Below are 72,089 nucleotides of genomic sequence, written 5' to 3' on the forward strand. Positions count from 1 at the left end.
AAAAGTAAATGGCACAGCAATATTTTGTTAACGAGGAAAACCGCAAATGCAGAAAAACCCTGGGACCTTGTACAGAATTGAATACTCTCAGGATTAAGCCGCTACACAAAATTACACCTAACTTCGTATAGTTGAGACCAAGCAATTAAACCTCTAGTTCACCTAGTTCCTTCTGTATTCCCACGCCTCCAATTTATAAATAAGTCACGTACTTGGAACAATTCCTTTGGTTCATATCCAAACAGTAAAGGAACAACAAATCTGTTTGGTATCAACTCTCTTCAACCAAGTGATATGAGTCGGACAAAGGCTCTTCTGTTTATCTTAGCATAAACTCCTTCGTCAGGTCCTTAGATCTATCTTATTTTCAATTACCAAAGTAATCGTTAAGATTTTGCGATCAACACTCTTAATCCAAAGAATTGTGTTGATGCCGATCTACTCAATTAATCAATCCAATTCTATCACAAGGATAAAACCAATTATTAACTAGATCCTCTTTTTACCGAAACAAGTATTGTGCCCACCAAAGATTATGAACCCACAAATCAGAAATCTTCAATATCTTCTTCGTCTTCAAATCTTCTTAGATCTTCAATAAACACCTGCACACAATCACTTGAATATCTTGTGATCAATCACGCACAAAACAGCGTCTGTTAACAATGGATTATCACAAGGTTGTCTTTAGAACTACAAACAGTCTAAAGATCCCTATCGAAACTCTGAACTAGTTTGAAAGAATCTTATATCAGAAGAAAACATCCTCAAGCATAAACAAACTAGGTGCAATCAGAGTTAAACCACTGTTAGTCAATCAAATCAATGAAAATAAAAGATAAACTACAATTATCTAGTTTCCCACCAACAGTACTAATAGAGCTTCTCAATCCCAAAGAAGACTTTAAACTGAGCGGCCGTAAGAGATTTCTCCTAATTAGGTTACTCTCCTCTCCGAATAGGCGTCTTCACCGTTAGCAGCACAACAAGAGGTAGTTTGTTGTTACAAATGATTAGTTTGCTAGAAATGCAAACTTCAAGTATCTATAAACTAGGAAGTTTGGACACCAAGGAATTTCCAAAACCGAAAATATTCTCAAGATATTCATTAAAGCACAAATTCGGTTTCCATAATTCCTGGAAATGCCCTGTCCAAAAATAGTGATTGAAATCTCTCACAAAATCTTTAATTAGTAAATGCACATTACTAATTCTTATTTTCCTAAAAATGAAATTAATAAACTTAATTAAAAAATTCTTAACTTATTTATGTTTCGATCCTGTGATTCTCTTCCCTTAGATATTAAGGAATAACTTTGAACAATTAAATAATAAACATTCACAACACATGTTCAAAGTATGTCAACATCCTAACTTTGTAAGTTCTTTTTCATACTTACAACCTTGAAACCGATTTGTCACACTTCCAAACAAGTTTAGAATTGGTTCATCTGACTTTCAAGAACTATGAGATTGATCAAATAACATTCAATCACAAATCATGGGTTTAACGGTTCTACCAAAACAAGTTTCGGTTCTACCTCTATGTGAGTAATGTGTGTAGTCACACTAGCTTTCCAAAATTCGGTTGACTAGGTACTAGGATCGGTTCCCCACATATATATGGTATCTAAATTATATGTATTTTACATGTCCATAGGATCGGTTCCCCTTTGCCTAAAAACGTGTTGCACATGTCCATAGGATCGATTCCCCTTTCTGCTATAAACCTGCTGCACCTCATACAAGGATCGGTTCCCCTTTGTGATGTACTACACCTCTTACTAGGATCGGTTCCCCTTTTCCCAGTTTTGGTCAGACATAAAATCACAAACCCGATCATACCATCTCAGGTGATTACTTAAGATCGGATGCACCAATGAAAGTCATACAGATACATAAGTCAGGCCTTTGTGAATAGTTTTACCAAGAACACAACAAGTCATGAACGGTTCTACTAATCACACATATTGGTTGTTCAAAAGATAAGCAATGAATAAAAAAACCAATAACACATGGCAATTTCCTTTTCGATTCACAAACCAAGTTCATGAATTTACTTCCTTAGAACACATGAAAACATTGTTCCCTAGGATGAAATCTTCACCTCATACCCATACATAATCACAATAGCATTCAAATGATTATGGAGATGTCTATCTACAAAGTTTAATGGTTAAACCTCCTATTGTATTCCTTAATACTATGTCTATCTAGAGTTCAAACATGCTTCGCATTTTTGTTTTCAATATGCACGACTTGAAAGATACGTTAGGGAATGAAACAGTTCAAGTCAAATATCACTAACCTCAAGTGGAAGGATGATTATTGTCGTTGTAGATCCTTGCTTCTTCACATCTTCAAGTATTCGCAATACTTGTAATGTCTCATATCCTAATACTTTCAAGCTAACCTATATGAAGTTGACTCTAGTATATAATCAAGCGACTCTTAACATGAGTTTTGATTCACTAAAATATGACAACCAAACTTGATATACAAACGCTTGGTGGGTTCAACCGAGCTATGCTCTAACAAGATCATAACCTCAACTTGAAAACCCTATACATGTAGTCTCGAACTAGGTTTCCCATTCCATAACTCAAAAAGAATCCATGTAAGTGTTTTATTTGAAACTCTGTTTAAGATTTACACAACTGTCTTTAAGGCCTCACTCCTCTTAGAAATTGGGAACTAGAGTTTCTTACCGTATCCGTTAACATACGATTACTTCTTTTAGCTACACCCTTTTTTGTGGGGAGCCAGGAGTCGTATATTGTGTAATAATTCCACGTTTTTCAAGAAATTTTTCAAATGGACTTATTTTGTCCTATCTCTCTCTATCTTCATAATATTCACCTCCTTTATTGATCTTACAATCTTTATAGATTTTTATCAGTTTGTTTCTATACTTTGTTTTTAATGAATTAAAAACATTTAATGCTTCACTTTTGTCATTAAAAAAATAGAGATACAGAAATCTTGTAAGATCATCAATAAAGGTGATGAATCATTTTTATCATTCAAATATGGAGGTGTAAATCGTTCACATATATCAGTATGAATGATTTCTAAAGTATTGGAATTTCTCATGGCACCTTTCTTTGTCCTTTTAGTTTGTTTTCCCTTTATACAGTCTACACAAGTACCGAAGTTGGGAAAATCAATGGTTTGCAAAACGACCTCGTTCACTAACCTCCTTAGCCTTTCAATAGAGATATGTTCCAATCTTCTATGCCAACATAAATGATTCTCATTCACAATACCGCTTTATGCCAATAATTTTAGTTGTAGTGCAAATGTTATGGTTAAAGGAAAATCTAAATCAAGCTTGTATAAACCATTTTCAAGTTTTCAGAAACTAACAACATATGAATCTGTTAACAAACTTAAAAAAATTATTAAATTAAATTCAAAACCAAAAGGCACAAGTCTTGAAACAGAAATAAGATTTCTTAAAAAAGAAGGAATATAAAAAGTTCTTTCCAAATTCAAGGACAAGTCTATAGGTTCCAACATCTTTTACAGTAGAAGACATCTTATTTTCCAGAATAGATGCAAAGTTCTCTGTTTTTCGGCTTCCTTTAGCTAAGGAATCCCTGCATAATATTGGCAATGTGAATTGTAAAACCAGAATCAATCCACCAAGTACTGTCATGAAAATTGATTATATTGGATTCAAAAATAATGATGTGATGATAAGATTACGTTTATTTTCAAGCCATGCTTTATACTTGAGGCAATCTTTCTTCAAGTGGACTTTCCTTTTGCAGAATAAGCACTAAATGTGTTTCTTTAAGTTAGTCTTGTTGACCGACAAATTATAGTTCTCATGTTTCTAAGAAAAACTTTTCCATTTCTCCTCTTTATTTCCTTTTCCTTTTCCCTGAGAAATTAGATGTGCACTCTCTAGATTCTTCTTCTTCTTCTTCAACATTGTTTCCTCTTGAACATACATAGTCAATAATTCATATTCATATACCATTTTTCCTTTTGTGTGTTGCAAGATATTTTGAGTGGCCCAAATTGAGATGGTAGGGAAGTGAATACTAAATGGACAAAAAAATCTTTTGAATGCTCCACTTCTAAATCCCCAACTTGGGATGCAATATCTCTCATCATGTTCACGTACACTGGAAGTCCCACTCATTAATGTCAATTTTTGAATTAAGGTTCCTACTAGAACCTTGTCAAAAGTAGCAAATTGTTCTTCAATAGCTTGAAGATAGTTCTTCACATTGCCACGTTCAGGAATTGAATCTCTAATACTATTATCAATGTGAGACTTGATAAGCATCAAACTAAGACGATTGGATCTCTCCAACCATTCATATGTTGCTTTCTCATCCCGAGTACCAGTTGAAATAACAATTGGTGGTTCTTTCTCACGATTACTAAATCAGGATCCACGGATCCTAAAATAAAAGAGAATTTCTCCTTACATTCCTTATAGTTTTCATCATTCAATATTGGGATACGAGAAGGTGAATCATTTAAAAAAGCGGAATGCATAGCTACAAATTATTTACGAAGCAAACAAAATCTAAAAATTCAACCAATATTTACTAATCTAGTTAAAACTTCAAGTTATTTTAACCCTCATGTGGGTAAAGGTCACAACAACACATAATATCATAAATACAAATGACATACATGTATATATGATACCTTATGATATGACTAATAAAATTAAAAACATCTTTTACCTATGGGTACTAAGAAATTTTCAATCTAATATTTCATTTAATATCATATCCCAAACAAAGCCTAAAGACTTCCCTGTGGGGCATAGTCTATATCATTATGGTCATTTACGATTTTTCAAAGTAAAAAGATGATGTGGCTAATCTTTCAAGATGTTCTACTCTCTTACTTTTCCTTATATCTCTCTATCTGATGGTTACAGAATATAGATATTGTTTTTCAGTGACAGTAAGGACCCTTTTGTATCTCCTTAAATAAATTTTCCATCAAGAATCAATAGGCATGAGAACTAATTCCAAAAGACATCTTATTTTAAAGGAAAAGGACGCAGCCTAACCGGAGAGACACGTTGGTTAATCGTAACAGTTCCTTATAATGATGTGGCACATGGGCCACAACGCTATTTTTCTAACATCATCCTCTCAAGTTCGTGTAGATTATATGATGAAGATCAATAAGAATCATTATCATCGTCATCATTATCATCCACATCATTTCCCAAAGAAGTTGCGCTGCTTAATGACCTCGATCCCCATAACCCCTCTTTTGATTTACATTGTCGTTATCATCATCATCATCATCACTATTACTCTCATCTTGCATCCCTTCATAATCACCTTCATTCTCAATATCTTCACCTGCAGAATATACATTCAGAGATTCATTCATTGTCCCGATGAATACGAGAAGAGTTTGATTTCTCTAATAGATACCTTTCATACATGTCAATTTTTGCTTCCTCTTGACGATTGTCCTCAAGTTCTCTTGTGTATGCATCAATTTTTGAACCCTCATTATCATGTTTTTTCATCTCCTGATCCTTTTACTTTTCAGTTTCAGTTTCACTATTAGATGTCCTCCAAACAAGCTCTCTATTTCCCCCAGTTTCATTGTCTTGTGATAGCCTTTTCTCCTTCTACAACTGATACTCAACATCATTTTCTTGTTTGTCTCTCATACTATTTTAGAGGCCCAGTAAACCATCTTACCCTTACTCCACCGACAGTCCTATACTTCATTTGGGTATATTTCAGAATTTACGATCCAAGGAACCACTTTTATTCCAACCAAGTAGAAAATAAAGTACATTGCCAGTGCTACCAGTGCTAATATTCCGAAACCCGATATCCCATCTTCTTTTTTGTACCAAATATGATTTTGCGCTCCAAGGTCATGGCCCTTGACACCGCAAGTGAACACACAAGATAACAACCCGGGCGATATCATAATTCCAAATATTTTAATTAAAAGAAGTTTTCTCCTCCCATCACTGACGGACCCAGAAATTTGTTGTATGGTAGGACTAGAATATCACTTATGGCGAATTTTTGTTGGAAAGAACTGCATATTTAGTAGTTAATTGGGTTTTTTGTAGAACATTAGATAAGATAAGTAAAATGCATAAAATTAAGAATAAACACATGATCGGAAGAAAAAGAGAGAAAATAAATAGATAATATGGAGAAATTTTCAAATTATAAACAAGATCATGGGATAAAAGTTATTTGGGCTAAAATTATATTGACTAACCATAAATATAAGTGGGCTGAAAACTATTATTAACACAAGTGAAAACTACTACTAGACCTATTTTTTCACTTTTTTTAAGCATCAAACCCAAGGGTGGAAGAATTCATGCGCGCACCCATTTCTGGTGAAAAATTCGTCATATGCCCATATTTTTTAAAATTACATTTGTTTCCGAGATTTCTTTTCTCTTCTTCATAAAGAGAGGAAATTTCTCTAGTTGATCATTATCTTCTTTCATAATTGTAATTCTAAGTCAGATTTAAACTTAAAAAGTGAGAGTAATGATTAGTATTGATCAATTTACAATCATTGTGTTTATGTTGGTGCCGACGGGTCAGGATTCATTCGCCCAATTGATCCACACGTACATCATCTCCATCATGATGTAGATCTGGTAAGGTTTTCTTCAATTTTTCGTTTTATTTTTTTCTTCAGATTGTGATACACAGATTCTAAAAGAGATAATAAAGGTATAAATAGAATAGTATCCACTGTACGCTTTGATGTTATTCATTTCTCAAAAATCTCTATTAACAAGAATACAGCAGCAGTCCCAGCAAGTTAATGCAAGTTTCTCTAATCTTAATATCATTCATCGATGCAACGCCTGATATTCCATTATTTTCCAGAGCTAGGGATTTCCTTCATAGTCTTGTTCTGTGACCTCGTTAGACATGTTAGTTAATGTATATTTTTTTTTTTTTTTTGTGTTTTTTTTCTAAAAACCTTGTCAGACATGAAATATTATATCATAATGTATTTAATTTATTGTCAATTTTATTTTAATATGACGATGTGTAATTGCTAGAACCTTTATGATATTGCACGGATATGTTTCATAGTTTGTATCTAAAGATTTGCTTAGCTTTCACATAAAGCATGTGTAAAACAAACGAATGAGAGGGAACTTCCATTCATGTTTGATGCTAGAAACCAACCCCCATATTGGTTGAGTATTTTCTACTGTGTTGTTTCTACTTTAGACTAGATTATCCATCTTCCGGTTTCTTCTTTCAAGGTGTTGAGAATTCAGATTCGGAAGAGCTGTCACTGAATTCTACCATCTCAAAAAAGAAAAATCTACTATTTTATTTTATTTTTTGATACCCTAGACTAGTGGTCCATAGACTACATCCAAACTCTTTAAATTGGAGTGAATTCTAGTGGTCCCTAGATTACATCCAAATTCTTTAAATTGGAGTGGATTTTGACAATTACGGGGTTCGAATCCCTACCTCCGCAGTGGGAGGGAGCATAAGAACCATCAGACCACTTGATGATTCTCCTGCTTCTCTCTCACTAATTCCACTTCTAAAATAAACACTAACAATAATCTACAACCTAACTCGCCAAGCTAATTCTGTAGCTTAACTAATTAATTAAGGGCATTTTCGCCATTAAGTAAAAAACTTAATTAAGGGCATTTTCGCCATTAAGTAAAAAACTTAGATAAATGGTGTTGCAGATTACTTCAATGTGACTTGGTCAAATTTTGAGAATGGTCCCTCAGAAAAGCCACTAGTGGGTAAACCAAAAGAAATGAGCCGGCCCTACCTCCAATCCAGCCTGCTAACCCCCTACCTCCTCTGCATACAAAACACCTAACACCACCCTCCAACTCTAGGTTTTAAAGACGCAGAGGTTATAAGCAACCACCCTCCAAGAGGGTAGTTCCCATTGCATGAGATTCAACTCTTCACTTGATGAGACAACAGATTAAATCAAACATCTATACTATATAATTTGTGGTTTAAAAAAGTCGAGCCACAACAGATTCTTTTGTTATGTATGAAGAACCAGAGCATCTCACCACTTAGAAATCAAAAGATACAAAACTGTTATAATATATTGATTAGTAAATTAACCTCCTTTGGCGAATCCCAACAAAGAAACTAATCACTTCAACGTATCCCATAATAAAAATCCATCAGATCTTCATAATATGGTTCAACTCCCTGGTTTCCTTGTTAAATCTTCTCTTTGGTTTAGCAGTGCAGAGGATGGTACTGCAGTGGGGGAGAAGGGATCATAGCCTTGGTTCCGAATCCCAGGACTATACCCTTGCATATTATTACTAAATTGTTGGGTTTGAACAAAGAGGTTGCCTGATGGAATAGTAGCACCGAACTGATTCTGCTGAAGTTGCAGATGATTTACTGTCCGGGGCGGCAAATTTCCAGGGGAATTGGGCATTTGGAGTCCCTGATGCGGGGTTCGAGATGTTAACATTGCAGGATTTGGATTTGGAAATGCTGGAAATCTTAGTTGAGGCTGTGGAAGTTGAGCTGTATTGGCACCAAAAGAAACTGGAGCTCGAAGTTGTCCAACCTGATATGCAGCCTTAGGGCTTTGATTACTTAGAACGCTTACTTGCAATGATGAATTGTTCATGGCTGGTTGGTAAGATAGCAGCTGAGGCAGTGAAATCTGTAACGTTGTTGGTCTTGGCAGCATTTGAGGAGCTACGGATGGATTGCTTGATCCTGGACTTGCTTGAGGAGGAGGCACCAGAGGTCGAAAAGTGAAATCACCAGAGTTTGGGCGCTGCGGTCTTGGAGTTGTGACTGGTGGCAGAATATTTCCCTGCTGCAGTTTGGATAATGACAGTCCGGGAGGAACATGTGATTGAGTGGAACCTAATGTGGGTTCAGCAATTGATGACGGAGTTGATGCTAATGTAAAAGAAACATTTGAAGGTGGGGGATACGGAGACCGACCTTCAGAAGGTGAACCCATTGGGCGATTTATTTGCATCATATTAGATATCCCTTGAGATGTTGACGCAGCTGGTGGTACACCCGGCCATCCAACAGAGCTTCCTGAAGGAGTTACAGGTCTACCAGTCAAGGGTTTCATTGATGTATGTTGAAGACTTGGATATGGCAATGTTCCTGTTGAAATTGGACGATTACCAGTATTTTGATGTGGCATGGCAGAGTTCTGCTGACTGTGCATGGGGTTGTTCAACATCGAAAAACCCTGAGATTGTTGACGAAGTTCAGGCATGTAAGACTGCTGTAAACTCTGCATCGGCTGTGGTTGCCCAGGAATAAAAGGATGCTGAGAATGGCCGCTAAAACTTGGATGCATAGTTGAAGTATTGATGGATGTTGGAGGATATTGGACAGCACTGGACATATGTGATGAGGGAGCATAACCAGAGTGGGGATGCACTGCAGGTTGGAGTGGGCCTGGTGGGAACCATGGACCACGGTAAGGCTGAAAATGAACTTGTGTAGGACCGGACTGTGAAGGTCCTGCCATTGGCTGCATAAAACCTTGGTTAACACTAGCCATAGGTACCACATAACCAGCAGAACTAACGCCATCCTTCTGATTCTCATCAAACACATTCACACGATCCCCAGTGCCTTTTGCTGTATCTGCGGTAGCTGTCGCTGAATTTCCCTGCTAATGAACAACAAAAGAAAGAAGCAGAAATGAACAGAGGCTTGTTAAAAAGTTGGACAAGGAGAGGGCCGACTACGTCTTCATCAATCTTATGCATGCTGAACTCACCAATACGGGGGAAATGAGCAGTTCGATTAAGGAAACCGCAGCATCAATTTTCTCAAACGAGTCAGCTGATACATGGACGTATAGCTCCTCATAAGCATTTTGAATGTCACTTCCATCTGATGAGGTTATTTCACCCTGGAAATATGTTACCAAAGAAAGAAATCAGAGCCATATCTGTGCATAGTCTAGAGTATTTACATCTACAGAGTCGTTTTGATTTAACAAACGTGGATGTAAGCAGATTTTCCCTTCTATTGAAGTGCTCAATTACCTTCTCTTCCGTACCCACTTTAGTACCATGAATTCGTATAGTAACTCCAGTTTCCTGATATTGATTATGATAAGGAATTAATTCAAAGTCTTTTGTGGAGATTTTGATGAATTGCATTTGTTAAAAGAATATGTAGATGAAAGCAGTTTAAAAAGAATCCAACTACTTTAGCCCAATCTATTCACCTCTTCTAAACGCTTTTGAGTACGGCTTCCAGGACCTAATATCACGCCAATGAAATTGTATCCAGGGTAACGTGTGACCTGCACAAGTGCACAGGGAATAAAATATATCACGCTTTCTAGTAAACGTAAATCTTTTTAAAAACCTGCTAAATTTGTTTCAGAGAATAATCAGTATATAGATGAGCAGGGAAAAGAAAAACAATATTGCCAGAAACCATATCTCTGAACTTGTCAAACAACAAAACTCCCCTCTTAAATATAGGTATGTTTTCACTCATTGGAAGAATGATCCAGATTCCAGACAGTACAAATACACTTAACAACTTCCATTTAACCTATTAATAATCAGCGACTTACAGGAATAGGAATCTTGGCCTCCTTCAATAACGGTTTGTAATCCGGTGGAACCTTGTAACTCGGATTCAACTTTAGTATCTCCCCTACAGGCAGAATAACAGATTATTGTATTTAAGATTGAACAAAAATAAAAATTAAGGTCCGAGGATGGCTGCCAACTTACCAATAATCTCTTGTTTCTCCAGTGCTAACATTTCAAACTTCTGCATCTGCATTTGCAGGGAAAATGATTAACCAAAAGCGAAAAAGAAAATGTAGACACTTAAGTAATCACATACAACGCTCTCTACCTGGTCATCTTTTTGAGCCCTAGAAGATTCAGGATGTGGAGCATCTTTCAGTAGTTCTGTGCCTTTATCATCTTCCTCCTCGAGAACTCCCGATTTCAACTGTTGTGCGATTTGGTCTACTCGAGTCTGCTCAAAATTTGTACCACCACACAGGCAGTAATATCACTTAATCACCTGGAAGTGCAGCTTCCATATGAGACTACACAAGGAAGCTACGATATTTTAGCACCCAAGCTGGGAAGGAAAATGCTCAATTGCTGAAGGTTGAGCAATTGACTTTTCTCCCTAACAGGAGCTAAAAATATCGTTGACCATTTCTAAAAGTTTCCATTTTTTAAAAGCTGAATTGATCAAAAATAGATGAATTACTGAGAAAGGTGTAATCGTTTCAAAACGATGGTCTATCTGAATAAAGAATATATAACGAAATTCCAATATGCACTAGTTGATCCGCTTAACCTTGCAAAATGCAAGGAGTCTAGAGGATACCTGATATGCTAAAGCTCTTCCTTTCCGAACAGCAGCATCTTCTGAGAGATCAGCACCCCATTTTGTTTTCCTTTTGATCAGTTTAATATCCTCTACTTTGGCTGCATCTCGTACTTCAGTCTTCCTAGGCCGGATGGCAGGAACCAGCGAACCTGCTAATTTATTCTTTGGTATAACAAATCCCGCCTTCTTTACGAACATGGAAACTTTTGGAGTACTAGCTGATGCTACAGATGAGGTAGCCATTACAGTTGTCTGCGCACGATGAGGTTCAACTGAAGATGCCTGGTCAACTTCCGTGGCCATATTGTCCCCAGAACGCCTTCTTACAAACGAAAAATGATTTCACCCTCGAAAGCACTGGAAAATACCGAAACAATAAACCAAATGATCCAATTTTTAGTAAGCATCAAGAACAAACAAAACACAATCAAAATAAAAAATAACAAAGTAATTTAACAGAGCAATGGAATTGAGAAAAAAAAGAAACATCTGAAACAATGATATACTGAGCATATCTAAATCCAACTGTTTAAAATGATGGACTGATAAGACCTATCATCACATGCCTCTGGTTTTGAACACTCATCATCTGCACTGTATTTACATTCTGCCTAAACACAATTATATGTTGGGTTTATAGCTAACTAAATGTTAAACCATAATAAATTAAACCCATTAGATTTACATTGTAATGCTGACCCCTTACATCTTGAGCAATTAAAGTAAGGGGGGTTGTCAAACAATGATACATACATACTGTTAAACACCCACTTAACAGATCCGCAACTTTGAGTTGCTCTCAACAAAAATGTACTTCCAGGATCTCTTAAGCATTTATATGACAATGTAGATTAAATACCGACTACTTTTCTCAAAACCCTAGTAGAGGCAAACTCTAATGTACAGAAAAAATATGTAACTTAAAAGAAAGGGCATTACCATGATGAAACTATGATTTTAAAATTGCTTAAAAACAATATCAATTCTACCACAACATTGATTACAAAGAACAAGAAACAGTGTTTTAATGGAATCTTGAACTCAAATCAGTAAAACAAAAAAAAAAAAGGTTTTAGAAACCCCTAAAACTTAACAGTGATTCCACCTATAACAACAAAACCCTAATATATACAGAAGTAATTAACTCATTTCAACATCATCAACTTACAAAAAAAACCTCAAAAAAACGAGAGAAGAGTCGGTGATTACAGAAAAGAAAAAAAAAAGTAAAGAAGCAGAAAAAAACAAAGTATTACCTGAAAAGTTGAGAGTTGCGACTTTGCTTCTTCAGATTTGTGTTTGTGGTTTTGCTTCTTGTTTGAGGGTTTTCAGAGAGACGACTGTTCCACTACTATGTTTCTTTTCTTCGATGGGGAACAGACTTGATTTTCTAGTACTCCTTATTCCTTTATGATTACAAATCAAGATACCCCTATTGTTTGTTCAAATTACAAATTACCCCTGCCGGCGTTCAGTTCCGAATGGGAGGCAGATTTCCGGCGGTAGATTTTGGGGTCACGAGGGAGATTTTTCATTAGGAATGCTAGATGTTGGCGAGAACTAATGCGCCTTTGCGCAACACCCACAGCAATACCGCAACCTATCCTAGAATTAGCATCGGAAAAAATCATTTGGATACCTTCATATTCTGCAGATGAGATGAACTGAACTGTTTATTAGAAAAAAGGGAGATGAACCGAACTAAGAAATGTAGAACAACAAGCGACATTTTGGACTGGCATTTGGAGTAAGAAACAAAGATATTCAGACACAAGATCTTTCATTCCTTAGATATGACAATCGACATTCTTCCCAGTCACAAATATAATAGGATAAAAACTTCGTACTTTCTGTCTACAAATATTACACAAGGAAGTTTGGAAATCTAGAAGTGACGGGATGATGGTGTTCCTCTTTTTTCTCATAAGGTGTGGATGTGAAGGTAAGCCACCAGAGATGACATGGAACGATCAAGCATTTGGACCTCCAGAAGCTGCAGAATATTCCTGGTATTGCAAGAGGAGGTGTATGGATTCTTTGTGTCCTCCAATAATCTGAGATCGTCTTCTTTCGAGGAACTCTGAAACCACGAGATGTAGAAGTTACAAAGACAGCACTCAAATGAAAAGATAGAAATTAGTGGTTCCCTGATGAAAATATCAACTGCAATCTAACCCAAGTTACGTAAACAAGTCATCCAAGAGTACAAGGAAAAGCCCGATTCCAATCTTGCACACAGAATCATGTCCCCACTCAGCAAATCATAATGTCTATTCCGTTCTATGATTGGAACCCTATCAACTCGAACTGATACCAATGTCATAACACATAACCATCTTCATCTCAGAGAATAAGCAACATACAGTGATGAGTGATGATTGTTGGACAAAACTAATGTTACAAATAAAACCACCTACAAATGACGTTTTTGCAGTTGCAGTGAAGCCGAGAATGGATAACAGAACCAACATAAGATGAAAAATCAGTGCAAAACAAAACCCTTACTGGAGCAATTGTTTTCTAAGAATGCAAAAAACACTTACACTTGAAGAAATCAACTTCAACTTTATATGATGCCTGTGTTGTTCTCGAACTTCCGTGGTTCTTCTAACATTTACGGGTTTCTTCTAACAATTTGATGAAGTTGGATAAGACAATAGCGTCGTTGCTGGCGTCTCTCTCCAGCAACCATTTCTCCTCAAGCTGAACATCCACATCCCTAAACAATATTGCATAATCACAACAATAAGTGCTTTGCACAAAAGCAAGATACGTAACCTATAATAAAAAATATGTTAGACCAGGCATTCAGCAAACTGGAGTTGGTAGGTATGCAGTAAACCTCCTTAGACTAAGAACTTCATAATTCTTCCGCAGGTAATCAGCATGATTTGTGAGAGCATCTTGAGCATATGGTTTGCCTACAGTTCTTACTGCAGCTGCATTTAGTAAATTTTCTAATGAGCCGTGTTTTTTCAACAGCTTAAGGGCTGTCTTTCGACCAAAACCAGGGGCTAAATGTTGAATCCCAGGAACACCATCAACCTCATCACCCAAAATACATCCTGCAAACAACCATGCAACTAAAACCCAGTAAATGATAAGCAAAAGTTATCGAGTGTCCTGACAAGCTGTGTGGTATCATCTTCTACAATTTTTAAGTTTCCTAAACACTGAAAACATTCAAAAAGGGATAGCATGTGATCGTGACCACCGGCCAGAAGGTGAAATTATAACACAAATGTCAAGTACAATCACATGATGAGATACAAAGATAGTGTGACTTGCAGACACAAATTATGCAACAAAAAGTGAAAAATAATGCAAACATTTCTCTGAGAGGATCATTGTATACCAAGTGCAACATCTATAGTTGTACATGCACAATACAACATGAACAAAGAGAATCTCTCATTTCCAAGGCCACATTTTTGTATGGAAAGAGAGTGCTCCACAGGCTTCAGTGTAAAAATCAGTGAAACATTTTGAAGACAGCATTGCTTATAATGCAGTACTGTGATAAAGAAAACACTATCCCGGAGTGGGTGATCTTTGCAATTTTAATGAGGAACGTAAATGTCAGTTTTACTACCAAGAATATTCTTGAGAAAATGAGGAAAGTAAATGTCAGTTTTACTACCAAGAATATTCTTGAGAAAAGGCTCTACTAAGGTGTGAAAAGATAAATAATATGGAGGAGTAACAGAAATCCTATGATACCAGAAACACCATCCCAGGTGGGTAATTTTTGCAATTTTAATGAGGATAAAAAAGGTAGTGTCAGACTGTTGCAGGAGCTTTTTATGTTGGTTACTTATAACTGGGATTTACTAGTTTCCATTCTATAGAAGAGCATCCCGTTCCTTTAATAGTAATATTTTATTTTCTTAGGGTTTTGTATTCTAGTATATGAGTAGTTCTTAAGAGTGTGTTTTAGGTAGACTTGTCTTATTTTGATTTAACTTATAATCAACAGACAACAGTGCTAGGTATTAACCTCAGACTCGATTGTCTATGTTCTTTGGTTCCTACTATGCTTTCTACTAGTTTATATCTGATCATAGACATAAAAAAGGATACGGAAATCAAGTGAAAGACTATCTTACGCAGACTTAAATCAGAGCTTGGATCACAATCATACTGAGCCATATAGTGCTTCAATGTGTAAAAAGACCAGCGGCTGAATTCTGGCATGGGCATGACAATTTGCACTTCTTCAGATATTAACTGCTTAAAATCTTTATCTGGAGAACCAATAACAACCCGAAACCCTTTCTGTAGAACTTTCTCAACAAGCGTAGCAACAACATCATCTGCCTCATACCCTTCGATCTTTAGCACCTGCAATGGTTTACAACTTCAATATTCAAACTTTTGGAATAACAGTCAACAAGTTGCAGCAGAACCCTAATCGAAATAACTTGTACATCAAGAAGAATTTTTCACTTACTGGCACATTGCATTTCTGTAGGACCTCCGTAATGACATGCCGCGAATCTCTCTCAGGCTCCACAATCCTCGAATAACGTTTTGTTGTTGATAATTGTTTGGAAAATTTTCTCCTATGAGCTTTATATGAAGGTAGCAAAACTCTTCGGAATTCATTTGCTCTGTCACCATCAAGAACCTGAAACAACATACATAATTGAGGTAAGGCGAAGACGACTACAGTGAGAGCAGAAATTACCAAGTGAAATAAAACACTTGAGGAAAATTAATATCTTAATCCATCTGGACACACATTGATGCCAAAGAACTTAATGTAAGAAATGTACTTACTCCCACATTCCAAGATTGCGCAATTACATCTTGGTGTTGATAACGCTGAAACCATGCATTAATAATATGTATATATACTGCACTATCATATCATATACCAACATGGGCATCAAATTTCATGAAATTTGGGTTACCCCAAAAACTGTTGAATAAATGTGAAAAATGAGAATATTGAAACAGCTTGCACATTCAAGTTAAACATTTGGAGGTTTCACATCTTATGGAATACAATTTGAATTACAAATACAAATAAGAGAACAGTGAAACCAGATAGAATGAAAGGGAAAAAGAACTTACAGCAATGACAGGACTACGATGGCTGACTTGGGAGAAGAAAAGAGAAATCCAATGAGCAAATGATTGTAAACTGGGTGTACTTCCTTTGTAACAAAGAGGATTCACATCTAAGAAGAAAACCCTTTCTTGCTTGCTGCTGGTGTTAGTATTTGGTGATAAGAGTAATTGCCGACAACTTGTTTGGTTTTGTGACGAAGTGGAGAATGTAGAAGAAGAAGAGGAGGAATTGGGTCTTCTTGTAGTAGTAATTGTAGTTCTATTTGGGCATGGCAAAGAAACAGATGGGATGGAAGTAAATGAAGGAGAATGATTTTTATTTTTGTGAAGATGGGCGACAATGGTTGCTCCACCTACTGTTGCCACTTCTACTACCATCTTAGTAATTCCTACGCGGAACCAAAAAAGAAAGAAAGAAATAAAAATTTCGGTTTTCCGGTTTGGGACTTTTCTTCCGTTTTCTTTATCTTTACTGGGCCAGATAAGGCTATACAAAGATCGGCCCTTTTTTCTTTTTTCGAAGCTTGTTTTTCTGTTTTCTCTTTACAGCTACAAGTCATTACAGGTGAGATGAGACGTGGTGCCGTGAGGTTAGCGGGACCTAGACTAGACAAATCTATCACAACAACAAATTTAACGGTCACGGTTATCTGTCATGAGTCGTGAGTCTCATGACCATGAGCACCAGTACGAATTTTTTCTTTTTTTTTCCTTAGCTAGAAAAGAAAGATACATTGATGTATTGGGAATTATATCAGAGTTAGGCTAACCTGAGGATTTGTATCCCACCATTCACTTGAAACATTGAATTTTCTACTATATTTAGCTGCTATACTAGCCAACCCATTAAAAAACCTACAAACATACTATGCTTTTGCATAATTAAAATCACTAAGGAGAAAGAGACGATCTTCTAATATAGAATAATTGAGCCAGCTAATCTGGTCAATACTATTATTAAGAAAAGAAATAGTATTCTTAGCGACACTTCTCAGACAAATATTGTTGTAGCATCTAGCTTTAGCCCACTTCACATCTTCAAGTAGCAAAGCATCAGATTCTTCAAGATTCAAGGCTTGTCCTCATATTGTCCTGAAATGAAAAATTTACCTTTCACAAGTATACCAAACTTACTCTCATATTGGTAGATGAAAATTACCTCATATTGGGAAGCAAAATTAGAAATCAGAAATAAAGATATTTTGCTTCACGAAAAGATGATTATTCTGCTTCCGAAATTGGTGCTGAAATTTTATGGTAAAACTAATTTATTACTCGAAAATTTATGTATGCATATGTATCCACACACGCTATCAAGCAATGTTTGGGGTGCAGTCGTAGTCGTGGTGTAACTACTGGAAATCCAGTAGTACACTCAGGTAGTAAAATGAACAAGATCTAAGACATCTTAAGAACAAAGAAAAATCAAAATCCTTTTATTGATCATTAACTTATAAAAATAATAAAAATATGAAGACTTAGATTAACCTTAATATATCTACCATAGACTATATTTCTCTCCCAACCAAAATTTCATCCTCTCTTACAATGACCAAGAACCTCTATTTATAGGCAAACTAGTTAGTGGAAGACAACTCATTTTGCTTCGCCGGATATCACACATTCCATGTGAACTTTGCTTTTTACTTCGCCCATGCCGGTTTCCATAAAGTTTTTCCATCCTTTTCACTGATAATCTCGGCACCTTTTCGGGACAGCTGTATCATTTCTTGCTCAATAATCCATATACCTCGCCAGATGTCTTCTCGTTCAAGTAACCTTATTTCACCTATCCTGCTTCACAGATGATACCTTGTTCAGCACTCCAATTGGTCCTTCGTGTCTCCAATCTATTTCGCTTATTCATTAACTTCGTATCATTCCCTTGTATTCAGATCTATTTACTTCGGCTAATCCTACGAACTTCGCAGATCCGATAATGGTGGGGGTAACTCTGACAGCTGATTTGACAAGTCACTGATCACCATTTTTAGGGAATGACACAAGATCTTTTGGCAAGGTTTCTAAACCTAATTTGTGCCTTCTCGTGCAAACACGTGGCGAGTACATTTTCTCTACCTACATTTTGCCTTTTCTTTTTCATTTCGAGGGATGCGATAATGGAATGAGAACCTCTTGGTATTCCTTAACCGCCACGTCTCTGCTTTTCATGCTCCCACGTAGCCACGTTTTCTATGTAACCTTCTACTGCCGGTCATAATCCCTCGATCGCGTCGAAGACTTGGCCTAACCTGTCGCATTTTTTTCACTATAAATACTTCGATCTTCCCCACTTATGCTCTCTTCTTTATTTTTCATGTTCTCTTTCTTCTTCCACTCTGATATATCTTCTACTGCCTTAGTTCCTCTTCATTAACCTTCACCGACTTTCCCTTTCTTTACCCGCTGATTATTATGGCTCCCAAGAAAACACCTTCACCTACATCCGCTAAAACCTTAGAGGAATTTCAAGTCAAGTTTCATCAGAAAGGTTAAACCTTAACTTCTGCCATTGATTCTTCTGTAGAACCTCCTGCTCTTGCTACCAAGAACATGGAACTGAATCTCCGATGGATCGAGTCTGGAACATGGTCGGAGAACAAGATCATCGTTATTGTAGGTCAACTGAGAGATGGGTTATTTTTTCCGTTGTACGATCCCTCCAACCTGCTTTTCTACGAGATTATGAACAAGCTTCAACGTGGTATTTTTCAACTTTGTGGGAATGGGCTTCGTATAATTAACGAGTTTGTGATTCGCTCCAAGAACGGCCCTTCGCAGATACCTGATTTTTCACACGCTTATGATCATCGAGATTATAATGTGGACTCCTTCATGGTGAATTATTCCGCCAAATATATGTCTACGAGGAGATTCCAAGAGTGGGCTGTCAAACTTTCTCGTAATACACTTCTTATTCCTTCTAAGGCTCTTCTTTTGGATGTGGATCCTATTGGCAAGTCGAAGAATGATCATCTTCGCTGGTCTAGTGACGAAGACTGGATGATGCATCCATTGGTTGTGGAGGGTCCCTACATTTGGGGTGTTGATTCGAAAGGAGTTCCTCGCACCGGTCCTCTACCCAAGCATAGTCATCTCCCGGGCTACGATCCATGGAGGTTTCAATGGCCTAACAAACCAGATAATGTATCTTTTAGCTTTTCTTAAATCTCTGTTTGGCGTTACCACCTTGTTTGTCCTTATATCTCCTCTTCACTCTTTGTCAGTATGAAATGCCTGCTGCTGGTTTTCTTTAAGGATCGCAAAAGAAAAGACGTTGTTGAATCCCCTTTGTCAGATCAGGTATTCTAATCATTTTATTTCACGATATTCGTGGATCTTCATCTAATCAAAAAATTTAGCAGGATGGAGGCCCTACTGCTCAGCTTGTTGTTCCTGAGTCTACCAGGGGGCGAAGGAAGCGTGATCCCCTTGTGTCTTCGCCTGTCTATGTCAGGTATTTCGGCTATTAATTTCCATATTCCTTTACCTCGTTCTTTGCTAATTCTAATGCCTTGCAGAGTGATATTTCCAAGACTCCTTCTGCCACTGCAACCATGAAGCGACAACGCAGGGTCTTAAATCTTGCTAATTTGACCTCGGTGAAAGGTCATGTTGCTGCTCCAAATCAACCTCCTCCTCTTAAACATCATTCCTCTATATCTCACCAGAGTGTTGTTCCTCCCAAGCCCGTGGTTCCTCTTACGATCAATCTTGAGGAAACTCCCGAGAAAACTTCGCGAGAAGAGGTTGTGAGGGGAAAGAAGAAGATTGATGCTTCCGAGGTGAATAACCCAATTTACGATCCAGACATGAAGTTTTTGCAGGACACATAATCCTGTTACCAGATTAGCTGCTCTTGAATCCTTGGCTTCCTTTAGCTCGGAAAATTTCCTTTGTGAAGATATATCCTTTCTAGCGAATGCTTCGTTGAATTTATCTCTCCAACAACATGTTGCTTTGATGGGCTTAGTGAGTTCCCCGTAGATTCCTTTTAATCTATCTTTTGTGTTTCCTTATAAAATCCTTTTGGAACTCTAACATTTATAATCCGCAGGAAGTCAATGATAGACGCATTTTTGTGTCTAATTTGTCCTCAATGTTCCGTATTGTTAGTACTCGATTTCGTACTTATTATGGTGTTTTGTGTGTTTGTAGGTATTTTTTGGAAATAAATATTGTTGGAAAATTCGGCTCGAAAAGTTGCTCGTAGTACCCCTGTAGGACATTTGCTATACGGACCCCCAATTTTGCTAAGGAGCACCCACGGCTATGTGTAGCCCATTTGTCTATAGCACCCACTGGTTATTTGGCACCCAAGACGTTGGATAAGGGCTACCCATCTTCATCGTTTCAAAACTTTGTTTTTGGCGGGAAACAATGGCAGCAAGAGCACATTTCTGGTTCGAGTTTTTGGTGATGATTTAGACAGACTCAATAGCTGGAATTTCATGGGAAGACTTGACTGAGCCTAACAGGATTGGTATGGGTCATCGGTTCGATAAAATTTGGCTAGAACCCGTGTTGAAGTGAAGCAGCGAAGATACATGCGAACACGACCTGGATGGAGATATTCACGGTATTTGGAGAGTTTCGTGAGACTACACCATGTTCTGAGTCATGCAGAGACGTGTTGGAACGTGTTTGCAGAGATTTAACGCATGCAGGAGAAGAAAAAGGGAAGAAAGTATTCCCGAGAATATTTTTTTACTGCCGAGTATTGAAAGGATTTTTCGGAGTAATGAGCGAATATTCTTGTCCTTGTTGAGTATAAATAGCCTATTAGGGTATCACTGAAGAGTTCTGGAGAGTTTGGGAGAGTTTAGAGTAACAACAGAGGAGATTGACCGTGTTGCAGAGAAAACTTTTCTGCTGCTGCTAGGAAAAACACGAAGAACAAAAGACCACCAGAGGCAGTCGTTTATCAACAGTGACAACGACAGACACACGAGGGTCGCAGAGATACAACAACAACAGTTCTTTTCTATCGTTCTTTGTAACAGTGTTTTGCAACAATTATAAACGTTGCAAACACCCGATTTTTCATTTTTTTCTCTCCATTTCATCTTTGTAAACAAATTTTGTGCATGAATCAATATTTTAAGCAAGTTTATACAATGATGAGCTAAGCCCATCCTCTGGGGCGACGGAGGAAGCGATTTCGCCAATAAAATGTGGTAATCTCTATTTTATTTAATTTATGCAATTATTATATGATTATTTGCCTTGATAAATAAATAGAAAAAAAGGTTTTTGTTAAACAATTGTTATTTTAATTGATGGACCATGCTAGCCTAGGGTGTTGATGTCCCATACTTTCGATTTACAATTGTTATTTCTAAAAAAATCAACTTTTGCAATATTTAGAATCAATTTGAATGAAGGATTTGCATAATTATAGAGAATATAAAATCACTTTGATATTGGAAATTAGTGGAATCCATAGCCCCAGTCTTCTCCATATTTTTCATATCACTTTTATTTAAGTTTTCTATATTTTTATTTAAAATTAAGTCTAAAATCTGCTTTCACAAGTCTTGAACGAATCTTATTACTACAACAACTTTGAAAACACATCAGTCAACGGTCATATGGCTAATCTCGTAGAGACTAGACTATCTCGGGAGAGTTTGGATGCAACTCGTGCTCGTATCAAGAAGCTGACTCAGGAACTCAACGAAGAGAGGGAGTATTCTAGCAAGCAAGACAAGAAGAATTAAGAGTTGCGAAGTAAGCTCTTTTCCTCGTAGATTTATTTCTTGCCTTAGCTTCTATTTCAGTTATTTTCTTATTTCATCTTTCGTCAAGCTCGATGCATGAAACGTCAAATGGATGCTTCCGAAGCATCTGTCTTGCTCGAAGATGTTCGTGTTGAGAATCTAAACCTTTCAAATCAGAATGATAGTTACGTGATCGAGAACGAAATTCTGAATGAGAAGGTCGAGACTCTTTTTTCTCAAATAGATCGCTTGTCTATCGATTGTGCGAGTAATGAGGAGTTGAACCATCATCTTCACATCGAAAATGAGAATCTTAAGATTGAAATCCAACGGTTTAATAATGCCCTTACAACTTCAAGGAACATCCATTCTATATCTTTAAGCTTGAATAAACGTCTGGAAGAGATAAGGAGCGAGTGATCAAGAGAAAAGATAAATCTGAGGGTGATCTTCACAAGGCTCGCAACGAAGTAGTCGGCCTAAAAGAAGAGATCCGGTGTTTAAAGAGTAAAATAGAATTTCTTCTCGCCTATTCAGAGGGTTCTAAACATCAAAGGTCCACCAAATCCCATGCTCATGTTGAATGCTTCGAACCTCGTAAGAATAAGGGGTCTTTGGTTATTCGTCCTGACAAAGATATTTCGGAATCTGGTTTGGGTAAAGATTTGGATAGTTCGTATTCTGATCCCTATATCCAACTCTACGATGCAAACCTTGAAGTTTCCAGGCTCGACCATTTGTACTCTGATATTCAACAAACTTTGAATTCTACTATCTTTCAAATGGAAGGTAGTTCAAGGCACTGTGAATAATTTTGGTAGTACTGATCTTCTCGGGTTTCTGATTTTTTTTTGTTTTGTATTTGTAGAATCTGAGGAACGTTATAAGAATCAGGTCCTTCATGTATCTCGCGAAAGAGATGGTCTTTGTAATGAAGTTTCTTAGGTCAAGGAGGACATCATGGGTTTGAACTTGGATCTGGACAAGATGGAGAAGGATGCTTCTAAAGTTGCGAAGATGCCTCGCAAAAATACCCAAGACTATCTGGTTAAGCTTTTTGACGAGTTTTGCGATGGCCATGGTATTCCTCGTGCAGCTCTGGACCTTGAGGTTTTCACTGATGATGATCAACAGGACGATAAGAAAGCTACGTCTGATGATGGGGACGATGGTTCTGATGGTGGTGGCGATGAAGAAAAGATAGAAGGTGATGCTTCTAAAGGAGATTCGGCTCCTACAAGCTTCGTTGGACAACCCTCCAATCCTCTTGTTCAATCTCAAGTAGCTAATGTCGAGGCATATGTTGCTGCTACTAGCGCAGGACCCGGCGAATGACCTGGCAAAGCTGAAATAGAGGTCACTGAAGGTGTTACCCTTCAGCAACAATCTTGATCCCCTTTGTTTCTCTGTATTATTTTTCTTCTCTTGACGATTTTACTTAAATCGGGCGCTCCCAAGCTTGGGGGCAGAATATTTTGGATCTTCTCTTTCCTGTGTTTTAATATATCTCGCATGTCTTGGACATAATTAAAATTTGATGTATGCTTGCCAGTTTTTCGTAGGTAAAATATTATACTTATTTTTAATCTCCTCCCTGCCAAGTATATACTTGCAAAGGAAGTGCACAAAAGAACACAAACTGTTTGAAGTATATACTTGCCTATTGTTCTTTTGTGAAATTCCGCAGCTTTTGTGCTTCTTCGCTATATTTCTGCCAAGTATTTTATTGACTTAGTTCTTTCGTTATTAGTATGACTATTTTGCGAATTATCACTCGGTTCCTTCTTGAGAATTTTCACCTAAGCACTCTCCTCCGTATTTTCCTTTGAGAGATTTAACATTTGCTGGTGAAGCTCATAAGAATATAAAATATAAAAGTATATACTTGCTTCTTATTCTTATGAAATTTCCCGTAGCATATCTATTTCCTTTGTCTCGTATTTCAATTTTGTGTTAATATATTACATTTCGTACGTTACCCCTTATCTTGACTCGGGCTGGTTTACCTCGTAGAATATGTCCGATCTTGACCTTATTCTGCTTTCATTTCCTTCTCCATTTTGTCTTTATTTGGTGATTTTGCGTTAGAATCTGGTTTTGTTTTTGATGTTATTTCACATTTGCCTCTATTTTGCCTCTTGTGTTGCTCTTGCTCATAATTTTGGGCTATGAATTGTCACGGGTACGGTTCATTGTCTTCTACTTGTGTTAGATTTTGGTCTTACCGGCCTGTTGAGTAGGACTTACTGTTCCCCTGTCTTCTGCTTGTATATGGCAATACGAGGTCTTATTGCGCTTCCTAATTAAGGTCTTATTGCGCCCCACCCTATCATTAAGGGTATTAATTCGACGAAGTCTCAGGCGCTCGTTATTCTTTGCGAATAACGATCCATTAACCTCGCCTCAACAATCATTTTGAGGTCTTATTTCGCGACAATAACACAGGCCTAATTATTCCCATGAAAAATTAGCCCCGTGTTATTTCCGTCTTTTTTGGTCACGCAACTCCCTACTCTGGAGGGTGTCGTACCTTTATGTTCCCCATGATTACCCCTTCAAGGAGGTTAACCTTAACATGCATGTTGGTCTCCTCCCATCCGTTTATTACGACAGTCAGTTGTTTTCGTGACTTCTTATCCCTTTCGCCGATATGGCTAATGGTTACGAAGTCACACCCTAGGTGGGGTTTCTTTGGGACCGGAAGTACATCGTATCCAGGACTTGCCATACGGTCATGGATGGTAACACTCTAGACATCTCAGGCACCCGCATCTCAACCGAATACGTCGGTGACCTGGTCATATTTCTGCACCCCTTACCGAAGGCCATCATAAAAGGAACCCTCAGCGGATAGGTATTATCATTACCCTTAGCTTATGTCTCTGGGAGTTGTTCACGACGTGCGTTAGGACTTATTGTTTCCTCTTGCATTTTCGTGCAAATTAGGGTGCATGTCGTGGATTCCCAGCCTTCCTAGGCGAAGGTTTTAAGTTTCTCTGAAACTGTTTTACTTCGTGGGTCTTATCATCCTCCTAATCCGAGATCTTACTTGCCTGTTTTAAATCTTACTTCGTGCAGATTTTCTTTGTGAGAAACACGATGATTTATGATTTCAGACGAATTTGCTTATCAAACTCAGAAATATTATTATTATTATTTTGCTAACTCAATACATTGCTTACAGATGACCTTGCTGAATTAAACTCTGATCCTTATTCCCTTACTTCAGTAATCCCTCTCTTGATCAACGGTTTTCTTCCTCCTTTTGAATATAGTCAGACTGATATTCTTTAGCTTCTTTATTCGCACCTCATTCCTGATCTCGAATAATTTCATAAATATCGGGTTCCTGGTAGATAAAGTATAAATGAATGATCGTAATAGATCTGCTTCTGACAGCCTTCCTTTGAGTTCGTCACAAATCACGTTCCATCTCGTCACTGTACTTCGCAGGCTTTCGTTGTCCCCTTATTTTAAGAAGAACAATGTTGTGATTTCTGCTTTGCAGGGTTCACTTCTTGCTCATTTATTCATCATTTCTTTCCGCCCCCCATGGTTCTGCCCCTACTTTTGCTGTTACATTGCTCATGGTTCTCCTTTTGTTAGTTGTCATTGATTGTTGAGTTCGATATTCCTTTTACATGAATTCTCTCTTACTTTCTTCTCGCAAGTCCTGCCTTTCACCTTGCTCCTCTCGTCTTCTCGTTTCCCTGTTGTTGTTCATGATACCCCTCAGGTGCTGGTCTTTTATCCGAGACAGTTTCTCTTATCTTCGCGTGATGTTCGTTTTTTTTTCTTCTTTTGAGATGATTATTCTTGATTATGAGTTTTTATTTTGTCTTTCTAGCTTTATTCTCTCCCTTACCAAGCCCTTCTTTCTCCGTCTTTCTTGATAAAGTTCTTCCCTCAACCGTTCAATCTCTCTCTTCTTTGAAAGTATCTTTCTTCTTATCTCCTGGATTTTTCGCCTCCTTAATTTCAATGTTACCTCCTGTTTCTTGTATCGATATCTTCTTATTCTTACTAGGGTTTTCCTTTTTCTCCCCACGTGGTGTTCTCCTCTCCTTGGTTATAGGTATTACTTCTTCAATTGTCATTATTTCCTCCTCTTATGTTATTTTGCTCTTCTTCACCTGTCCACTTTGTTTTATCTCGGCCCAACTTTCCTTCTCTGGGATTGTCTCGCGTTCTCCCTCGTGATGATTAGAGCTTTATTCCTCCTTTCAGGGTCTTTTAGTGACATAATATTTTTTTCGTTCGTCCCGATCATGAATATCATCATTCGTTCTTCCCTCTTGGCTTCTAACACTCTCTTCTTCTGCTTTATTTTTCTTCTTAGTTTTTCTTTGTAGTTATGAACATCCTTTTCAATACAGCTTCGCGCGTCCCTTTGATCTCCCTTGATCTCACCTATCCCTCTTGTCATTGGGAGTCGTATGGCTTGATGAAAATTCAATGCGACTCCTTTAATCCCATGTATCCATGACCTGCTTATAAGTGCATTATAAGGTGAGTCCACATCTATCACACAGATTGTAACTTTCGTTTCCAATTCGCCGGCGAAGATTTTTACGATTAATTCTCCCTTTAGTTTCGATGCGACTCTGTTAAACCCATATATGTTATACACCGAAGGTACAAGGTCGGAATCCTTATATCCCATTGTTTTAAACACATGATAAAAGAGTATATCAACGGAGCTTCCTGTATCCACTAAGATCCTGTCTATTGCCCAAATTTTCCTTCCTTCGATAGAATCATCTTCCCATCTTGATTGTTTTCCAAAGGTTAAAGTTACAACTAACGGATCCGTATACGAGGTCCCTCCTTCAGGTGCGTCTTGAGATGAAAATGAAATCACCCTCTTTTGTCGTTCCTTTAAGGGTTCCTTCTTCACAACACTGAATATCTCGTTCCCTTCAAAGTCTCTCTTATGCAATATTTTGAGTACGTTATCATGAAAATCTTGGATATTCTTCGCTGAATGTATTATCGAGTTGCAATTCAACCTCTGCGTTCCTCGGTCTATTTAAATTCAGTACACCTGCGCTTGATTCTGATTGTTGTCACGAGGTGGTGGTGGTGGAGGCGCCTGGTTTTCCAAAAAATGTGCAAGCTTTCCATGGTCCATCAAGCGGAGTATGATTCTTCGGATGTTTCTACAGTCGTTCGTATGATGTCCGTGGAAGCGATGATATCTGTAGAATTCGTGACTCATGTTTCCTGGGGGCGACTCCCTTTCTAGGTTCGGTGGTGGAGGGATCTCTTCTGTTAATACTATCGCCTCCCACACTTTCTCCACGGTTGTATTGAGTCTGGGAAGTTTCACATCTTCAAAGGTTGGTGCATTAGGTCTTCGCTCCCCAAATATCGGTCCTTGGTTGTTTCTTTGATGATACCCCGTATTATTATTTCGGGAATCATAGTTTCTTCGTATCTAGGATTTTGATCATCCATTCTTGATATCCACTTGTCACTGCTACCAGTTTTGCGGGAAGCACGTTTGAAGGTTCCCCTTTCTCGTACTTGGTAAGAGACGAGAAGCTCCTTCCTTCGATGGGATCGGCATGACTTCGCTAACCTTCCTTTGCTTTTCCTCCAGTACTATATATTCTTCCTGGTACTCCCTCTACTTATTTATGGTTAACGAATTTCGAATTATGAATATTTGAGTGTACAAAAGGTCAGTCGGGATTAATGCATTCACAAAGGCTAGAATAAAGTTCTTCTCATCGACCCTTCCAGCGAGTTCGCTACATACTGTTCTCCATTTCGTCACTAGTCCTCGAAAACTTTCTCCTGGCCTTCGTCTTAAGTTGAATAAGCTCACAATCCCTGGCATCAGCATATTATTGCTTATATACGTCGTCAGGAATATCCTCTGCAAGTCTTTAAATGACAAAATCGATCTTTCAGGAAACCCATCGAACCAAGCCAACACCTCCCCAGTCAAGCTCGCCGGGAAGTACTCACACAGTACTGCATCATTTCGTCCCCATTGCATCAGTGATAGGGTATATTGCTTTAAATGCTGCACAGCACTTTCTGATCCGCTGAATATGCTCGCGAAAGTTGGTAATACACATTTCTCATTAATTTCCGCACACGATATTTCGTTAGTGAATGGAGATTTTTCGGCCTCCTCTATCGCTTCCACTAGATGCACTCTGCCTCCTCTTCGGGAGTTGTTTATCAGTGACCTCATGTCCCGCAATTCATTCAGGACTTCCTGGTTCAGGTTCCCTCCATTTCCTTCATGAACGTTTCCCCTTATTTCTTAATGTCTTCTTTCCTCTCCACGCCTTCTTTCTTCCTCGCGCCTTCTGTTCTTCCCTCTGTGTCTTTCTTCTTCTCGTCTTCTTTCTTCTTCGTACCTACGCCTTTGGTCCTCCCATCTTGTTTCTTCTAATGATCTTCTCAAGTTCCTTTCTTCACTGCTTTCTCTCGTCGCCTCCTTCTTCGTTCTCCTCTTTCCTCATTTCTCCTTTCTTCACTTTTTTATCGTTTTCATAGGCATAGTCCTTTTGACACGAATTCCTTCTTCCCAACGATACTGTTCTTGCTCCTGATTCTGTATCTTATCCTCTCGAATCATCAATTGCTCTCACCTTGTTGAGTTGGCAATTGTAGCATCGGTGTGGCATTTTGTCTCGCTATCCTGGTGCGTTGCTCCACTAAATCTCTTTCTCGTTCTCTTTCTTGACGAAGCATCTCTCTCAGATGCTCCAACGTCATGTTTTCTTCATCAACGTTCTCCTCCACCTCTTCGCGATTCGGTTCTTCCTCTGCGATAGTTTCAGTATCCGAGGTATAGGAAGACCCTTCTATGAAGTTATTTTCATCGGTATCACCATTCTGCCGTTGGTTCACCCCGTGCCTTCCTCGCGCAATTGACGTCTTTCCTATTTCCATTCTTCCCCCTCTCTTTGCTTCCAAACGTTTTCTCCTTCTAGTCGCTATCACGTGCCTTGCTCGATCTGGTATTCTTGCCATCAACCAACCTTAGTTCGATATCCTCGAATCAGCTTCCACTTGCCAATTCGTCAACGATCTTTGATTAATGAAGAACAACTATTCCTAACCAAAACTTCTAAACAAACTTTATTCCCAGACTTTTCAAAGCAGTTCTCAAATATTATACTACCCTTCAAATTTCAATTATGAATAAATCATTTTAGTTTAAGAAATCACGTTTTCATAAAGAATAACTCGCTGGAAATTTCAAATAACAACAAACTAAAAGCAACTTCAAGTTTTCCTTCAAACTCTTAGATGAGGATGAATCCTCAACCCAAGTTCCCTGTTTCTGGACGCCAAAATATAACTACTGGAAATCCAGTAGTACACCCAAGTAGTAAAATAAACAAGATCTAAGACATCTTAAGAACAAAGCAAAATCAAAATCCTTTTATTGATCATCAACAACCTAAAAACTCAATATCATCCCTCACTCCAAAATAAAAGTAGCACTGGTGGAGCTTACCCTCTCTCCTATTGGTTGGTAAGCGTAACCTCGCGCTCTCATTGGCTAATTGAGAAACCATTCGTATTCGTCGGATGAAATTTCGTTAGATATGGTGCGTTGATCTGACAATGTGAGGTGTAGATTGGGTGGATTGTTTGACACACGCGACGGACGGTCCTCATTATTTAGAAAAATTGTTATATTAATTTCGTGTATTTATTGTGAAAATCCAGAAGAAAAAAAACTATATTAATTTCGGACATTTATGATTAAAATAAAAAAAATTAATTCAACATATTTATGAAATAAAATAATGTAATTTATATTTTTTGAATCTTTTATAATTTCATATAGTTATTATAGCAAATACAGAAAATAAAAAAAATATTATATTAATTCTTACATTTATGAATAAAACAAAATAAAATCAATTCAACGTATTTATGGATAAATTAATATTTTTTTGAATCTTCTATAATTTCACGTATTTTTATAAATTATCTAGAAAATACAGAAAACAGATATATTAATTTCGGACGTCTATATTTTTGGATGATTTTTAAGGCAAGAAATCTATGCATTATTATTCAAAAATCTAAAAGATAAATATTTACTCAAAAATATACTATGAGTTTCGTTTCAAAATATCATTGGTAAACAAATATTACCATAAATAACGTCATGATTTTTATGGCTTTAACTTGCTAAAATTATGTAAATACAGATCAAATGTATAGAAATTTTATATATTTTTAGACATAGATTTATATTATATCCAAAGTAAAAACGTTTTATTTATGGGTTTGTCATTGATACTTCTATCTAAAAGCATTCGATCAAGAGCCTACTTCATTTTTCGGAGCCTCTCTATAAAATTATAGATACTCTTCTCCATGAAGAACAAGTTGAAAGTTTTTAATTTATATCCGATTATGGTTTGTTGCAATATATAGTGTTGCAGTAGTTGTTTTCTTTCTTATGATTTGTGATTTTGACTCACGGTTTAATTGATTTGTTAACAGGTGCGAAAAATAAAATTCTCAACCAGCTGTAAGTTTAACTTCTCAATATTCTTTTTGCTTTCGATTTTTTGTTTTATGTTTGTTTTACTGATTTGTTAACAGGTGCGCAAAACAAAATTCCCAACCGGGTGTGAGTTTAATTTCTCTCTATTCTCTTTGCTTTCAATTTTCAGTTATGTTTTTGTGTTGTTTTGGGTTAATTTGTAACTTTAGATTTTGAAGATTCAATTAGGGTTTACTCCGAGTATTCATTTTTTTTTAATTTCTTTTATCGGGATGGGGAGAGAAGTGCGGGGAAACATATTAACATTGGCAGATAAGTTCACTAGATTACCTTTTGTCCATAAGAGTCTCAAGAACAAGGATCTTTTTTGTAATTCTAAATTATGTTTTCAAATTTTTATGTATTACTAATTTTCTTAAGATTAGTTTTGATTTATGAAGTGCTTAAAGTAGAGGAAACATTTGGGGAAAGAAAACACATTACAGGGCTAGACTAAAGGATGTAGGCAACATTTAGTATATTTGGAAAATATCAGGTTTAATAAGTTAGGTATATGTTTATATTAGTTTGGCATATTTGGATTGAGAATCCTAAATTGACTTCAACGGCTAAGTATTAATTTCATATTCGTCAAGTATTAATTTCATGTTCTACAATTTACCAAAAATAATAATATTGTATATATTTTCCTAAAACAATCGATAGATAAATATTTTTTATCTTCTTAGAAAATGTTATTGGTAAATATAAAATTAATTCCAATAATATAAGCAAAAAGATTAGAGAATGAAAAATCTTTAGAATTTTTTGGGAGATTTAAGAAACTAATTCCAAAAATAATAATATTCTCTCATGTATAAAGAAATTAATTCAAAAAATAATAATATTCTCTCAAGTGTAAAAACGCTTGAACAAATGTTCGATCTCTTTTTCTTTAAGATTTGTTCCGCATATGCTTGCATAATTTCTTCTTCTGATCGGTGGTTGTTGTTTCTTTTTCCAGGATCCAAAATAATTCAATCCATTGAGCTACTTTTCTTCTTAAAAATCAGTTTAAGTGACTTTTTCTTTTCCTTTTTACTGTTTTGTAAATATTAGTTCTCAATAGGTAACGAGAGTTGTTCAAGTTGTTGTTTTATACTGCAATCGTATCGGGGCAACTCAAAACAATCCATATTTTCTTTCAATTTTTGTCTGCTTCAAGGTAATCAGATCTTCTTTTGTTAGAAATATGTTCATGACCTTTCTAAATTACGTCTTTTTATACTTTCAGGTGGTTTTTATTACGGGTTGGTTTTATTGCTCAATTTAATTATTACTTTCGTTGATCATGATACCGTGTTTGAGATTTTTTTCTGTTTATTATGGTGTTGTGATTCAAAAGACAAAAAAAGATTATTGTGATTGAGATTTTTTTATACTAAAAATAGCTTAGACAATATTGACGAGAATCTCAATTTGTTTGTGTTTCCACCCAGCAAACAGAAAAACTAACAAAGCTATGGGTGATCACCAGAAATTATCAAAGATTTGAACTCAGTCAAGATATCAAACTCATCAATTCGGTAAGCAATGAAATTTCATTTTTTCTGGTAGTATGCTATGATTCATATGGGACAAATGAAATTGCACCTTGTCTTGTTTGTTCGTTCTTAAATTCCCTTTACATTGACAATTAGATAATCTAATTAATTTTGGTAAGAAAATATAAAATAGAAATGGACAACTTTTATGAAGATTTTATTCCCATAAATTAAAATTTTCCAGTATGTTTCTTAAAGAAATGACATTTTTATACGGAGTATAGTCCATTACATTGACAGTTGGATTATTATTCTTTGACATCGTTCGCTAAGGTTTCGTTGTATTCAATGAAGATGAGGACAGTGCGAAGATTAGAGTGAGTGCGATTGTACATAAAAAATTGACATATCATTTAGATTTTTCCTAAAAAGAAAAAACGAAACAATTTCATATATGATGTTCCAAAAGTGGTACTGGTTGTTGTAGTCACCATAATTAACTAAGCACTTTCCAACAATGTGAGTTCTAGCATATCTCATTTCCAAATGACAGACTTGATCTTTTTAAGATCAAATTGTACAGGAAAAGAAATAAAAATGGAAGCTAGGTTATTTTTTCTATGATATAAATGATGTTTTGTTTACGCTTCCTGCACCCCAGGAATTACAGCAACTTTCAGTTGGTTTTTGCAATATTAAATTATCCAAATATCTACAGTCAAATAGGATTATGATGTAATCAACCAGGTTCCCGCTGCATAACTCGGTACCCAGTAATACCACGAGTTCTACTAAGAAGAGTGATAGGTTGTTTTGTTGAACTTGGGTGAGGTTGATCAGCCATGCAAGAAATATATCTTCATAGTTTATAAGCATTTTTTTCAATTAATTGAAATGCAAAAATGCCTATTATACTTATATACAAATTTTAAAATATTACGTAGGTTAGCCTCATTTTGAACGTTGGAAAAGCGTATTATGCTCAAAATAAAATGGAATACAAAACAAGAAAGATAGATAACAAATGATGGTCAGAATTACTAAAAACAAATGTAAATCAAATACATCGAACACTTTTATAGTGTTAATTTTTTCTTTAAATTAGTAACGGATATAATGAAAATTTTTGTACGTACTTGGGAGTAAGCACTATTGAGCTGAGTTGTAAGTTAAAGCATTGTTTTTCTTCTAACTTTTTATGACTACAAATGCAATTCACCGGTCAACCCCAATGGGTACATACACAATTCATCATTTGATAATAAAATTGAGTTGCACTAACTCAGGAAACACTAATATATGAAGAAAGTAAAACTTAATTAACAAAAATAATTAACAAAAAAACAACAAATGTGGAACGGGCTACTTACTATGTAAACATATTATTTGTAGTACAACCCACTAATACTGCTTGCTTAGATACCCTACTTCACGGTGAACAAAAAGAACTTTTAAAAGTACGTGCTTTTCGTGTAATTCAAAAGACGTGTGTGGTGGGGTGCACTATCTCATCCTATAATTCATTGAATGGGTATTTGTAACTCAATGCAACCAAGTATAATGATTCAGCTAAACAATTGAAATTGAGTAATTATTTTCCAAAGTCAACTCTCACCTATAATACATGGAGTCATCTTATAATTATTAGATAAAACGTACAATGCAATTTTTGCGAGGCAAACTCTATGGGAGCTTTCCACTATTTAGTTAAGAGATTCCGTGCTACAAAAATATTTCTGAAAATTTTCAAGGTAGGGATAACATTCAAAACTATATACTCTATGTTTGGGGAAAAAAATTTAAATTGAACTTCCACAAATGTGAATAATCATAGGAGATATCTCTCCATTTTTCCATTAAGGGAACGAGAGTATATGCAAAATCTCAACATATCAGATACGAAATAATACAAGGAGCTTACCCTCCTTCCATTGGCCGGGGAAGCTCAAAACTATCAAAATTCTCCTCAGATAATCAAAATCTCCTTTGGTTAGAAATTCGTATGTTAAATATCTTATTATCCAATTATCCTTTTTTTTGCATAAAATTATTACAAGAAACAACAATGGTACGTTGAAGCCTAATAATTTTGGGATTTATCCTTTCTATCACCAGTATTGATGCGTGTGGGGAAGTAGGTACCTGCTATCTCTCTCTCTTAATAATTTCGGGTTAAAATACTGAGATACAAAGCCTTTTCCTTAAATAAAAATTTGCATATCAACCATAGTTTAATTATAGGGAGTTGGCCGTTTAATTCTGAACTCAAGTATATGTTTTCTGAAAAAAGATATACCAGTGCATTTCCTTGATTACGACTTCTGCAACGGGAAGCGCTTCATATGCTTTGCATTTTCTAGAGTTTACAACCTATTTTATATGAATATTATGTTTCTTTTTGGTATCTCCATTGTAACTATTAATACAACTATATGATGAGTGTGATTTTTTAAGGAACATTTGATTTGGACGCTTGATTCTTAACGCAAGTATATGATTTCCGAATGAAGATATATCAACGCATTTCCTTGATTACATATTCTTTGACGGGAAGCACTTCATATGATTTTCACATTTTAGAGTTGACCATCGATTTTATATACCTTTTTTTGTGACAGTAATATCAGGTATTGATACAATTATAGAGTGCGATTTTTCATTTAGCTACAACGAGTTGAGTTGTCTGCTTGATTCTTAACACAAGTATATACGTATATGATTTGTAAAGATAGACATATCAATGCATTTCCTTGATTACATCTTCTTCAATGGGAAGCACTTTGTATGCTTTGTACTATTTAAAGTTGCCAATCTATTTATATTAATATCATATTTTTCTAGCGTCTATAATATCAGATATTGATTAATACAATATATCCACAAGAAGTTGAAGCACTGGTATATCTTTATTCGACAGAAAACACTCCATATGCTTTGCACTTTTTATAGTTGGCAATTGATTTTATATTAATATCATTTTTTTAGTATCTTTTTAATATCAGGCATTGATGCAACTATACAATGAGTGTGACTTTTCATTTAACTACAGTCAATTGAGTTATTTTCTTGATTCTTGACGTAGGTACATGAGTTTTCATTATATTTCCTTTGATGTGAAATACTTCATATGCTTTACACTATTTAGAGTTTGCCATATATTTTATATTAATATCGTGTTTCTTTTTAGTGTCTCTAATATAACTATTGATACAATGATATAGTGGGTGATTCTTTTCAGTATTTCTTTTTCATTTAACTACATGAAGTTGGAACTTGGAGGAGCAGTTGAGTTGGTGGGTTGATTCTAGGTGGGGAGTGTATAGCGCGCGGGTGAAGTACGAACAATATTTGGCTGAACTAGAAGCCATTATTGGATTTTTGAGGCAGAATATTATTATTACTTTGTTTCTTTACTTCTAAGTTGCAAATATGGATTAAGCAAGAAATGAGTATTCTAAAGTCTAGCAAGACTAAGTTTCGTTGTAGTGCTACTGGATTAAATGACTTCAAATCTATCCTTACTGATTATTTTAGAGTACTGATGTTGGTAATGTCATGAACTACTTATTTATTTCAAAAATCGGTATGATTTTCCAAAAGTATTTTCTTTTAGAGGATTTATTAATCTCGAAAACTTTAAACAGTATGTAATTGATGAATTTAGTTCCAAATGCTTATATACTAAATTTGGATTGATGATTTCATTATGCACTACAGTTATTAATTGGAACCCTTTATGGGTGCGGGCGAAGCCCCGCCTCACCAAGTGGGAGCCAGTTACCAAAGTACCAGGTGTTTAGGTATCATGTTGGTTAATTAGTAGTTTTTAGATAATATCAATCATTTAATTAGTAGTTAAGAATTTATTTTGTTTAAGGTTTGTGACTAAATATTTTGAATTAATTGGCAAGATTATTATTAGCACTTTTGATTTATCTACCATAGAATTTAATAAATCGACCTCGATGTTCTTAGTTACTTCCATGAGTTATCAGGGTTTGCAATGTTGAACATTTTATATTTGTTTTTGGTATGTGAGGTCGATCGGGTTTAATGCTTTAGTATTTAGATTTTAATTATGTTACTTTTGAGATTACTTAAATCTATTTATTTTAGTTTGTTTGTAAAATATATTACTCTTTTATTAAATTGCTTGAAATTAGTTTTTAAAACCATGTGAGATCTGTTGATGATAATAATATTATAACTTTGATTAGTAGAAATTTTTAGTTACATAGTTTTAGTTGTTAATTTTTAATTTGGTGGATAGTAATTCTATAGTAGACACTCTATAAATTAATGTTGTTGGGACCGTAAAAATTTATTAATTAAGCGAGATATTAGTTAACCGATAAATTGATAAAATATTAACTTATAGAGAAATTTATTATCAGAGAATTGTTTTCTAAATACTGTTAGAATATTAAATTCTTCAAAGCACCCTTCAATCTCTCGCTTTTCTTCATTGTAAACTTCAATCAACAAATAAAACAAGTTTGATCAAAAAGCTGGGTCAGTTCAATGAATGTCAAGATGTCCTGAATATCCGGAAGAAAATGAAGTTATGCAACTATTGAATGATGAAGATATAATTAAGAGTGTTATGGGAACTGATAAAAATGGGAAAGAAAGTAATGAAAGTTCTACAATAGATCCCCTTCACGAAACGAGATCTTTAACGATAATCACATTAAATAATTTCTTCATAAATCATTTTTCAAAAAATGTTCATAATTGTTGAATATATATATATATGATTATTAATTTATACTTCATGTGGGACCTACATAGATAATCAAAAATATATTATTTTATAATTTTAGCGAATTATTAATTTGACACTTTGTCCCCCAACTTGAGACCGCCTAAAAATATTATTTAAGAGAGTTTATTAAATAATCGAGTATTAATTAATTAAGTTTCCATTGTATTAGAACTCTTATTAGGACGGGTGCGGGGCGAAGCCCCGCCTCAGTTGATACTAACCAACGGTGTAAAAAATTACAACAGTCCCGGTGCATAGCACGGTTTCAAACTAGTTAACTTATAAAAACAATACAAATATGAAGACTTAGATTAACCCTAATGTATCTACCATAGACTATATTTCTCTCACAACCAAAATTCCATCATGTCTTACAATGACCAAGGACCTCTATTTATAGGCAAACTAGTTAGTGGAAGACAGATCATTTTACTTCGTCGGATATCACACATTCCATGTGAACTTTGATTTTTTACTTCGCCCATGCCATTTTCCATAAAGTTTTCCGCTCCTTCTCGTCGATAATCTCGGCACCTTGTCGGAACAGCTGTATCATTTCTTGCTCAACAATCCATATACCTCGTCAGATGTCTTCTCGTTCAAGTAACCTTATTTCGCCTATCCTGCTTCGCAGATGATACCTTGTTCAACACTCCAATGGGTCCTTCGTGTCTCCAATCTATTTCGCTTATTCATTAACTTCATATCGTTCCCGTGTACTCAGATCTATTTACTTCGGGCAACCCTGTGAACTTCGCAGATCCGATAATAATAGGAATAAGTCTGATAGCTGATTTGACAAGTCACTGATCACCATTTTTGGGGAATGACACAAGATCTTTGGTAAGATTTCTAAACGTAGACTCGTGAATTTGATCATGATTGCAAGTGTTTTCGAGAGACCAAATCAGTCACCTATCGTTGACCCGTGTCATACCGTGTTAAATACTGCAAGCCTGCAGACATGACGTATAAAAGACCGTGCAAAATGATTAAAAAATAGAAAAAGAAAAAACACACCGAAATCTGTCAACAAATCAAAATCTCTCTTGCGCCGTACTCTCAATCCATTCCATTGTTCTTACTCTGGGTCCCACAAACTGAAATTCATTTTCTTCTTTTTCCACTTGTTTTATGTTTTTTATTCTTTTTCCATTTCATTTTCCCCGAAATTCTTCGTTGAGAAAGTAGCTAGACAAGAAGAAACTGAGAACATTTTTGAAATATTCTTTCCTTTACTTTTGAATTTGATTGATGATCGTGTTTAGATGGGTTTTTTCTTCTGGTTGCTTTAACTGTAAGTTTATTACTATTCCTTGATTTCCTTTTCTTTCTGGATTTTGGATATGCTTTGTATTCAATGGCGGAATAGATTTTGGGTTTTTTTGAGTTTTGGAAATTGAGGGTTTTATATAATCGGCAGTTAAAACCAATGCATGAGCTTTAGTACACTTATTCGATCTCGATTCTTGAATTCAAGTTCATCGGATTAACAAAAGCAGAATTCTGCGATTGTTATTTAGCATTCTGAATTTGTGAATGATTTCTTTTTTTTTAGTTGCTTGTGTGGAGGAACAGCAGACATTCTCTTGATCCAATCCAATTACTAATTTCTGTAAGTTTTGTTAAATGTTAGTCTATTAATTGCTCATGTGTGTTGTGGTTTTAATCTTAATTTGGTGCTTATCATCTGAAAATTTGGATTAAGTATTTAATCTTAGGGGATACTTTTCAACTAGATAATCAGAGATACAAAGAATTATTGACTTATCGATCCTTCTTTTGTGGTTATAATTCATTAGGATTCAAGAGTGAACTGGTCTTATCTGAATTGCAAGACATTCTTTGGATTGGAATGCGCCATCTCTTTGGTGTAGCACTTACAAAATTGGAAATTAAAGGGGAACGTAACATGAACACTGGATCTTGATTGCTCTTACGACATTCTTTTGAGTTGAATGTGCCATGTTTGTGGTATGGCACTTACTAAGTCAGACATTGAAGAGGAACTAAACATGAAAGAAACTCAATTGCAATTGGATTGCAAAGACATCAATATGCATTGTCATTTCTGTAAGGATCACGAATACATGGAAGAGTCAACGGATCCAGACGGTTCGACTCCGTACGCGACACCATTGCTTAGTCCAACTGCTTCATTACAAAGCTACGATAGCTTCGTCTCAGTATTCAGTAAATTTACCTCATCTTTCTTTTTCTACATTGTTACTTTTGCTTCCAATGAACTTCAATTATTTATTCCAACCTCTTTTTATATTCAGGTGAGCTGTCGGAGGATGAATTTCCCTCAGAAAGGTAAGTAAATATTGACATGGACACCTTTGCGTTCAGCACTATGCTCTCAAAGTTAGTCAATGCACCAGTTTTGTTACATGATGGTATTAATTTTACTTAACAGACATGCGACTCATTTCTTTTCCTCCTCTACTGCATGGTAGTGATGACATGAATGAAGGTGCGCTAGATACTGGTCAAGAATATAGCGAGAGAAGCACACTTCTAGTTGAAGGAACTAATGGGTCAGGTACAGTCACCGTGGATTATGTTGAAGACAACAATAGTGATCAGAGTCAAAACATTGAGATTACTGGAAAAGAGGATACAGAGGATGCAACGGAACCCTATTCTTCTTTTGATTTTGAAGCAGATCCTGACATTTGGTTGCCTCCTGGACCACAATATCTTGATGATGACACAGCTAGCACGTTAACTATCAAGAACGATGAAGATGAATATGCTGGTGAAACGAAATGGTTGAAACCCAGTTCATTAAGTGGAATGGGAAAAGAAGTAAGTAAGGGCATTGGGTTTGAAGAGCTTTGCCAGAAAGAAATGGCAGAGGTAATGAATGGGGAGTTCAAGAGCTATGTTGCTCGACTTCTTACATCAGCGGGCATTTCTTCGTTAGTGGAGCCTGGTGAAAGTTGGGTTGACATAGTTACTTCTCTGTCTTGGGAAGCGGCATTACTTATTAAGAATGAAGCTATTGGGGTAAAAACACTAGATGCCGAAGCCTTTGTGAAAGTGAAATGTATTGCAACTGGTCGCCGCAGTCAAAGGTGAGTAACTGAAACCAGTTGTATCTTCTATTGGTTTATTGTGTTAAACCCACATACGAAACTTTAAAAAGCTGGCACAGAGTAGATAAACCTGATTTACAAATGTATATGTCAATCCCATTGCGGAAATAACAGTTGACATGTGGTCATTTTGATTTTGTATTGTACTCCATCAACTCGCTGTAAGTAGCATTGTACAATTCCTTTTTATCTTATTTTAATGTGAAATCCCATTTGCAGTCACTTAGTCAAGGGATTGGTTTTTAAGAAGAACACTGCACACAAGAATATGCAAACCAAGTATGAAAACCCTAGACTGTTGTTGCTTGGAGAGGGCAAAAGCGGGTTATTGTCATTAAATTCAGTGCCTCGGAGTGCACCTGGAGAGAGCACAAACGGGTTACTGACATTCAATTCAATGCAGGTAGCATGGTTTGCATTTTGATTGGTCATCAACCCTGGGTGAAATTATTATTCAACTGATACTGGTAGTTTGGTGCATGCAGGAGAATGATCTTAGTCCCCTCCGTGAGATTATACGGATCTCTCATCCAAATGTCGTTCTAGTGGAGAAATCTGTTTCTCGTGATGTGCAAGAATTTCTTCTCGGAGAAAGAATAACTCTAGTCATTGACATGAAGCTGCATCGCTTGGAGAGAATTGCTCGTTGTACTGGTTCAGAGATTGTATCTTCTGCTAACAGTTCGTTGGCAACGAAGCTCAAACAATGTGACTTCTTTCATTTCGAAAAATTTTCAGAGGAACACAAAAATATTGGGGAAGGTGGAAGGAGGCCGATTAAGAGCTTGATGTTCCTTGAGGGTTGTCCAAGATATTTTTGTTGTACGGTGAGTTTATTAAGTTATTAATTGCCTCAATTGTAAATTTAAAGCAATATAAGGATATTTAATATGTGGGTTCTTGTTTGATGCCTTATGATGCCCGAGTTAAAACTTGCATATGGCCTTTTAGGAATCACCCAAAGTAAATTTTATTTTTATTGCAACCTACTGCTAGGATAATTTTCAGTCAGAACTACAAATAGTGGCATAAAAACATTTTATCTATATGGCTTCATTCATGTGATATGACCTTGTATCTGAATATATCATTTAGATTTAACCATGCGCTACAGTCACAAGTCCAATGTATTCTCTAGTTTTGAATCTTTTGATATCTACAGGTTTTGCTGAAGGGGTCGCACACTGACGAATTGAAGAAGGTTAAAAGCGTGATGCATTGTGCAGTTATTGTTGCATATCATCTAATTCTTGAGACTTCGTTTCTTGACGACCAGAAGGGAATGTTCTCAACCCTTGATTCTGCTGTGCTGGATGGTTTCTTAAAAGATGAACAACTGCCAGTTGTTAGTTTGGGTACTTTGCTATTCTTACTTAATTCTAATGATTTTTCTTTCAAGGATTACTTTGGGTGGAATGTCAGCCTCGTTTTCTAATGATATTCTGTTTCCATTTGCTTTGTAGGAAATTCTGCTGATGAAGGAAACATTTATGCACACCAAAACGGGTTCGAAGATGGAAACAATAAGCAGATAGATACATCTCATGCACTACCTGTACCAACCATTCATCACGGAAAATTAATATCGTCTATCTCAACCTCTCTTAAGAAAGTTATCGAGGACAGTTTGCCTATCATTTCCTCTGCTTCTCATGGGTCCTTCTCCACGTGGTTTGGCTTTAAGGGAAGCGAATCACATTCTCAGAGTAAAGCTGCCTTGCCTATCTCCACATCACCTGACATACATATCACTAGTGAAGCAGATGCTGAGGATAAACCGCAGGATAGTGTTCAATCTGAGACCAAGGCTAGTTTTCGTAAAGACCCATTGAAATCCCAGTGGGGCGAGATTAATAATGAAAACCAAGCCAATAAAAAGAAGGATGACATAAGCAAAATGTTAGATGCCCATAGCATATTGCTTTCGACTTCTAGCCGCAACCTCATAAATGCGAAAGTTTGTGAACCAGTCCGCTTGTATCGTTTCAAGTACTACAGTAATTTTGACATGTCCCTCGAGCAGTTCTTGTGCAATCATCTACTGAATAAGGTTGTCAGATATTCCTTTCCTTTTTCCTTTTCCTTTCATTTTCATATCTTTAACTATAAATTTGTTAGGCTCGACTTTTGTTGTCACTTGAACTATGTACTGATAAAAACTTCCCTATTGGAAGACATATCGATGCTCTGGGTGCAATGATTCCAGAGAATCTCATGTTTACCAGTATATGCACCAACGTGGGAAGCTCACAATACGAGTTAAATGCTATTCTACCTTTTGCTTGCCCGGTGAATCAGAAGGGAAACTTTGGATGTGGAGCCGATGTTTAAAATGTGAGCGGTCTACGAGGAGAGTGGTGATGTCAAATGCAACCCGCTGTTTATCATTAGGAAAGTTTTTGGAGCTTTTCTTCTCAAGTCACTCCACTTCTATCAAATTATCGAGCTGTGGACATTCTATGCGCAAGGGTTATCTTTACTTTTATGGGTATTGTGCTGTGATCCTAATAACTGGCATTTGTGCATTTTTTAGTTTTGTGTATTTGTATCCGTAGTAATCTGTATGGGTGTTATGCAGATTGGGCCCCATGGTGACAATGTTCAGATACTCACTGCTAAAAATCTACACCGTGTCTATGTCTCCTCCTGTTTTGGACTTCAACAAACAGAACGGAGATTGGATGGAGAAAGAAGTTAAAAAGGTTCATCAGCTGTCTTAATTAGCCTCTTGCTTACCAGTATCGGAAGTGACCTTTTCAATGGATTTCTGCAGGTGTTAGAAAGAGGTATCTTGCTGTTCTCGGAAGTCGAAAGCATGTTGCCGAAAATCAAATCTTTATTTTGCAGCTTAAACCAAGGTTTAGATCATACATGTCCACTAAAGGAATTATCAGAAGTTGAAGAGATGTTAATTCAGGAGAGGTCCGATTTTGAGGTTAGTGGAGCTGTCTTGTTAATTACATTTGTTTTGAGTTTCGCTGGTACTCTTTGCCCGCTTCTAGATTCCTCTTATTATCCTCTACTTAAAAAGGGAATATAGGCATATGTTAGGATTTTTACAATCCAGGAAAACCTTTTAACTGTAACTTTACTATTTTGCCAATCATAACCTCTGTTCAACTAAAGAATCATATGATGTCTCCTAAAACCACGGAATCCTTAAGGTATTAAGCTTAGGTTGTCAAAAGTGCGTTGACCAGTAGATATTGCTCATGCTCCTTTCTCTTAATTTCCTGCGTCCACGCTCTTAGTCATTTAGATGATCTAAATTAATCAAAAGTGAAACTCCTAGGTGTCTACGTCTGATCTTCAGAAATAGGTTTCTTTCTCATTACCATGTTATCATCTTACATGATGCTATTGCTGAGATCATTTTTCCTGTTGTGTTTAACAAAACCAGGATCTCATTCAAGTATATTTTGATAAGGAACGAGCTGGGTGCACAATGCATGAGATGCTCAGCTTGAATCGTTTAATCCGGGAACTGGTTCTTGAGTCATATATTTGGGATCGGCGCTTCCGTTGTCTTCAGTCTACTGATCCCAAAATGATTAACACTTTAAAGTCAAGAAAAGCAATCCATAGAGACCAAGTACAGTTGCAGAAGGATGATATTGCTGGTGAAATAATCGAAGAAATAAGTACGATCCATCCTGGTGAAGAAGTTTCTGGGGTAGCAGCTGTGACATGTGTTGCTAACATCACTGATGTGGTGTCTGATCAAGATAATGCTGGGAACGACAGAAAATTTGATCAAATATGTAAGGCTGCAAGTGAAGATTTCATTAAAGAATTCGAAGATCCCGTGGAGCAACCGAAAAGGGCGTTAAGTTCTATTCTTAGGGCAGACGATACACTCATCGAAAGATTAAAAGATGATGGGGTCACTCTTATTGAGTCGTCAGCATCCACTGCTGGAAATGATTCTTTGATAGGCCAAGGCTCTACTATTGGACTATCTCAACGCACCTCTAGTCTTCCTTTACTTACTTCAGACCCTCCGAAAGTTGCCAATATAGAGCGTCATGGGTTACCCATGGGTGAGACTTCAAAGTCCACGTTCAAGGAGCTATTCAATTCTGCTGACTCTGAAGAATGGGTCTGGACTCCATTTTCAAAAACTCGAGAGGCATACATGGAAGATCTCCAGAAGAACTACTTACAACGTAAGTTTGAACCCATCAGTAGGTGTACTCCAGAAATTCTATCTACCGCCACTCTACTGGTCACCGAGGAAAGATCCAGGCTGCACATTCCAGTTGCTCCTGATGCCAAAATTGTGTCAGTCTATGAGGATGAATCTACAAGTGCAATTGCAGGAGCTTTAGCCATATTGCATAACCGACAACATGAAAAGGTGGCCTTTGATATCTCTATTGCATCGCCTCATTGGCCTCCAACACGTTCTGCAGATTCAGGAGTATCTTCGGGGGAACGTGTTTCATCAACAAAGTTATTCTCAAGCTCAAGCATCGATGTCTCATCAATGGGGGATTATCTTTCATCATTGGAGGCATCTCATTTAGAGATCCATCTAGGAGATGGGAAACATTCAGGGAAAAGTAAATACTCTGTGGTTTGTATATATGAAAAGGAGTTCCGTGCTCTCCGAAAACAATGTTGCCCATTCGAAATCGGCTATATCGCTTCTCTAAGCCGTTGCAAGAATTTTGATGCAAAAGGAGGAAAGAGTGGTTCATTCTTTGTGAAGACAATGGACGACAGGTTTATCGTCAAGCAAATTAAGAAGATAGAATATGATTCCTTTTTTGAGTTTGCCCCAGATTATTTTAAGTATGTGAACCAGTCTCTAAGCTCAGGCAGTCAGTCGTGTCTTGCAAAAATATTAGGGATTTATCAGGTCACTTTTCCTACAATCTCTATCATTATGCAGCTTCATTGTCAGTGAAATTCTGATGGATATATTTCTGGTATTCTTTATTGTAGGTTACCATAAGGCAGACCAAAAGTGGAAAGGATCTGAAATATGACTTGATGGTCATGGAGAATATTATTTTTAATCGAAACATAACACGCATGTATGATCTCAAAGGTACGCAGTATGCCCGATACACTCCACATGCAGATGGCAAGGAAGTCTATCTGGATGAGAACTTCGTTGAAGACATTAGCATCTCTCCGTTGTTTATGAGTCAAAAAACTAAGCAACATTTGCAACGGGCTATTTGGAATGACACATCTTTCCTCACTGTAAGTATGCAGTTAAAGTACTTCTTTCTTTGATTATGCATCGCCAACTAAAAATAAAGTATAGAAGCTGAGCAATCTGTGTTTTGTTGATATCTTGCAGTCCATTAATGTCATGGATTACTCTTTGATTGTGGGAGTTGATAACCAGAAAGGTGAACTTGTATGTGGCATTATTGACTATTTAAGACAGTATACCTGGGACAAACAACTTGAGTCATGGGTGAAGTTGTCCCTCGTTGTTCCAAAAAATGTGCAACCTACAGTTATCTCTCCTAAAGAGTATAGGAAAAGATTTAAAAAGTTCATGTCTATGTATTTCATATGTCTCCCCTGATATATGAAAGTGCCTGATCAAGACGAAGATACGATGTGTCATCCCAACTGACTAACACAAATGAGAGACCTGCATAATCTCAGCTCTCTTGTCTGGTTTTATTTATATAAACATACATGTCCATTTTTGAAGGATCTGTAAATAGGTTACTCCTCAGTAACTTCAAGTAGATGTCAGATACAACTTATACAAACCCCAAGTTTTGCGTTTAAGGATTTTTCAGGGTCTTGGCTTATTTTATGGCCCGTTGTGTTTCATTTTTTTGTCAGTATAAAAGAGAGAGTTTGTAAAAAATACAAATATACTCGTAACAAGAACGGTATATGCAAATCGATGTAAAGCTGCATTTTATACAACTTAATGATGTGCAGTGCAAAAGAGATTGTAAGGATACAAATATAATAAGAAAGGTATATGCAAATTATCTGGATGTAAAGCTGCATTTTATACAACTTAATGATTTAATGATTTTTCGTTTATTTGCTCTTTAATATTGCCTCGGTTTCTAAAAAGGAGGTACTCACCTTTTTATTTTACCCTAAAAATGAAAAGGAAAAAATATCGTTTGGTCATTTTTTAGGTGGGTCCGTGTCTGTTTAGTCTTTTGGTCAAGCGTCTTTACTGTTTGGTCCATAATTATTTAAAAATATTTTAACTGGACAAAAATACCCTTCCGTGTTATTTTTTTTTTTATTTTTTTTTGTAGCAGTTCATTCTTAAAAATGAACTCCTGTTAATTTCTACTTATTTTTTCAGAAATCACCTAAAAAAACAGAGTTCATTCCAGAAATGAACTCCATATAAAAACCTAAAAAAACAGAGTTCATTCCAGAAATGAACTCCATATAAAAACCTAAAAAAACAGAGTTCATTCCAGAAAATGAACTCCTGATAAAAAAACATATAAACCAGAGTTCATTCCAGAAATGAACTCCTGATAAAAACCTATACAAACCAGAGTTCATTCATCATGCTGATAAAAACCTACATAAACCAGAGTTCATTCCAGAAATGAACTCCTGATAAAAATAGAGTTCATTCGTAAAAACGAACTGCAGCATCATCAACTTCATCTTCTTCTTCGTCTTCAACAGCAGCAGCAAAACATCATCGTCTTCAACAGCAGCAAAAATTCATCTTTAACACGAGCAGCAAACATCAGTAATAAAGATCTTCAACAACAAAATCAAGATCTTCAACATCATAATCAAAATCATCGTCATCTTTATCATCGTCAATAACAAGATCTTTATCATCAAAATCAAGATCTTCATCATCTTCATTCGTTTGCATCATCATCTTCTAAAGAAAACAGAGTTCATTTCAAGAATGAAGTTCATCAAATTCATCATCTTCAACAGTTTCAGCAGCAGTGATGAAGAAGAACATAAATCTTCGTCGTTTTCATCATCTTCATCGTGTTCATCATCATCTTCAACCACAACTACATCACAACAGGGAGAAAAACAGAGTTCATTTCAAGAATGAACTTCATCAATTCATCATCTTCAACAGTAGCAGCAGCAGTGACGAAGAATAACATAAATCTTCATCGTTTTCATCATCTTCATCGTGTTCATCATCATCTTCAACCACAAACAACATCAAAACAGGGAGAAAACACAAAATCTTTGTCAAAAAATCGTCGTCTTGTTCATCATCTTGATATACTCATGACGTTTATCATCTCTGCAAATCCTATTCATCATCTCTGCAAAATCAAAACCCTAGAACTCACACAATCTTCATTGTGTATGCAGCAGCAGGAGAAGAAAAAAGAGGAGAGAGAAAGTAGATCTCAAAATCTGGAGGTGAGAGAAAATAAATCTGAAAATAATATATTCTCTCTTGATAATTGACTATATATATCATATGTGACGTCATGGATGATGTGATGGTCCCAAAAGGGTATTTCTGCCACTACAAGATGACATTTACATCATCCATGACATCACCCTAGGACCAAACCATAATTTTTTGGACCAAACTATAATTTATATTACCAAATAGGACCAAACAGACAATTGACTAGGTCAATTGGACTGGACTCTCTCTAATATATTATTCTTAGGACCAATTGGTATTTCCTTGAAACGAAAATGTTATTGAACAGCTGAGTGACAGCTGAATAACAACCATCTTGACATGACACTAATGAGTAGGAAAGAGGTGATGTTCTGTCTCTTCCGACGTCACATAAACCAAATAGAAATACAAAAATTCTAAATGAACGGTGTGATTAAACTACACAGAAACCGCTAGACACACCAAAACCCAAAACATGGGATCCCCTGCTGTCCTCCGCGGGGCCCATCGGGACCACATCAAAAGTTCGTGAGACAAAAGTTGAAATTCGGTTTTTGTGTGGTCTGAATTCTCGGTTTGTTTAGAATCACCCATAGAAATATGTGTCGTCAAATTTATCCATCGGTTGACAACAATCAAAATGTTGACTCTGGAAAATAATCTACTGTACTTTTTTCTTCGAAGTAAAAATTAGCGGTAATTGAATATTTGTCCCTACTTTTGATGGTCTATACAAATATCCTTATCACACAATAAATATGTCCATCTTCATCCCTAAGCCCATCAAGGTCCAATAAGGTTTTTAATTCTTCCAAATTTTCCCTTCTATCTATTGTTTTTATCTTCTTATTTCTCTTTCAGAGAAGAAACAATCGATCTCACCACCGCATCCGTCCCTCTCCCCACCACCATATTCATCGTTCATATCACCACCACCATCTCGATCGCCTCCACTACAACAAGCAACACCAATAGTGACATTTATTAGTAGAGTTGATCAACATATTCGTTTTATTTTCAGATCTGATACATAAAACTCAAGACCTTATTCCGATTCATATTTTAGTTCATCAAATTCATATAGAAAACTAGAAATTAATGGATTCTGATTTCTGATCTTGGTGTTACGGATAATGATTGTCTATAATCAGCACCAGATTTTTAGTGTTCGTCTTTGAATTCGGAAGAAATCGTGGGTTTTCAATGAAATTAAAGAAGTTCAATTTTAAGTTTGGAATGAAGCAGTGGGAATCACATAGACAAATATTAATCTGGGATTATGTTTCAATTGGCATCTCTAATGAATTCGAGTATGTGATTTCTAATCTTTTCAATCAAACTTGAAATCAATAGAGAGAGATGGGGATACTAAAATTGGCATTATTAGTTGAGGTAACAAGAGTCAGGCACTGGCTGAATTCCGTTAGAAAGCTATTTATAATTATCTGAATTAAAGGGTGAGTTGCGTTCTTCAAGGTGATTAGTCTTTATTTTCATTCATTTGGAAGTTCGTTTTGCTTTCTAGATTGTCTGTGAGGTGGTATGTCTAATAAGGGGTTTTGTGTCAACAGCATCTCTACTGAATTTGGGATGATGCTGAATTGAATTAAAAATCTACATCCCACAACTCATGGTGGTTCAGATGATTGGAATTGGTGTTGAAGCTTCAAAACAGAAAATGGTGGTTGCTGCTATGGATTATAAATGGTTGTTGATGGTTTTGTTGGTGGATCTGAAACTGCAGCTGGTGAAATGGTAGTATTTTTCCATTAGCATGGATAAACATCCATTGTTGATCCAACTAAAATGGATAAACTTATACTGTTGATGAGTGCCAAATATTGTATATATTTATCCCTTTTTGTTGGCATTTAACTCATCTTTTGTGCAGTAATTCTACATTTTATCTCATATTCTGTATTTTCATTGTTTTCAAGAATAAATATTTTTCTTACTTAATTTTGCATTTTTAGGTAATAAATAAAGTTTGGATGACTTGCGGAGCAGAAAAGAGCTGAAGAGTAGTGAAAAGCCGGAAGAAATTACGCAAGGAAGCCGCAAAGAATGGTGCGCACAAGACCAAAAAGCTAGGAATGGGCTCAAGAAGGAAGAATTGTTCTTAAAGAAGATATGGGCTTGGCATACCCAAGGCCCAAAACCCTTACCCAAACCCATTTTTTATATCCATACCCGCCTACATTCTCAGCCGTCAGATTGGATCCAACTTATCATCCTACGGTCGCTCATTCATAGATCATCAAAATCTGAAGTCTCTGCCAAACACCACAGCGCCTAAATTCCAAGCCTTCAGATTAGATTGTAGTTGAATCCAACGATCGCTTCTAGGCCTGTTCATCAAATCCCGATGATTCCGATCAACACTACAACACCTAACCTAATCTCGCACCGTAGACTTCGTTGTATTTTACATCCTACGGTCGCTACAAGCTGCTTCTTCCTTATCCGTCCGATCCACCTACCATCTCCATATCCAGCGGCTTCAGATCGCGGTACACCCATCTTGATACACCCGCCTAACACACTAATACTCGAACCCTATACCCTAAACCAAACAGCACCTAATCTCTTCTCCATCGACTCCATCTTCTTCTCCCCCATTCCTCTACAGAAACACCCATTCCACCACCATCACCTCCACCTGCTACTTCCATCATCCATCGCTCCTGTCACCACCATTTCTACCACCAACTCCTCTGTCTCAATCACCTATACATCCCCCTACTCTCTAGCCATCTATTACATCAGCCCATCACCCCTCTTTCTCGCTGGAACCCTAGGCGTGAAGAGTTGATGAAATAGATGAGGCTATAGATTGAAATTGAGGGCAGAGAAGGATCGAGAGAGAAGAGAAGAGGCATGGGTCACCACCAATTCAGCGGATTTGGTGAGCAATTTCGGAATTGAAAATACCTAATTTTAATTTTAGGGTTTGTAAATTATTGGGGCATTTGAAGTATAAATAGCTCATGGTGTAGAGGATGAAGGGTGTTCTTGGGCTAGCCAAGATTCCCCCAAATTTGGGTTAGTGTATGTTTAATTTTAATTTTCAATTTCAACTTCTAATCAATTTAAATCTTTAGGGTTATGTTTAATTTGTTCTCAATTCTGTTATTTTGTGCTGTTTAATTCTTGTTGTTATATTTCTGTTTAATATTTGCTGTTTTTATAATTCCATGACCTGTTTAATTTCTGAATACCATGTCCTGTTACTTGATGTTTAATGCTTACTGTTCCTATTCTTCTTATGTTTTGCTCACTGTAATTCCTGTTCTTGTTCTGTTTAAGTGTCCAGTTTAGTGTTCTGTTTAGGGTTCATGTTTAGGTTAATATTGTTCATTGTTCCTGTTTGTCCCCTGTTAATGATAATCCTGTTAGTGTTAATTCTGTTTAATGTTAATGTTAGTTTAAATGCTCAAATGTTAAGTTTGTTCATTGTGAAGTGATGGAATGTTAGGCTAGAAGCCTTGAAGCATTGGATTGATTGAGCAGTGGGGAGAAACTAGTGCTCACTAGTGACTGTGAGCAAACTGGTTCTCTTCCCACTCTAGTTGTATGCCTAGGCTCTCTTGTTTTGTCAACTGTTAGCTTCCCAAATGTTAGGATTAGTCTACTGTTGTGTGTCAATGCTAGGTTAGAGCCTTAGACTGGGTTGCACCAATACCGCCACGGGTGTCCGCCACACCCGTGTTTCCGTGTGTCCAATACGGCAAATTTAAAAAACCATGATACGGCGCCACACCGGTAGGCATAAATATCGTTAATTTTTAAAGATATGTAAACATATAAACAGGGCATAATTTCAATGTCGATTCAAAATATATAACAAAAGTTCAATTAGATTTTCAGTTTTGATCTTATACTTGCAAAAAGCTTATAAAAAAAGCATGAAGTGATCATGTATATCTCCTTGAACTTTACTGCATAAAAAAACCCCTTGCTTTTTAATTAGCAACAGATGACCCTTAACCCTTGAATAAGATCCCTTAAAAGGTTTTGAACAAAACTTGCATTCCATATCCCAATTTCCGCCCCCACTTTTACTCCTACAGAGTTTGTTAACATACTTCCATAATGGTGCATCTAAGTTTTCTGACATTACTACAACAACAAAAGACTAAGTAGCTTAGCTTGTTTACCGGTGCTAGTACAGATTCATGAGTGATGGAATATGGTGAAGAAGAAGAAGAAGAAGAAGAAGAAGAATAGAGATTGATTTTTTATGGAACACAACAAATAGATCTGGTTTTTCAGATTTCATCTCAGTCAAAGATATTTATTATCTTTGGAACCATCGATTGCTAATATGTGCCGACGATGACAACCACACAGCTGTAATATGGGCTAACATACACGTTTTACCAAGTTTTACCTCCCTTGAAAGTAGGTGATCGTTACAACAAATAGATCCTGCCGTATTTTTGGAGTATTGCCGTATGTGGCTGTGTCCATACGGCCGGACACACGATACGGCGACCCAATGGGCGTATTGGTGCAACCCAGGCCTTAGAGCATTGAGTTGATTGAGCAGTGGGGAGAAACTAGTGCTCACTAGTGACTGTGAGCAAGCTGGTTCTCTTCCCACTCTAGATGAATCCCTAAAGCCATTGCCTTGGCTTTGCTTTTTTTTTTCCTTCCTTTTTTTTTTACTTCACTGTCTTCTTCACACCCCTGCCCTTGGCTTAGGCCTTGGTTCCATTGTTCTTGTTTAGTTTCATTGCACTGTCACTTTTCCTCATTCCTTCACTGCCACTGTTTTACTTTCACTTGTCCTTCATTTTGTTTGCTATTTTCTCCTGCTACTTCAACTTCTCTTGCTGCTATCTGCTGGTGCTCCTAGGCCTGCTACCTGGTGCTGCCAGTTCTCCCTTGCTGCTGCCTCCTGCATCTGAGTTTCTGCAGCTGTTGCTGCCACTCCACTTCTCTTGCCATGTGCTACAGCCACTGCTGCTGCTGCAACTGAGCTTGACTCACAGCACAAGCCCAGTCCAGTCATTACAAAAGCCCACTTCACTGTTAGGGTGAAGTTGAGCCCAAAGCTTAATCAAAGCCCAAAGCTAAATCAAGGCCAAGTTACTCTGATTCCAAGTAAGCCCATAATTCATTGGTACCCATATCCCTTTTGGTATTCAAAAGCCATTGACCATTCAAAACCCAACAACAATTTAGGAGCCCAAAATAGCTAGAAAACTCCAAAACACACCCAGTCTCTGTGGATCGACCCGTACTTGCACGAGCTACAACTGACGACCGTGCACTTGCGGTATTACTGTAGGCCCGCGTTTCATTTCGCTCAATTTTATACGCTTCTCCGGGCCCACCAAGTTTTTGGCGCCGCTGCCGGGGACTATTTTGCATTTAAATATAACTTCTCCGGGCCCACCAACTGTTGATCCAACTGCAATGGATAAACTTCTACTGTTGATCCAACTGAAATGTATCAATTTCAGTTTTATGCCACTTGACGTTGATCCATCATCATGGATAAACATCCATTGTTGATCCAACTGAAATGGATAAACATACATTGTTGATCCAACTGAAATGGATAAACTACTGTTGTTGATACAAAATTATTTGAACCGATGGTGGCTGCGGCGACGGTGGCGGTGGTTGCTGCTATGGATTATTAATGGTGGTTGATGGTTTTATTGGTGGATCTGAAACTGCAGCTGGTGAAATGGTATCATTTTTCCATCAGCATGGATAAACATTCACTGTTTATCCAACTAAAATGGATAAACTTATATTGTTGATCCAACTGCAATGGATAAACTTCTACCGTTGATCCAACTGCAATGGATAAACTTCTACTGTGAAATGGATAAACTTCTACTGTTTATCAAGGGTATATCAATTTCAGTTTTATGCCATTTACTGTTGATCCATCATCATGGATAAACATCCACTGTTAATCTAACTGAAATGGATAAACATCCATTGTTGATCCAACTGAAATGGATCAACTACTGTTGTTGATACAAAAATATCTGAACTAGTGGTGGCGACGAAGGTGACGGTGGCGGCAGCGGTGGACTAGTGGTGGTGGCGGCGACAGACTAGTGGTGGTGGAGGACTGTTGGTGGTGTAATGGTGGTGGTGAAGGAGTGCTAGTGGAATATTGGTGGTGGTGGCGGTTGGTAGGTGGTGGTTGTTGAACGGTGGTGGTGGAATGGTAGTTAAATGTTGGTGGTGGTGGTGGTGGTGCTAGTGGTGGTGGTGACGTGGTAGAGGAAGAAATTTGTTCCATTTTGAAATAAAGAAAAATATTACATGGGTGAGGATATTAAGGTAATGTAATATTAAATGGATAAGGTTAAAAGTAGGTACATATTTATTATTGAATAAGGATATTTTTGTTGGGTTTGAAAAGGAAAGACATATAATTAATATACCCAAAAAATTAGGGTTCTTATTTTTCAACGTTATGGAAAGGAGTTTAGGGGCAAAAAATCTGTTCAATGACATCAAACTCGAGAGCACCACCAATTATCTTCTTCCTCCCTTGCTATGTATCCGTGTTTCCTGATAATGCTAGTATCATTGTCACTCATCTATGAAAATGAAATTTCTCATGCTAATACCATCAATTTGTTCAGTGTCATCCGTTTCTAGGTGCCATAAGTTTTATACTGTTTTAAGTATTTACTGGTCTTGCGAATTATCATTCGGTTGCTCGTTATTCCCGTCTTCCATCTTGTGAGGAAATTTACTTATGTGGATCTGGAAATCTGGTAATTTTGTGATTGGAATTATGATTCTGGTTTAATTGTTTTTCCTGAGATGCTAGCATCTTTAGCAATTAAACAATTGAAAATTGTTTTTCCTGAGATGTGATTAATTGAATTATGATTACATGATTAGTTTTGCTCAACAAAACAGAACAAGAGAAAGATCATAAAAAAAAAAAAAAAAATCTATCAGAAATTCATGGTATTTTGACTGTTCGTCTTAGCATACTTGGGTAAGATTGCACGAGAAATCTGTACATATTCTTTTATGTGACGTGGCGGAGATAAAAATCGCCTCTTTCCTACACACAAGTGTCACATCAGGACCCGTTGTTAATTGGCTGTTCATGTAGCACGATTGCCCTAAAAATATGCCAAATTGAAAAAACAATAATAACTTTTTTCTAGGAACGTTTTCATCTTAGCCTAAAAATATTCCAAATTGAAAAAACAATAATAACTCTTTTCTAGGACCGGGGAGTATATAACTTTCCATTTATGTGCTTTTCACATGGAACTTAAAATGCCACATCTTTGGGAGAAAAAAAAACTCACTCCGTCCTAGTTTACTTGCCAAAATCGAGTTTTTTTTAACAAAAGTGTACCAAAAAATTACTATATTTCCCACTAAAATTATCTAATTATCAAGAAAGAAATAAAAACTAGGATACAAAACCTTGTATATTAAACAAGTGATTTGAAAGATTGATGGTGTATGTGGAAGTAATTTGAATTTGTTTCAAGTTTTTGCAAAATCCTATTTTGGCAAGTAAACTAGGACGGAGGGAGTATCAAAGATTCTTTCAATCTGATTTAACCTTGCATCATCGTTTGAAAACATCACGCATAATTTTTTCCAAATTCTAAACATAAAAGAGATTAGACAAGTGGTTTTCAAGATAATCGTTGGGCTTCAACAGGATCAGAATATGGTTTTCAGGTAAAATTTTATCAAAAATATTGGGACATTGTAGCTGACGATGCGGTGTCTATGGTGCAACATTTCTTCATGTCGATTTGCATATTAAAACATTTAAACCAAACTTTCCAAGTCTTAATACCTAAACAGATTTGTGTTGAAACTACATTAGGCTTTTTAGGTTTATAAGTATATCTTACAAAGTCATTTCAAAACTTATAACTAATAGGCTTAAGAAACTTCTTCACTTATTTATCTCACCTTGGCAACCGTCTAATGTACCTGGAAGAATAATTATAGATAATACTATCATAGCATATGAGGTGACAAATTACATGAAGAAGACCATACATACTTCAAGAGGTTGCAGCGAAGTTAGACATGGATAAAACTTTCAACATAAGAGTGAGATTTTGTTCCGAAGAAGATGCAACAACTAGGCTTCAACACAAGATGATTTCAAATTATAACTAGCGTATAAGTACTTTAACTGTTTCAAATCTCTTAAATGGTTCTCTAACTACTACTTTCATATACCTTCAAGAGGGTTGAAACAAGGTGATGTTTTTTCACCAAACAATTTGATACCAAGTATGAAGGCTTTTAGCAAAATGCTTCAATCTGCGGTTAACAAAAATCTCATTACTTCAATCAAGCTAGTTACATAACGTTAATATACCTCTCATCTATTTTTTTTGCAGATGACTGCATTCTCTTCACCGTTGATTCAGGAAGATTAATTCATAATATAATTGGTAAATCAAATTAGTCAAGTGTCCTGCAACACCCGCATTTTTCGCATGGCGCATGCTCAAAGATACGTCATTGTCTTGAGATGAAGCTTCATATCAAGCTTACATTGTGTGTTGAGAAAAACTTCGGCCTAGAGCCAATATGGCGCATTGCGAAGGCATATTGGCCAAAGGCCAATATCGTGCCAATATGGCGCATTATGTTGGGCATATTGTCAAAGGGATAATATTCTGCCAAGTATGGAGCATTATGTGAGTTACATTGGCCATGGAGCCAATGTCGCACCAAATGATGCATCTGGCCAGTTGGGAGGATGACCTTACGCAAAGTAGCACTACCATAGCACACTACACAGGTCATTGGCTTATTGCCAATATCGCACCATAATAGTGCATAAGGCTAGAGCAGTCTGGCCGAGATAATGTACAACCATCATGGATCTAAATATTGGAATTGGTTTATGGGCCATAATGGAAACACAACCATCATAACGGTTATTCAGAGACACATGCCAACGACCATGAATAGTAAATCAAGCATGTCAACGTGATCCCGGACTGTCATTTGTAGAAATGTCAATAAAATATATATAAGGAGGGGTAGTTGGTTGAAGGTGCATATGCAGACTATTCTCAAGTAAGTTTCATATCTTAGACCAAAGAGTATAAACGATGATTAAGTCTTATAGTTGTGTAGCGTTTCCAATGGGGAATATGATGCAAATGTATCACTAGGACATATCACAGATTAAATATGCATCACCTTGATGCATTTCGACGGAATAGCCTATACGGACTAGGCATATTGCTTGACCACGACCTTGCAACATGAGTTTTTAAGTTTCTTGTCCCTTCGAGGATGAACTACAGTTAGTGCTTGGTTCCTTTCGATTAGGGAAGGGTACGTAGGCATCCAGAATGAATTGTAGCATTTCCGGTCCAATACCCTATCACTCACTTCATCTAATTGCAAGATGATTGAGACATGTTGGCATCTAATATCATCCGACACAATGATGCCATACAAGAGATGATTGTGGCCATACTTGATGAGGCGAGTTGCATTTCATTCCTTGGTGCTCATACTTCCTATCAAGTCATTTTCGATGTAGGCATGTACTAATGGCGAATTGGGCATGGCCAAGAAGGTAATCTATATAGGTGTGCATGTTAGTGGAGATTGCACCCTTGGCACGATCAATATCAGTGCATTCTCCAGCTACACCAAAGCTAAGTAAGGAAGCTTGAAATAGGCTTTCACTGGCCTATGCGCAAGTTCAAGGCATGTATTATGCCTGGAAAGAACTCGGAAGCCAGTGATGCATGCAGATATGCACCAACAAAGGCCTTTAAGGCTTTATACCCTTTGCAGAACAATGGCAGGTTGGAACGGTGTGGGAGCTAAGTTAAAGGCAACATGCCTGCTAAGCATGCTTGCAAATGAAAATGGGCGTGCATTTGCCTGTCATAAAGAGGAGTTTTAAGGCCCGAACAATAGAACCAGAGTGGCTCATCATGAAGTTATGGCCTGGACGCCCTGGTGCCTTAGGCGTAATTTTCCGGTTCATCACATATCTGGTCAAATGGTCAGCCTCAACAAATCAAATGTACACTTCAGCAACAACCTAAGCGAAGAATATCATCAAGGCATTGCCAACATTCTTAAAATGAATATCACACCTTTTAGTGAGAAAAAAAATAGGAATCAACTCATTGGCAGAAATATTTTGAAGAAATTATGGAGAAAATAAACTCAAAATTACAAGCTTAGCAAGGAAAGTTTTTAAATGAAGCACGCGGAAGCCCACAAATTCAAGTTGCATTGAATTCCATGTCCCAATACCAAATGAATGCATGCATATACCTGATAAAACTGCAAAAAAAAATAGAGCCTCTCCAAAGAAAATATTCGTGGAATAAAAACAACTTTAAAGGATACTACGTACTTAAAAGAATGGAAATACCTATGTAAAATAAAAGGAGATGGGGGCTCGAGAATACAAGATGTATAAATGGAACTCTTATGAAAAATATGGCTTAGAGAAAAATACTTTGGATATTTAGATCCTATTCAAGTTGGAGTCAGTGAAGGAAGTATTCAAAGGGGTTTGAAATGGGTAAAAAGATATCGCATATGGGAGAGTGGGAATGAAAATAAAAATTGGTTTTGAATTTTTTTTTTACCTGGATCGGTTCAAAGACCAACAAAGTCAGAATCAAGATAAGATGAAGGTTACCGAGTTAATAGATAAGGAAAATAAAGCCTGGAACAAGGACTAGATGACAAATCTATTCACTGCAGACCAGATTAAGAAGATAAAAGACATTAAACTTCCGTAAAAAGCTAAGACAATCTGAAATGGTCCTTAACTAGATGTGGAGAATTAACTGTCAACTCATTCTACAAAGCTTGATCAAAAACTATTCTTCTCATCAACCAAATTTATGGATCCTTGTATGACATTTTTAAATTCCATATGAGTTTCAGATGTTTATTTGGAAGGTAAGAATGATATTTTTGCAGTTTTTACAAGATTTTAAAATGTCGTAAGGATGCAAAAATCAAATTAGCTTCCTTTTCAATCAAATTCTTGAAACAAAAAATGATCCTTTGTTGCATTGTCCCTTTGGAATGACAGTTTGGTTACCTCTAATATAATTTTGCAGAATACTTACCAGTATAATAATATCCAAGGGTGGCTCTTAACTATCTTGGATTGTCAAATAAAATATAGCCTCTAATACAAATAGAAAGTTGATGAAAACTGTTGGAATGACATGTGGCACTTCAAGAAAGCCAGATGTACAAAAGTCTTTTATTTTAAAAATCAGAATCCCATAAATACTCTAGAACAAATCCATATATTCAGAAAAATTATATTAAAATCACTCAACATAGAAATACGCATGTGTAGGTACATAAAAATGGATGAAGGGGTAGAAGTAACATTCTTCGTAGAGTTATGGGGTAGAAGTAACATTCTCCGTAGAAGTAAAATAGATATATATGGGGTTTTGAGTAGAGTTACGAGAGTTTGGGCACTAACATTCTTCGTATAAATCAAGATATTAGTCGTTAGAAAATTTCTTTAGTCACATGTGAGCCAGGGCTAGTCTTAGAGAGAGAAGTAGATACAAGAGAGAGATTATAATAATTATTGGTTGCAGAAGAATGATCTATGAGATGTATTTAGCAGGGATGATGAATGACCTATTTATTGATAAACTATTTGATATCAAGATCGTGAGATTAGGATGGACTGACGTGAGGAGCAATCCTTTCGTGACTAGAGAAATAACTAAGGATGGGTCGAGATTATTCCTTGATTTATGTAACCTTCTCGAACGACTGTTCTCTTTAGTGGTGATAAATACATTTGGGTATTATCAACATGTGTTGTAGACCGCCATACCAAAAACCTAATTGACATTTCCCCATTTGTATGACTGAGTCAACCTTCATGATAATGTTTTGGTAGTATCAATACTCTTTATAGCAGTTTTTCACTGAGACAAAGGAATATATCCTGATTCGTGCGCTATGAATTCACTGAGACGTACCCACTAAGCGTATGTCAAGTTTGGTTTTTCATATTTTAGCTCCAAAATTCGAAGCTGATTGATTAAATTTATAGAGTCAACTTCTTTAGGTTAGAATAGGAACAATAGAATTATTGAGACTCGGTCGTGTTGCTCTGAAGAACTTGAAGACGTATCGGCATCAACGAACACGTCATCCTTCTGTTCTAGGTTAGTAACGCAGACATGACTTGTTCCGTTTCTACTTACGTTTCTTTCAAGTCTTTTAGATTGAAAAAATAACATGCGAAGTATAATTATGTATCTCTAGTATTAGTGACTTGACCATTTCATTATGATCAAAGTGTTAAGGAAGCATATACTAGTTGTTGTACACAACTTTGGTATATTGGACTATGAAGTATAGTTTATTTGTTCGGACTTTGTAAATTCGACATAACACTATTTAGTAATTCTTTACTAGTTAGTGTGTTGAAATTTCGGGTTCATTCCATACCTCGAAGGCTGTATTTAACTAAAGGAAGACGTACGAAACTTGTTCCGTAGTTGAACGGAATCAAATGATTTATTCTAGGATTGATCCCTTACAAGTATCTCTAGTAAGGATGATCCATTACCAAGGATATATACTAACACCAGTCCTAAGGATCTTTATCAGGGCGGATCCATATGTTAACCAAAATTAAATATTTTCGATTCGGTTATTACCTTAGGGTTTGGGTATATATCAAAAGTACGGTTTGATTGATGTTGACATAGTATTTGAACATGTACTAAACTCTTCTCACTTCATGTTCAAGTATTTTCCTTGATACTCAATATGAGATCCCGAACTGAAATATTTCAAATACCTTTTTGATATTCGGAATTAATATGCTTTTCATATCCCAGTGAATAATCATATCTCTGGTTGTTATATTAGTAAAGTATATGTTATATGCTATCTAATATTTAGTCGTCATCCAAGAGAGATTTTGGTATATTAGTTGGATTACAGTTGGAATATTACAAAATCGAAAATAAACAATTATTATATATCTTTAGTGAAGTTTGTCATTCTTACAAACTTATCATTTGGAAAAACTAAACTAACGGTTTGCGTGGTAAACCCGCTGAAGTATTCTTGTAATGCTCGTTCGAGAGGTGAGTATCTTAATTATGTGAAATCTTTTATGTGCGCTTCGTTTAAAATTTTTGTGGGATCAAAGAAGCACTAATAGTATCGTTGGTGGGAAAGTAGATTCGTGATGTAATTTAGTTTTCGATTATTGATTTGATTGGCTAACAGTAAAGTTGAACCTTGATACATCTACTTTGTTTATTTTGTGATCATTCCCTTCTGATATAAGGTCACTCGAAATAGTTCTAAGAATCGATGATTTCAAATATGCTTTATTGCATCTAGATCTAAAGATAAGACTTTTTTATCATCCTTTGTTAACAGATTCCATTCTGTGCGTGATCGATCATTAGTGGAATCAAGTTGTTTGTGCGGGTGCTTTTAAGACTGGAAGATTTATTTTTGGTATTCTGATCTTTGTGATACTTCGGACCCACTTGATTGACTGGGATCTAATAATATTGTTTATCTCGTATAGAATTTTAAGCTTGTTGTATAGATTGACAATCTATCTATGCGTTTTTCCTTGATTCTTTGAGATATACTTTGATAGTTTTTAACTAATATTAATTATCTCGGTAAAGTTGATCTAACCGAACAGAGGAGTTTATATTGATTAAACGGAAGATCCTTTGTACTCAACTGTATCTTTGATTAATTTTTTGATCAGGGAAATTGATAGAGCGCTTACTAAAAGAGATTTTCATATTAGTATCCAAAGAACTTGAGTTGCTGAAGTCTTCACAACATGTGAAACGACATAAGATAGTGGACTCTATCTTGAGTTTCACGTCCATAGATCAGATTGGTTGTAGATGCTGGGATATTGAAGGAACTGAGTAACTTGGAGTTAGTTCGCTTGGTCTCAACTATACGAAGTTGTATTAATGTAGTAATATTTGTATAACGGCTTAGTTTTGAGAGTCTTCAACTGGACTACGTCCCATTTTTTTTCTTCGGAATTTGTGTTTTTCTCGTTAAAAAAATCTTGTGTGTCGTTTGATTTGCTTTACTTCCACGTTATATTGATTTTTATTTATAATTTAAGTAAATACACTTGTACGTCACGATCCAATGGTTTGGTCGGTTTCGAATTTACGTTATACACCAAGTGTACATCTTGTTGTTGTAACCTTCTTGACAATTCGTGTATGTGTTAGATTACACAAGGTGTGTTTTTCATAGGTTGATATCGAAAATATTATAGTGTACTTGGTAGCCTCGTCATTCAGAAACATTCTCAATAGCCATTTTCGGTATGCAATGTTGCTTGGGAAATTTCCAAATGATCAACTTGAAACCAAAATAGTGAACGATAAATTGTTCTAACTAAGATTGTTAAGGATCTATCCATTCTTTGAATCATATTTCGAGTGTTTAAACAACGCAAGTTTGAACTTGAAATTTCTTCTCCCCAATATTAAATCTACTGAAATCATATGACATAGTCTCATAAGATATAATGGTATATGACATGAGTAAATAGGATATTCAGTCTTAAGATACCTATTTGTTGATGAAGTTCTCTCAAATGTCTTTGTCGGTTTTTCAATCTTCGAGGGTTATTCAGTGATGACTGATATCCAACGACCATACTCTAATTCTACTCTGAGACTTGACTCTAGTAGACTAGAAATCAAGATATGGTTTTGTACAATTAACATTAGCAACAAGTCCGGGATAGCAAAACGTGTGAGGTCCGACCGAATGATGTTTTAATAGTTCTTTTGTTTTTGAGTCCCATTAAATTACCATTAAATCTATAAAGTTCATAAAATGGCCGACTTCATATTCATGGTCAAATTGTCAACTCGCGACGCATGTTAACAATTACATATTAATATTAGCTTGATTTTGGTTGAATTTGACTGGACATGTCATCTATATATCTATCAGGTAAATCCCATACTCTACAAGAGTGACACACAAAACCAATATTAATTATCTCGGTAATCTTGATCTTAGTTGATCTAACCGAACAAATGAGTTTATATTGATTAAACGGAAGATCCTTTGTACTCAGCTATATCTTTGATTAATTTGTTGATCTCGGAAAATGATAGAGCGCTTACTAAAATAGATTCTCATATTACGATCCAAAGAACTTGAGTTGATGAAGTCTTCACAACATGTGAAACGACTTAAGATAGTGGACTCTATTTTGAGTTTCACGTCCATAGATCAGATTGATTGTAGATGCTGGGATATTGAAGGAACAAAGTAAATTGAAGTTAGTTTGCTTGGTCTCAACTATACGAAGTTGTAGTAATGTAGTAATCTTTGTATAACGGCTTAATTTTTAGAGTCTTCAACTGGACTAGGTACCGTTATTTTTTTCATCAGGATTTATGTTTTCCTCGTTAACAAAATTTTGTGTGTTGCGTGATTTTCCTTACTTCCACGTTATATTGCTTTGTCTTTATAATTAAAGTAAATACACTTGTACGTTATGATCCAATGGTTTGGTCGGTATCGAACTTATGTTATACACCAAGTGTACATCTTGTTGTTGTAACCTTCTTGAAAATTCGTGTCTGTGTTAGATTACACAAGGTATGTTTTGCATAGGTTGATATCGAAAATATTATAGTGTACTTGGTAGCCTCGTCATTCAGAAACATTCCCAATAGCCATTGTCAGTATGCAATGTTGCTTGGGAAATTTCCAAATGATCAACTTGAAACAAAAATAATGAACGATAAATTGTTCTAACTAAGATTGTTAAGGATTTATCCATTCATTGTGTTAGAGCACTGCTCGGTCGAACTCGCAAGTGTTGCTATCTTAATCTTGTTTGTCAAGTTTAGTTGCTGAAACTATAAGTCTTGATTTCTAGTCTACTTATAGATATGTCTCGTATTAGAACAGAAAGTGTAGTTGATCTTTAGACTTCACGGCGTTCATCAAATGGAAACAAAGAAATACTCAAGGGAACTTGTGGAACTTCATCAAAAAAAGGTATGTGGAGACTTGAACTCATCTATCACGCAAAACTCTATCTACTTTATCTCCTATTTGAGACAAAAAGTCGTATTGCTATATAGAATTCAATTATACACATTGGGTATTTCGAGCCGAGTTTATCTCGCTTATCTATTTCTCGAAATGTGTGTTGGTAAGCTTTTGCTTTAACCAAGTTTATTTTTTAATCTTGACGAAAGTCAAAAGATGATCATGTGAAAATCTCCTTGTAACATCTTACATGATTTGTGTGAGACAGTCATTTGATGTAGACTCGGAATGTTTCGTATTGATCATTCGATTACCTAAAAATTGCTTTGAAGCTAATAGTTTGTGTGAGACAACTATTTTCGTCTTCCAAGAATGTTTCAATGATTGAAATGAGGGTTTAGAACACATAAAAATGATTGGTGTTGATGGTGGTTTTTAGTTCAGGGCTAAATTTGTAAAACCCTGCATTTAATGTGCCGCCACTCTGCAAGGAAACAGAGCCATGTAAAAGCGATGAGTGTTCAACCTCTTCACTGGCGCATTTATTGAGCAACATATATTCACAAAAAATTTACCCAGAATTGTGCATGTAGAAATAATCCCAGACATTCTGTAAATTTTGGCACCTTGCCTGTATTATTCAATTAATATAAGTTTCTTTGAATGCTTTCTGTGCTATGTTCCCCGGCTGAACCCTTAATATTGATATGGCATGACAATTTGTGTTCACTCGCAGTAGAGTAGCAAAAATTTCCAAGTATCAAGGCTAAGGTCCTTGCATAAAGTATTCAATCAGAAAGAAAACTGCTCTCTGGCAATGAACCTAAAGAACTCGGTGTCAACACATAGAATTCAATCAATTTTGTGATAATTCACAAGATTCAGATATTACCCTGACTAATTTGCAAAAATTAGGGTTTTGTGCCATGCGCAGTATATTAGACCTTTCCTGTTGAAATTAAGCCTAGGCGAACTAGGCAATTAATCCGCCATGGATTAGTAGGTGCAAAATCCTACCCATAATCATAAAACAAGTAATGAAAGGAGCCACGGAATAGAAGTAACAACAAAAGGAGGTGTGTCCATACCACAAGCCAGCCAGCGCCACTTGCAAGTGGCCACACCCCGTGATGCTCGAACCGACCCCTATTCCCGCCACATGCACATGAGTTGCGGCTGGGCCCATACTTGCCGACCCTATTTCCCATCGACCAATAAGGTCGCTCTAAATCCGCCACACGCACAGTAGAAGTGTGGCCACACCCATGCTTGATCGGCCCCTCTTTTAATCAACCAATCAGGTCACCCTAAACCTGCCACAATATCAAAAGAGGCAAAGTTGCGCCAGATAGTCGTTTTCCGAAGTTGCGCCAATACGCTAATTGGCATGCCAAACATGCCAAACGTGCATGCCAAACACGCCAAACGTGCCATTCCGCTCCGGTATATTAGTGACATGCCGAACATGCCATGCCTCGCCAAAACACTAATCGACATGCCAAACGTGCCACTTTGCCACAGAAGCATGCCGAACGTGGCAACTTACCATAAATAGCGTGCCAATGTGCTAACCCATTTCTTTTTCGTGGCCAAATGCCATAACATGTTCCGATTAGGGTATTCCAAACACGTCTCTACCTTAGTGGCGTTAGTCGTAACCATAATTTCCATTCGTTGCCCAATTACGCCACTTTGGCCCTATAACATGCCATGAGCCATGTGGGACCCGCCAAACCCTAGAAATGGCGCCAATCTATAACCACCCGTGGCCATCCTTGCGCCTGTGGTTATTCCCATGTTTTGGCCTGCCATAATTCCTTTAATGTGTCTATGACACCGATTGCATAAAGTACCACCATGCCGCGGCCATGCCACACGCACTAATTAGGGTTTCGATATGCCAAACCCTAATTTAGCTTAAGTTGCCACGCCAACTAAGTCAAGTACTTCTCCTAAGGCCTTAAGTTTGATGTAACAACAGGGCCAATGTTACCAGAGCCATATTTGGGTCTAACACCAACATGCCAAAATAGTTGTCATGGCTACGCCAGGCGCCACTGTGCCATGGCTACTCCAAGCGCCACTATGCCACGGCTACGCCAGGCGCCACTGGCATGTGTCGATGACGCCACTGTGCTACCATCAGGCACCAACAGATTGTGGCAATAATCAATGGCCACCCTTTCTCATGAGTTACGATCTTAGTCATTTAAATTCGCCCCAAAATTGACAGGCCTGTGGAAAGTTTTGGGCGACCAACCAAGACAAGCCAAATAGCATCACATGCTATTCTCCTGTGGCAAGTCTCCTAACTTTGACTTGCCACACATAGCAACCCGCTACATGTTTTCCATGAAAACACTCGAGATATCAAATATGTCACAAACTGGGGGATGCTCATTAGGGTATTGGTTTGGCGGTTGACAGCGTGCAGCGTACAACACTCCCATTATAAGAAAGTGTCAGAAAGCAGGGCAGTTAGTGGCGGTAATAAGTAGTGGGTGTAACTAACCAGTTTCCTACATGGTGGGGACGTGGTATCTGGCATTTACACATGACCACTTCTCCATTACTCAATCACTCCCACTTTCTACGAGATCAGGGTGCATTCAATATGACTTGTATAAATAGGTTTTACCTATTTCCAAAAAACAACAAGTTTTGGTGAGAACACAACACAGTATCCAGAAAAATACCAAAGAACTGATAGCTTTCATTCCGCAAGCCAGTTCCAAATTATGATACAAGTCATAAAATAGCCACACCTTCAGAATTAACCATTCTGGTCTCAACACCTTCCTCGCTTCCATCCCTTAGACCAACCCTTCTCCTTCACTTTGTGACCGAAGCAAGACTGGAACGACCATTTCTTGGTTTAGGCCAGGATTGTACAGATTGATCTCTCGAATCTAAAGTATTACCGTGCAGTGCATTTGTTTTAGGTTTAGATTTGTTTCTCATCCACACACCCAAATTTACCAAAACCAGCAGAAACAGTTTTTACCCATAAATAACTGGCAACCACAGTGGGAGATTAAATCTCTCGGTTGCAAATTGAATTCTCAATTTCATTTCTATACCAATTCGTCTTAGGCCTAATTCAATCATTAACTAAAGCCTGTTTCAATCAAAGGTTCCAACTTCCAGATGTATTCGGGTCATTTAATCCTTTCAAGAGCAGTGAATAGTCGGAAGCCATCCACCATGGAAAGCATGATAAAAATTCTAGAGGATATGGCTGCAAACCAAGTTGATATTATCAGACGGCAAAACGAAACGCTTCATATCCTGAAAAGTATGATAAGTCAATTGTGGAAAGAATCAGCGAGTACCTGTCAGAAAGATCTCACCAATTTCCAGAATAATGCGGAGGACGTTCGATCTTTGGCCAAATCCTGTACTTCTACCAACGAAGATGCAAATGGGTCACGTACACATGTTATACAAGAGCAGAGGAAAAACAGCCAATTGAATCCTGCCAGAGAGCCAAGACAATTTCACAGGGTCAAGGAAGGAGATTTACCAGGTATGCCACAACACCTACATGATAAAGGTAAAGACCTGGCCTTTGAAGCTTTGTTGGAAAACATTTATCTCCAAGCCCTCGCGGAGGTTCAGAGAGTCGTCCAGCAATCCGCGGCCACAACTGCTTTGCTTAGGGAAGAGGCACCTGAAGTGGGAGAAATCTTCCAAGACGCCTATGGAAACGAATGATATCCATCCCAACCACCTCGTGTTGCTGCCACTGATGCATATTCCCCAAGAGAAGCTACCCTTCAACAATATGGTAGAAGTAAACGGTCCGCTCATGAATCAATGATCGCTCAATCGTCAACTCCTCCTTAGAAAAGAACTTTATACCAAAACCTGCCAGAACTCCCACCACAACACCCGCTGATGCGAGAGAAGCCAGACCCGGAATATCCACGTTTCCCGTTGCTTATCAGAAAGATACTGGAAGTTTGGGTGCGAGAGGGAGTGGTCCAACTACCCTCGGTATGGCGTCCTGATAAGCATGTATATGCTACATTTTATACTCATATTTATATTAGATATGATACAATATTTTAGTTACTAATATTATTTTAGTGCTTTTGTAGAAAGTACAAGTGAATTCGATCATCCAGCGAATAAACAGCAAAATGTGAGACTTAATGGTGTTTGCGACGAAAATGGAAAAATGTGGTTGGCCTGGTACTTCCATATATCAGCAACCACAATGATGAAATGTGGTTGGCCTGGTATTTCCATGTATCAACAACCACAATGATCAATTATGCTGGCCTGGTATTTCTATATATCAGTAGCACTTATTATGCTGGCCTGGTATTTCCATGTATCAGCAGCCAGGTTGGCCTGGTATTTCCATGTATCAGCAACCACAATAATGAAATGGGGTGTCCTGGTATTTCCATATATCAGCAACCACAATGATGAAATGAGGTTGGCCTGGTATTTCCATATATCAGCAACCACAATGAAAAAAATGACAAAATGTAGCTGGCATGGTATCTCCATATATATCAGCAACATAAAATTGTTTCATAGGCGAGGCACAAACGCAACAAATGAATTGAAATCAAAGTGGGGTTGGCACATGCAAACTGAAAATGAGAGTATTTTATCTTTCTTACTTTATTACAAATATATTTCACCGGAAATATAATTTATTTTCCATGTGAAAAATTAATTGAGGAATATTTACACGTGAGATTATTTTGGAAATAAAGTAACTCTTTCTTCATTTGGGAGATTTTGGAAATAAGGAGAGATTATTATTTCATTGGAAGAACGAGGTGATAATACTATTTGGTGAAAGATATTGATGACGACATCAACTTGCATGCAAGATATTTCATAGAATAATTTGTTTTGATTCTTTGATTAATGAAATAAAAGAAAGGGAAGGTTATAAGAAGGGGTATCGACTATTTGAGAGGAGAGCCCGGCCACAGGGCCGTAAGTAGAGAAGGGTTTTGAAGTTTTGTTTTCGATTCTTCATTTTTCATTAGCTAGAGTTTGATTTTAATATGTTTATGGCTTTTGAGAAAGCCATGTCTAGCTAGAGTCATGTTAGGATTTAGGTAGAAACCAATTTAATTGTGTAAACTCTACATTTATATGCTCAATAATGATTTGAATGACTAGTAGTTTTTCTTCATATGGCTTGGTATTTTATTGTTCATGTGATTTTCTTGATTATTTATGCTTTTCAATTGATATGGCATGCTTTGGTTAAATTCTTTGACGTGATATGCTTTAGGATTGATAGGTAATGCTTTAGAATCACTGCCCATGAAGCGAAGAAAATTACAGCGGAGAAACAATATTTGAAAATGCATGGAAAATACTTTTAATGACTAGTAGAATTTGCATAATTAATTGGTGGAAACCGAAAATCCTAATAACCCGCTCTCATTTTGTTTACTGTTATAATTATTATTATTTCATTTTGTTCCAAATTTTTGAAAATCGTTCAAACATCATCTTGTCGATTAGTTAGTTTTGATATTAATTAGTAGTAGTATTTCACACTCCTCGTGGGAACGACCTGTACTTGCCATTGTTCTGCTAGTTAGACACTGTGCACTTGCAGTATTTTATTGTAGGTTTCCCAACCTACCAAGTTTTTGGCGTCGTTGTCGGGGAGTGGTTGCAAAATACTCTCTAGTTGATATCATTGTATATAGTTTATTTTTAGTTTTTGTACATAATTTATTTTTATTTTTCTTTTAGATTTCCCTTAATTTCTTTTTACGCAGTTTTTTTTTAGGTACCTTAGTCCGAAGTACTGCGGGAGAAAAGCAAGTATGTACTCGGCAAGCTTTTGCAAGAGACACTTGGAAGATCCATTAGAGATTTGCTTAGCTCATTTTGGTTTTGGTTTTGATGATGATAGTGTTATTTGTGAAGTCAATGCCTTGTTAGACTCTGCACCGTTGCTAGACACTAATAAATGGAACCCAAATTAGAACCTCTAGTTTTGTCCGAGTCTCGACTAGTTCCATCAGTCGAGAAAGATCTGACCTTGACCCTTAAGCCATTAAGTTCTGAATTTTTTCGTCTTGATGATATTAATAATGAAACCGTTTTAGATGATAATGGGTATATGAGCCGTGATATTATTGCTCCATTGAGCTCTTGTTCCGCGGAAATTATTTCAGCTGATTTAGAACCTGATTTAGAGCGTGTTCCGCCAATAAAAACTGTCAAACAATCTGACTTTGTTGCGTGTGGGAATGATTTACTTATCCCATCTATGCATTATTTGAATATCACTTACAGTTTTCGATTGAGAATGAATTTACATACCGTTTTGGAGGTTTATAGTGTTCACAAGGACATATCTTCAGCTGACCGGATTAGTTGGGATGATCCTCAACTTTTTAGACTCTATATATATATGATTGGATGTCTACTTTGGGGTACCAACCTCACCTTGTTTGAGACTACATGCTATTGGCAAGTAGGGAAACAAATACATTTCGCTTCATGGGAGTCAACCCATCAGATTTGTTCCCTCTACTCTATCTCTTATTTTTATTGTTTATTTCTGTATTTCCTATCTTAATTTCTACGTTGGATGACTCAATTACATTGAGGACAATGTAATGTTCAAGTGTGGGAGAGTGGGTAATTATCCATATTTTTGCAGGTTTTCACTTTCCTTAGAATTAAAAAAAATAAAATAAAAAAAATAATCAATTGCATAATATCTCTGTTTTGCTCGAGGACTAGCAAAATATAAGTGTGGGGGTGTTGATAAGCATGTATATGCTACATTTTATACCCATATTTATATTAGATATGATACAATATTTTAGTTACTAATATTATTTTAATGCTTTTGTAGAAAGTAAAAGTGAATTCGATCATCCAGTGAATAAACAGCAAAATGTGAGACTTAATGGTGTTTGCGACGAAAATGGAAAAATGTGGTTGGCCTGGTACTTCCATATATCAGCAACCACAATGATGAAATGTGGTTGGCCTGGTATTTCCATGTATCAGCAACCACAATGATCAATTATGCTGGCCTGGTATTTCTATATATCAGCAGCACTTATTATGCTAGCCTGGTATTTCCATGTATCAGCAGCCGGGTTGGCTTGGTATTTCCATGTATCGGCAACCACAATAATGAAATGGGGTTGGCCTGGTATTTCCATATATTAGAAACTACAATGATGAAATGAGGTTGGCCTGGTATTTCCATATATCAACAACCACAATGAAAAAAATGACAAAATGTAGCTGGCCTGGTATCTCCATATATATCAGCAACATAAAATTGTTTCATAGGCAAGGCACAAACGCAACAAATGAATTGAAATCAAAGTGGGGTTGGCACATGCAAACTGAAAATGAGAGTATTTTTTCTTTCTTACTTTATTACAAATATATTCCACCGGAAAGATAATTTATTTGCCATGTGAAGAATTAATTGAGGAATATTTACTCGTGAGATTATTTTGGAAATAAAGTAACTATTTCTTCATTTGGAAGATTTTGGAAATAAGGAGAGATTATTATTTCATTGGAAGAACGAGGTGACAATACTATTTGGGGAAAGATAATGATGACGACATCAACTTGCATGCAAGATATTTTCATAGAATAATTTGTTTTGATTCTTTGATTAATGAAATAAAAGAAAGGGAAGGTTAGAAGAAGGGGTATCGACTATTTGAGAGGAGAGCCCGGCCACAGGGCCGTAAGTAGAGAAGGGTTTTGAAGTTTTGTTTTCGATTCTTCATTTTTCATTAGCTAGAGTTTGATTTTAATATGTTTATAGCTTTTGAGAAAGCCATGTCTAGCTAGAGTCATGTTAGGATTTAGGTAGAAACCAATTTAATTGTGTAAACTCTACATTTATATGCTCAATAATGATTTGAATGACTAGTAGTTTTTCTTCATATGGCTTGGTATTTTATTGTTCATGTGATTTTCTTGATTATTTATGCTTTTCAATTGATATGGCATGCTTTGGTTAAATTCTTTGACGTGATATGCTTTAGGATTGAAAGGTAATGCTTTAGAATCACTGCCCATGAAGCGAAGAAAATTACAGCGGAGAAACAATATTTGAAAATGCATGGAAAATACTTTTAATGACTAGTAGAATTTGCATAATTAATTGGTGGAAACCGAAAATCCTAATAACCCGCTATCATTTTGTTTACTGTTATAATTATTATTATTTCATTTTGTTCCAAATTTTTGAAAATCGTTCAAACATCATCTTGTCGATTAGTTAGTTTTGATACTAATTAGTAGTAGTATTTCACACTCCTCGTGGGAACGACCTGTACTTGCCATTGTTCTGCTAGTTAGACACTGTGCACTTGCAGTATTTTATTGTAGGTTTCCCAACCTCCCACGTACACCAACTAAGAAAGAGGTACTAGATTCAAGATATTGCCATTATCACATATTCATCCATCATCCTACCAGTGAATGCAATGCTCTGAAACGCATCGTCCAAGAAAAGGTAGATTCAGGAGAATTGCGCCTGGGGACTGGAGATTCTCCGCCTTGCCACGGATCGACATAAAGGTTTTTCACAGACAATAAAGACTTCTCGCGGCCAGGATGGCGTCACACTGAAAACTCGGATTCACGCCCGAAAGATTCAGTTTTTTTGAAAGACCCTAAAGCGAGTAAGTTTTGCCAGACAATGTTTAC

General features: G+C 36.6%; 4 protein-coding genes across 9 annotated transcripts; 2 read left to right on the forward strand and 2 right to left on the reverse strand.

Moving 5' to 3' along the window:
* Nucleotides 1-7,960: 7,960 nt before the first annotated feature.
* Nucleotides 7,961-12,708, reverse strand: LOC113283230 (splicing factor 1-like). 6 transcript variants are annotated; one of them, XM_026532419.1, is made up of 10 exons: nt 12,605-12,708; nt 11,346-11,705; nt 10,857-10,982; nt 10,730-10,775; nt 10,567-10,649; nt 10,210-10,287; nt 10,025-10,078; nt 9,754-9,888; nt 9,147-9,645; nt 7,961-9,053 (listed from the first exon to the last, which is right to left on the reverse strand). In XM_026532419.1, exons 2-10 carry the CDS (start codon nt 11,649-11,651, stop codon nt 8,182-8,184), a joined length of 2,199 nt encoding a protein of 732 aa, XP_026388204.1. In that variant the 5' UTR covers nt 11,652-11,705; nt 12,605-12,708; the 3' UTR covers nt 7,961-8,181. The 6 variants fall into 6 exon arrangements, with proteins under 6 accessions (XP_026388204.1, XP_026388203.1, XP_026388202.1 ...); XM_026532418.1 differs by having other exon boundaries at nt 7,961-8,870; nt 8,952-9,645; XM_026532417.1 differs by having other exon boundaries at nt 7,961-9,642.
* A 387-nt stretch (nt 12,709-13,095) lies between these two features.
* LOC113283232 (5'-3' exonuclease-like) lies at nt 13,096-16,824 on the reverse strand. The gene is made up of 6 exons (XM_026532422.1): nt 16,425-16,824; nt 15,799-15,975; nt 15,455-15,689; nt 14,191-14,413; nt 13,892-14,067; nt 13,096-13,428 (listed from the first exon to the last, which is right to left on the reverse strand). Exons 1-5 carry the CDS (start codon nt 16,797-16,799, stop codon nt 13,956-13,958), a joined length of 1,122 nt encoding a protein of 373 aa, XP_026388207.1. The 5' UTR covers nt 16,800-16,824; the 3' UTR covers nt 13,096-13,428; nt 13,892-13,955.
* Nucleotides 16,825-22,452: 5,628 nt separating this feature from the next.
* On the forward strand, nt 22,453-23,679 carry LOC113277990. Its single transcript, XM_026526944.1, has 2 exons — nt 22,453-22,930; nt 23,010-23,679. Exon 2 carries the CDS (start codon nt 23,102-23,104, stop codon nt 23,474-23,476), a length of 375 nt encoding a protein of 124 aa, XP_026382729.1. The 5' UTR covers nt 22,453-22,930; nt 23,010-23,101; the 3' UTR covers nt 23,477-23,679.
* A 14,397-nt stretch (nt 23,680-38,076) lies between these two features.
* LOC113283233 (putative 1-phosphatidylinositol-3-phosphate 5-kinase FAB1D) lies at nt 38,077-45,996 on the forward strand. Its single transcript, XM_026532423.1, has 15 exons — nt 38,077-38,217; nt 38,479-38,535; nt 38,723-39,113; nt 39,203-39,236; nt 39,380-40,000; nt 40,241-40,424; nt 40,507-40,848; nt 41,184-41,376; nt 41,485-42,071; nt 42,196-42,509; nt 42,600-42,723; nt 42,795-42,956; nt 43,422-44,882; nt 44,969-45,232; nt 45,333-45,996. The coding sequence occupies exons 3-15, from the start codon at nt 38,879-38,881 to the stop codon at nt 45,564-45,566; spliced, it is 4,755 nt and encodes a 1,584-aa protein (XP_026388208.1). The 5' UTR covers nt 38,077-38,217; nt 38,479-38,535; nt 38,723-38,878; the 3' UTR covers nt 45,567-45,996.
* The last annotated feature ends 26,093 nt before the right edge of the window (nt 45,997-72,089 follow it).

The sequence above is a fragment of the Papaver somniferum genome, chromosome 5, assembly GCF_003573695.1.
Source record: "Papaver somniferum cultivar HN1 chromosome 5, ASM357369v1, whole genome shotgun sequence".
NCBI lineage: Eukaryota > Viridiplantae > Streptophyta > Magnoliopsida > Ranunculales > Papaveraceae > Papaver > Papaver somniferum.

Coding starts and splice junctions, on each gene's coding strand:
- LOC113283232 (XM_026532422.1), bottom strand. CDS start 16,799: ATGGTAGTAGAAGTGGCAACAGTAGGTGGAGCAACCATTGTCGCCCAT. Junction 15,690..15,798: donor TACAGAAATGCAATGTGCCA/GTAAGTGAAAAA, acceptor AAACCATTGCAG/GTGCTAAAGATCGAAGGGTA. Junction 14,414..15,454: donor AAGCTCTGATTTAAGTCTGC/GTAAGATAGTCT, acceptor GGTTGTTTGCAG/GATGTATTTTGGGTGATGAG.
- LOC113283233 (XM_026532423.1), top strand. CDS start 38,879: ATGTGCCATGTTTGTGGTATGGCACTTACTAAGTCAGACATTGAAGAG. Junction 42,510..42,599: donor GGTTATCTTTACTTTTATGG/GTATTGTGCTGT, acceptor GGTGTTATGCAG/ATTGGGCCCCATGGTGACAA. Junction 42,957..43,421: donor AGGAGAGGTCCGATTTTGAG/GTTAGTGGAGCT, acceptor TAACAAAACCAG/GATCTCATTCAAGTATATTT.
- LOC113283230 (XM_026532416.1), bottom strand. CDS start 11,651: ATGGCCACGGAAGTTGACCAGGCATCTTCAGTTGAACCTCATCGTGCG. Junction 10,650..10,729: donor GGAGAAACAAGAGATTATTG/GTAAGTTGGCAG, acceptor TTCTGCCTGTAG/GGGAGATACTAAAGTTGAAT. Junction 9,889..10,024: donor AAGTGGGTACGGAAGAGAAG/GTAATTGAGCAC, acceptor ACATATTTCCAG/GGTGAAATAACCTCATCAGA.
- LOC113277990 (XM_026526944.1), top strand. CDS start 23,102: ATGGGTTTGAACTTGGATCTGGACAAGATGGAGAAGGATGCTTCTAAA.